The 72,089-nt window shown below is 42.0% G+C and overlaps 3 protein-coding genes across 4 annotated transcripts in view; all 3 read left to right on the top strand.

The window, feature by feature from the left end:
- LOC138754839 (heat shock cognate 71 kDa protein-like) overlaps positions 1 to 2,397 on the top strand; it is a 2,492-nt gene extending 95 nt beyond the window's left edge. The window contains exon 1 of the mRNA XM_069919733.1: positions 1 to 2,397. This exon is cut by the window's left edge and continues 95 nt beyond it. Coding sequence (XP_069775834.1) covers positions 130 to 2,052 — 1,923 coding nt within the window. The 5' untranslated portion in view covers positions 1 to 129 and the 3' untranslated portion in view covers positions 2,053 to 2,397.
- A 9,398-nt stretch (positions 2,398 to 11,795) lies between these two features.
- Positions 11,796 to 14,188, top strand: LOC138754838 (heat shock cognate 71 kDa protein-like). Its single transcript, XM_069919732.1, has one exon. It carries the CDS (start codon positions 11,921 to 11,923, stop codon positions 13,841 to 13,843), a length of 1,923 nt encoding a protein of 640 aa, XP_069775833.1. The 5' UTR covers positions 11,796 to 11,920; the 3' UTR covers positions 13,844 to 14,188.
- A 14,751-nt stretch (positions 14,189 to 28,939) lies between these two features.
- Positions 28,940 to 67,583, top strand: LOC138754837 (E3 ubiquitin-protein ligase TRIM39-like). 2 transcript variants are annotated; one of them, XM_069919730.1, is made up of 7 exons: positions 28,940 to 29,381; positions 34,656 to 34,751; positions 41,036 to 41,266; positions 56,146 to 56,301; positions 57,931 to 57,953; positions 61,959 to 62,077; positions 63,250 to 67,583. In XM_069919730.1, exons 1-7 carry the CDS (start codon positions 28,974 to 28,976, stop codon positions 63,771 to 63,773), a joined length of 1,557 nt encoding a protein of 518 aa, XP_069775831.1. In that variant the 5' UTR covers positions 28,940 to 28,973; the 3' UTR covers positions 63,774 to 67,583. The 2 variants fall into 2 exon arrangements, with proteins under 2 accessions (XP_069775831.1, XP_069775832.1); XM_069919731.1 differs by lacking the exon at positions 56,146 to 56,301.
- The last annotated feature ends 4,506 nt before the right edge of the window (positions 67,584 to 72,089 follow it).

Below are 72,089 nucleotides of genomic sequence, written 5' to 3'. Positions count from 1 at the left end.
CTTGCCAAGGAGTTGTGTATAAAAGGAGCAGAGGCCGTTAGTGGTAGCAGCTATAAGTAGCGGTGGAGACCGAAGACTCTTCTGTGACTACAAAGAAAACCCTTCAGCGACGTGGGTGAAAAGACAGAGATGCCTCCATCCAAGGGAACGGCCATTGGCATCGACCTGGGCACCACCTACTCCTGTGTGGGCATCTTCCAGCATGGCAAGGTGGAGATCATCGCCAATGACCAGGGGAACCGCACCACCCCCAGCTACGTGGCCTTCAACGACACCGAGAGGCTCATTGGCGACGCGGCCAAGAACCAGGTGGCCATGAACCCGGCCAACACTGTCTTTGATGCCAAGAGACTCATCGGCAGGAGATTCGACGACCCCATGGTCCAGACCGACATGAAGCACTGGCCCTTCCAGGTGCTGAGTGACTCGGGGAAGCCCAAGGTGAGGGTGGAGTACAAGGGGGAGAAGAAAACCTTTTACCCAGAGGAAATTTCCTCCATGGTGCTGACCAAGATGAAGGAGATCGCTGAAGCTTACCTGGGCTCCAGTGTCACCAATGCTGTTATCACGGTACCTGCTTACTTCAACGACTCCCAGCGCCAGGCGACCAAAGACGCTGGTGTGATAGCTGGCCTCAATGTCCTGCGTGTCATCAATGAACCAACTGCAGCTGCCATTGCCTACGGGCTGGACAAGAAGGGCAAGGGTGAGTGCAATGTTCTCATCTTTGACCTGGGTGGTGGCACCTTCGATGTGTCCATTCTCTCCATCGATGATGGGATCTTTGAAGTGAAGTCCACGGCAGGTGACACCCACCTGGGAGGAGAGGACTTTGACAACCGCATGGTCAATCACTTCATTGAGGAGTTCAAGCGGAAATACAAGAAGGACATCAGCCAGAACAAGCGGGCAGTGAGGAGGCTGCGGACAGCTTGTGAGAGGGCAAAGAGAACCCTGTCTTCCAGCAGCCAAGCCAGTATTGAGATTGACTCTCTGTTTGAGGGCATTGACTTTTACACCTCGATCACCCGGGCTCGTTTTGAGGAACTGAACTCTGACCTCTTCAGAGGCACTCTGGAGCCGGTGGAGAAAGCCCTGAGAGATGCCAAATTGGACAAATCCCAGATCCAGGAAATTGTCCTGGTCGGGGGTTCCACCCGAATCCCCAAGATCCAGAAACTGCTGCAAGATTTCTTCAACGGCAGGGAGCTGAACAAGAGCATCAACCCCGACGAGGCAGTGGCTTACGGGGCAGCTGTCCAAGCGGCTATTCTGACGGGGGACAAGTCAGACAACATTCAGGATCTGCTTCTCCTGGATGTTGCTGCTCTGTCATTGGGTCTGGAAACAGCCGGTGGTGTCATGACAGCACTCATCAAGAGGAACACCACCATCCCCACCAAGCAGACACAGATCTTCAGCACATACTCTGACAACCAGCCTGGCGTCCTCATTCAGGTGTATGAGGGTGAGAGAGCGATGACCAAGGACAACAACCTTCTGGGCAAATTTGAGTTGAGTGGCATCCCTCCTGCCCCTCGTGGTGTTCCGCAGATCGAGGTGACTTTTGACATCGACGCCAATGGCATCCTCAATGTTTCTGCTGTTGACAAGAGCACTGGGAAAACAAACAAGATCACCATCAGCAATGACAAGGGCAGGCTGAGTAAGGAGGAAATTGACAGAATGGTGCAGGATGCAGAGAAGTACAAGAATGAGGATGAAATGCAGTGGCAGAAAGTTGCAGCCAAGAACTCCCTGGAGTCGTACGCCTTCAGCATGAAGAGTACCGTGGAGGATGAGAAGTTGGCAAGTAAGGTCAGTGAAGAAGACAAGAAGAAGGTAATTGACTCGTGCAACCAGACAATATCATGGCTGGAGAGAAATCAGATGGCAGAGAAGGAAGAATTTGAGCACCAGCAGAAACAGCTGGAAAAGGTTTGTAATCCCATCGTTGCCAAACTGTACCAAGGGGCAGCCCCAAGGGAGTCCTGTCGTGCCCAGGCTGGGAGTGCGACATCTTCGGGACCGACCATTGAGGAGGTGGATTAAAAGACTACAGAGTGAAATAGCTCGCAAACACATCTGTGCTAAGATGCAACAGAGCCCACAGGGAACCTAACCTTGTAGCACTGATACCAGTTTTGCCTGATCACTCTCGTACTTGTTTCTTTAATGCAAAATGTTTGTAATTTGTTGCTTTGCTGAATCCCATCTGAACTTCATCTTTTTTTTAATTGGATTATTTTTATATATGTTGATTTATATAAATTGTATTGTTCATTTTGGCTCTTTTGGCTGTGCATACAGATGTGTTCACAGCAGAGGTCTTTGCTTAAATGTTTTCTTGTTATTTATGGTGGTTTATTATCAATAAATGGATTTTTTGACATTGAATCTGATGTCTGGGCACTAATCTTTGGCACATTTATTTAATTAATCAGTCCCGATTGCTGCTGCTGTTAAGACAATGCCATAACTGCCTACACCAACCAGGGCTCCCTGTGCCACCTTCCCTCCTGGGGTTCCCAAAGGTGCTTAGGATCCAGAGATTTGGGTGGCACGTTTAGCACAATGCTTTTACAGTGCCAGTGACCCAGATTCAAATGCAGTGCTGTCTTTAAGGCATTGGTATGTTCTCCTTGTGTCTGCAATGGGTTTCCTCAGGGCACTCTGGTTTCCTCCCACCCTTAAATATATGGGTATTGGAGTTTAATTGGGATATTTGGGTGGCATCGGCTTGAGGACTGTATGAGCCTGTTACCATGAAGTATGAAAATTTTAAAATTAAGAAATTATGTTTAGCATTTAAAAATGTACTTGAAGTTACTTTTCAGAGTCTCATTTCCTGTAGAATAAACAATCAGCTGTAATTCTGATCCACTTCAGCTCATTCTGGCATGGAATGTGCATCTTCTGGCAGTCTGTGCGCAAGTGAGTCTTCCTGATTGGAAAACGCTTACCTCTGCCAAGAATATTTTGGATTTTCTGACTCTTGACTTTGTCGAATGACAAGGTTCAAGATCAGAAGGGAAAAACTTAAAGGGACTTTGATGGTTTTTTTTATATATACAAAGGTTGGTGGGCATGCGGAGCAAGCTGCCAGAGGAAGTGGTAGGGGTGGATATCATTACCTCATATTAATGATGACTGGATAATTGCCTGGATCAATGGTTAGTGGGATATGTGGCAAAAGATAACGGGCTGAGGAAGACTATTCTGTTCGCAATGGTGGAGGAACTCAGCAGGTCTCGCAGCGTCCATAAGAAGTAAAAGCATTTTGGTCCTGAGCCTTCTTTAAGGTATGAGCATAAACAAAATGTAGGTGGCTGAATAAAAAGGCTGGGGAGAAGGGCAGAAAGGGGAGGAGCACAGGCAGAAGATGATAAATTGACATTGCCAGAGAACCGGAAAGGTAGCAATGGGTCTGGGAGGGCAGTAGCTCTGCCAATGCAGAGGTGGAGGAAAGGAGATAGAGGGGGATAGAGAGTGAAAGAAAAATGGGGATAGGATAACGGGAGAGATGGGGGAACGAATGGAAACTGGAGTTAGCACTAATGCTGCCCAGCTGGAGGGTGCCCATATGGAATATGAGGTGTTCTTCCAATTTGTGGTTGGTTTGCATCTGGCAGTGCACAAGACCATGGACATACGTGGGCATAGGAATTGAAATGGATTTTTAAGGATGTTCATATTGCTGCATTGAAAAATAGTTTGGTGGTGGGGGTTAAGGGAGATCTGGGCCAAAATAAAGCAAAAGGTACTCAGTCCAGGAGGCAAATTGATTGGCTTGGATGAGGTGGGCTTATTTCTGTGTTCTGTGACCGATATTCCAAGAGACCAATGGTCTTGTCCTGTAGAATACCATTTGCCTCAATCATTTTTAAGACACCACTTCAAACAAAAACTTCTTTGGTACAAAAGTGACTGGCTCTGAGGTTATGGCATTCTTATTTGAGTAGTTACTAGAGAATTTTGAGTGATGGAACCCAGGAGTTATTTTTGTGACACCAGAGTGATTACATTGTGTGCCTGAGGCCAGAATTTAGAATATTAAATAGAAGCTGTAGAACATTCTTGGGTGAGGAAGGCTGAACAAGTGAAGATTTTTTTTAAAAAAACACACAGAAACTGCAAACATTTCTGATGGAGATTTCAGCAGATCTGGTGGCATTTGTCAAAATGGACAATCAGTGTTTTGGGTTGTGACCCTTTCTCAAGAGTAAAGTGGAGAGACCACAAGACCATAAAACATGAGCAGAATCTGGCAATTCAACCCTTTGATCTGCCCTGCAATTCACACATGAGCTGCTCCATTATCCCACTCAGCCCCACTTCCAGGCCTTCTCCCCATAAACTTTGATCACCCGGCTAAACATGAATTTATCAATCTCTGCCTTAAATGCACCCAATAACCTGGCCTCCACAAAAACATCTGGTGACCAATTCCACAGGTTTACCACCCACTGGCTGAAGAAATTCCTATGCATTTCTGTTCTGTGTGGATGCCTTTCAATTCTGAAGTTGAGCCCTCTTGGTCTGAATTCTCCTACCATGGGAATTGACATATCTATATCAACTGTCCAATTGGAGTCTGGTGGGGTAGTAGGTGAGAAGGAGAAGAATCCTGACCTTGTTGGATCTTGGGTTGGAATGGGGCCAGGGCAGATGTGCGGGAAATAGAGGAGATAATGGGTAAGGGTGGTAGAGGGAAAGTCACGTTACTTGTGATCCTGAATGGAGATGAGAAGGGGGTAGATGTCTGCACAAATTTTGCTCCTTCTGCAGATACAACAGGAGGAAAGAAGGGTGTGACAAGCAGAGCAGGAAGCTCAGAGGAGAGGTTGCTGGTGATGGGATCACACTGAATTTGTTGGGAGTGTGGTGTGTCAGTTGCAGAGGCTGGTGGATTAGAAAGTGAGGACTGGGGTAGTGTGGAATTTAGGTGAGTGCTGAGGCTAAATGGAAAGTTGAGGAATAACACATCATTTTCCTCTGACATGGCCTTAAATCCAACGGCCTGAACGTTTTGATTTTTCTAATTTTAGGTAATCCATCACCTTTGGTTCCATTGTTTATTTCTGTACCTATTCTTACTTTGCTCCCTGCTTCCCAGCGTCTCGCCTGCTACATGTTTCTCCACATCTCTTTTTCAATATTTTATTAACAGTGAAATTCCATATCCAAAAATAGAGTAGATATGTTAAAAGTCAAAAAGATACATTCCACTTGTATCATTTCATCCAAGGTACCCACATTTTAATCAGACAGAATCGATTGTTTTATTAATACATTCTAAAAAAGGAAAATCTAAACCCACTACCAAGAAAGATGCTGTTTGGCCAAAAAAAAGGAAGGCAGAATTCTTAGCAGAGTGATAAATTAACACATTTGTTAACAATTCTACCTTCACAACAAATGAATGATTATGAAAGTAATTCAAAAGGGTTTGAAAATTTAAATTGACATCAGAAATTGAGCATTTCATCTCTGAATTTAAACATAACATGACGCCACGTAGCCATTCAGCATGATGAGGCGGGATAACGTCCCTCCATCTGAGCAACACCTCCTGCCTGGTCATAACAGAAATAAAAGCTAATACATGCAGCTCAGATGTCATTAAAGTTATCTCACTCTCCAACAATGCCAAATAAAGTAGTTAAGAGATTATGTTTAAAACTAACTTTAAAAAGTGCAGAGAAAGTTTGAAATACCTCAATCCAATATTTCTCAAGGCTCTGACATGCACAGAACATATGAATTAATGAAGCATCTCCATTAATGCTTTCATCACGAGAAGGTACATCTACATAAAATGAAGATTGTTTGACTTTGGACATGTGAGTTTTCACATCTCACACTTTCTGGTTCCTTCTCCCCCTTTGATAGAGTTGATATTGCCGCCTTCCTACTTTAGTCTTGTTAAAGAGACCTGACCCGAAATGTTGACTGTCCATTTCTACCCATGGACCCAATGAACCCGGCCAGCTTCTCTTTGATTCCTCAAGATTTCAGCATCTGCAGTTATAGTCTTTCTCTTGACATTTTCTCTGAGCTTTCTTTGCAGAGATTGTCAACTTTTTTTAAACAAGCTGCCTGTATGTTTAAAATTCAAAAGTTCACAGATCAAATTTTTTTCAGAGTTCATAGATGACATCACATACAACCCTGAGATTCTTTTTCTGTGGGCCAGGCAGAAGTTCTAATATCTGGAACTGTAGAACTGTAACAAACTGTGCAAATACAGATGTGCAAGGATTCAGCAATGAACAAAATATAATTCCTTAAATGAGTCTTTGAATGAATTTGTTCAAGAGTTTGATAGTTGACAGGTAGCAAGGAGGGAGGGGACAGCAGCAATGAGGGATGGATGGGTGCGTGGAAGAACTGGAAAGACAGGAAAGGGGAAAGAAAAGTGGAAAGCAGTAAAGTCAATAGGGCCTTTCCAGCTGCTGTGTAAAATGGGGTTAACCGGGCAGATGCCGGTTAGCGCCCCACTCACGCAGCAGCTTGAAAGGTCTGACCTGGTCGAGGTGGTCCAAATTCCTGAACCTGGTGGGGCGGGTCCTGCGGTAAGGTATGGTTATCGTGCTGAAGTGCTTAAGCCGGAAATGTTGTTTACATATATTTATCTTTGCTGTATACAATATGCTGTTTGGCCTGCTGAGTTTCTATATCAATGTGTTTTTACAGTGAGCAACAGAGGAAGGTTGGTCAAGGAACATGTCTCAAGGGTGGTTAGGTTAAGTCCCATTCTCTTCAATCATTTGGTCCTCATTTCAATTTTGTCTTGGAGCCCAACTTTTAAATGAAAGTGCGATCCACCAAATAGTGGTCTGATGAAATAAAGTTCAAATGATCTTGGGTCTGGAGTGCACCCTATGAAGGCTGAACAGTTTCCCATGTTTCTTCAACATTAGCTCCACTTCAGTGAAATGGAATATCATGTCAAAGATGAATGAGATAAATGTTGCACTTTTCAAAACATGGTTTCTTTGATCACTACTTATTCACCCCTCCACCCCCATTATGTTTCAGATGTCAAATAGAGATGAATTTTAAAACCAGCCAGATGTGAGGATTCCCCCCCAATCCTGCTTCCTCTTGTCAGATCAGAAAAGACCAAGGTTAGCCATTGATGCTGCATCCTTCACCTCTCTTGGCTGCAGAGTGCTTTGATGGACAGACTATAACTCACAGAGGAATTCTAGGACAGGGCAATTATGCAGAAACCTTGCATTGACCTCCCCTGTTTTTTTAAACATATCAACTTTATTTAAAACTACAACTACAACATTACAAGAGACAAGACACTGGGCTACAACTAAATCATGTGCCAAATAAGAACTGTGAGAAGCAGTAATCACTACCACCTCTTTGTTACACAGTATTACACATGAAATTAAAACACGATTTTCACCATCAACCATACACGCATTTCCCTGGGGGAGCCACCGTTCCTGGAACTCAGTCACCGTGGACCCACCCCAACACTACACGGGCCCAGACATAACCCTGAAAGAGAGGGGCAGGAAGTCAGCTCGCCCCACACCCTCAACTGCTGTCACCACGATCCATGAATATCCAGCTTTGCCAGGCTCAGCAGCAACCCCGCCAGACGATTTTCTGAACGCCTGATTCCACCCCCACCACCATCCTCCGCACTGGGAAGCTGTAGATCAGGAGCATGGGGCTGATGTGCAGCCAGAATTTAAGGTGCAGCCCCTTCAAGTAAGCGAGGAGGGGCTGAAACCTCACATACTCCACAACCTCCCAGCCACCCGTCACTGTATGCTGTGTATGGTCCAGAGAAAAGCTGTCAAATGATAATAAACTTGAAACTTTTCCACTTAGCACGAATGCCATTTGAAATGAATTCTAGTCAAAGAATCATAAAGCACAAAGCAGGCCCTTCTCGCCGCATGTCCATCTGTTGCTGATCTCATTTACCAGCTCACACTGTATCCTGAAACATTTATTCCCTCACCCTCTGCCTGTCCAAAACAGAGTTGGGAACAGAACATTTGGCCCTTCATCTCCACACCAACCATAAAGAACTTATATTGACATGGTCTCCTAATTCAACCTCTCATGGGTAGATGAAGCAATTTTCCAGAGCAAGGGCTAAAGACTGGCACAATTGCACATTCACAACACATGGATAGGCATGGATTCAAGAGACATGGCCTGAACACCGGCAAATGGACCTCGCTCAAGTACTATCCCACCCAGACCACCTGCAAATTGGAGGAACAGCACCTTATTTTCTGTCTGGGCACTATCCAGCTAGATGGCATTAACATTAGACACTTTTAAGCTGCAGCACCTTGGGAACCCTCCTGGGAGACAGGTGTGATTAGTGGGGCAAAGGTGCTTCCAGCATCTTTTAAGCTGCAGGGGGATCAACCCATTAAATCTCCAACCCAGCAATTTAAGCGTTAAGTGGTGCGTCACGCACTCAGGGGAACTATCGATAAGTCTCCCCATCCCCAGCCATCAATCACCACCCCCCAGTCAGTCACCCCTCATCATTTGTGACGCCCACCATCAATCAACACCCACCCTGTCAAACCCCACCAGCAATGTCCCGCTTCTGTGAACATTGAGCTGTCACAACCAGAGTGGCGTTTGGGACCCGGTTGGATTTGGACCACACTGACCAGGCAGACCTTTCAAGCTGCCACGTGAATGGGGCGCGAACTGGACAAATTGCCTGGTTAACCCCATTTATCGCAGCAGCATGAAAGGACCTATTGACTTTACTGTTATCCAATTTTCTTTCCCTTCCCCTTTCCTGTCTTTACAGTTCTTCCACCCACCCAGCCATTCCTCATTGCTGTTGTCCCCTCCCTCCTTTCTCCTCCAATTTTTTCCTGCCTTGCCACCCCTTTCCCCATCCCCCCCAGCAACTCTTTGATTCAGACACCTGTTGATGTTTCCTCACACTTTGAAGAGCTCAAGCCACAAACATCAGTTATGTATCTTTGCCATTGCTACATAAAGGACACTGTTTGTCCTGCTGAGTGTCTCCAGCATTGTATGTTTTTACAAAAACTCCAGAGGGTTGTTAACTCGGCCTGCGACATCATGGGCACCAGACTTCACTCCATCAAGGACATCTGCAACAGGCAGTGTCTTAAGAAAGCAGCCTCTATCCTGAAAGACCCCACCACCCAGGCCATGCCCTTTTCACTCTGCTACCATCAGGAAAGAGGTCAAGGAGCCAGAAGATGAGCACTCAACGGAATAAGGACAGCTTCTTCCCCCGCTGCCTTCAGATTCCTGAATAATCAATGAAGCACAGGGCCTGCCTCACGTTATTTTTTTCTTTATCTTGCATGATTTTAAATATTTCTTTTGTAGTATAGTTCATATAAATGTTTGCACTGTGATGCTGCCACAAAAAAATAAATCATGCAAGTTCATGACAAAAGATTCTAATTCTGAATGGAAAAATCTCAGCAGCCCACCGCCCCTCCAACTCAAACCCCACCTCCATTCCTCCTTCACCTTTTACATTCTGTCTCAATTACATTGAATTTGTCATAGATTCTGTGAGGGAGAATCTCTTCTCTTCCAAACTCAGTCCTTTCTTTTTGTCTCTGTTTCTGAGGGTTTCATATTGAGGTGAGACAAAGAAAACCTGCACGATTACTAAATATTCATCCATTCATAATACATCTGGTCGGTAGACCGTTCAATGATGGAATCGTTGCAAATAAACATCTGCTTATCCGAAAGGTACTTGTGTAAATATATGTACTAAATATTTGATCATTTCGTTTGGTTCATTGCAAAAACCAAATTGCAAATTAGACAATGAAAGGAAGAAAATAACCCTATGTTTTTGCAACGAAAATTCCTCATTAATTTCCTATGGTTTATAAGTAATCTCTGAATTTTTCCTCATTGCATTAATCATTCTTGATGCTTGCTCAGTCTTCAATTGCCAAGCCAAAACTTTATGTGCTCTTTCACCTAACTCATAAATGTTGCTTCGATCTTTGAATTATTTTTTTCATACTTATAAGATTGCAAGGTATTAGAATGAAGCTTTAATTTAGACAATTGTATCTTACCATCTTGGTAACCTCAAAAACTCTAAAAGATTAGTTAAACACAACCTACCACACACAAAGCCATTTTGACATCCCCTAATCTGTTTCTGGCTATCCAAATAATTGTATATCAGTTCTCTAAGAACATCTTCCAATAATTTACCTACACTAACATCAGGCTCACTGGCCTATAATTTCCAGGGTTAATATTTAGTATTTTTTTGGTGGAAATATGTAAGTCGGCACAGCATCAAGGACCGAAAGGTCTGTTCTGTTCCATTGGAATGCTGGAGGAGCAGCTGGGAATGCAGCATCCATAGGAGATGAAGATATATTGCCAGCATTTCAGGCCTCAGCACCTGGTCAAGGAATTAAGAAGCAGCAAAAAAAGAAATCTGGCCAGGGAAAGAGTCCACACCAACAAAAAATATTTATTGGATATTTGGATATGATAAAGGGAGAGGTAAGAATTGATTTTGTCTGTGCTGGGGTGGGGGGGGGGGGGAGTGTGGAGAAGATTTAACAAAAACCAGAGAAGTCGATGTTAATGCCATCCGGTTCGAGGGTGCCCAGATGGAAGAGGAGGAGGTGTTCCTCCAATTTGCGGGTGGACTCAGTCTGGCGATGCTAGTGACCATGTACAGACACATTAACAAAGGAATAGAACGGGGAATTGAAATGGGTGGCCGCTGGGAGATCCACGCTATTGTGGAGGACAGAGCCGAGATGCTCAGCGCAGCCAACTCCCAGCACGCACCCAGTCTGTCCGACATAGACGGGACCATAATGGGGAGCACTGGCTGCTGTCGATGAGCGGCACAGACTTGCAAGGGAGGCGTTGCTTCACTGGCGAAGACTGTTTGGGGCCACGAATGGTGATGACAGAGGAGCGTAGGGCCAAGGGCAGCATCTTCCTTCTGGAATGTTCCATGTCTGGGCCAATGCACATGGCATCCCTTTGTTTGCCTTTACAGCCGGAAACTGCTGGTCGATCCGGTCCATCCCATTTTTCTGCATCATTCCCTGAGGATGAAAGGAAGTTGAAACCTTGAAAGGAGCCATGACCCTCTGGCCCCGCTCACTTGGGCAGGACAGTCTGTGGATGCTTCTGGAAGGTCCAGGACCCTTCCTCACGACGAACGTGGTCAAAGAGCTGCCGGGAATATCCACCTTGTCCAATGCAGATCTACCCACAAATTCTTCTTAACCGCAGCCGAACGACGACTCCTCACAAAGGAGCCCCTAAAAACCATGGCTTCGCCAAGACTGAGAGAATAAGGGCCACAACCGGCTCCAGGAGCTGCTTTCCCGAGTCCGGGATCCCGGCCGCAGCCCTTCACGGCCTCCTCCCACCTTTCTCAACCATTCCACGAGCTTCATCCCGGCCACCACTTCCAGAAGCTTGGGCCAACCTTTCGATGGAACCTGGCCCACGCACGCTCCTATTGGCTCCGCTCGCCGTCCGTCATCCTCGGCGAGGCGCTGTGCTCTTCTGCCATTGGCTGCTCTCCCAAGTCCTCACCCACCTCCCTGCGACAAGCCACAGCCTACGGAATGCTCATTGGCTGCTGCCGCCGTCCATCACCGCATTTTACAGAAGGCTCTCGAACTGCCGCCGCCGCCGAGTCGTCATTGGTCACGCCCTGGAAGTTTCTCGGAGCTTCCACAGTGAGTCATGGACCGCGCTCCTATTGGTCGAGGCAGAAATCATTCAAGCCTGGAGTGCCGCCCTTGCCAAGGAGTTGTGTATAAAAGGAGCAGAGGCCGTTAGTGGTAGCAGCTATAAGTAGCGGTGGAGACCGAAGACTCTTCTGTGACTACAAAGAAAACCCTTCAGCGACGTGGGTGAAAAGACAGAGATGCCTCCATCCAAGGGAACGGCCATTGGCATCGACCTGGGCACCACCTACTCCTGTGTGGGCATCTTCCAGCATGGCAAGGTGGAGATCATCGCCAATGACCAGGGGAACCGCACCACCCCCAGCTACGTGGCCTTCAACGACACCGAGAGGCTCATTGGCGACGCGGCCAAGAACCAGGTGGCCATGAACCCGGCCAACACTGTCTTTGATGCCAAGAGACTCATCGGCAGGAGATTCGACGACCCCATGGTCCAGACCGACATGAAGCACTGGCCCTTCCAGGTGCTGAGTGACTCGGGGAAGCCCAAGGTGAGGGTGGAGTACAAGGGGGAGAAGAAAACCTTTTACCCAGAGGAAATTTCCTCCATGGTGCTGACCAAGATGAAGGAGATCGCTGAAGCTTACCTGGGCTCCAGTGTCACCAATGCTGTTATCACGGTACCTGCTTACTTCAACGACTCCCAGCGCCAGGCGACCAAAGACGCTGGTGTGATAGCTGGCCTCAATGTCCTGCGTGTCATCAATGAACCAACTGCAGCTGCCATTGCCTACGGGCTGGACAAGAAGGGCAAGGGTGAGTGCAATGTTCTCATCTTTGACCTGGGTGGTGGCACCTTCGATGTGTCCATTCTCTCCATCGATGATGGGATCTTTGAAGTGAAGTCCACGGCAGGTGACACCCACCTGGGAGGAGAGGACTTTGACAACCGCATGGTCAATCACTTCATTGAGGAGTTCAAGCGGAAATACAAGAAGGACATCAGCCAGAACAAGCGGGCAGTGAGGAGGCTGCGGACAGCTTGTGAGAGGGCAAAGAGAACCCTGTCTTCCAGCAGCCAAGCCAGTATTGAGATTGACTCTCTGTTTGAGGGCATTGACTTTTACACCTCGATCACCCGGGCTCGTTTTGAGGAACTGAACTCTGACCTCTTCAGAGGCACTCTGGAGCCGGTGGAGAAAGCCCTGAGAGATGCCAAATTGGACAAATCCCAGATCCAGGAAATTGTCCTGGTCGGGGGTTCCACCCGAATCCCCAAGATCCAGAAACTGCTGCAAGATTTCTTCAACGGCAGGGAGCTGAACAAGAGCATCAACCCCGACGAGGCAGTGGCTTACGGGGCAGCTGTCCAAGCGGCTATTCTGACGGGGGACAAGTCAGACAACATTCAGGATCTGCTTCTCCTGGATGTTGCTGCTCTGTCATTGGGTCTGGAAACAGCCGGTGGTGTCATGACAGCACTCATCAAGAGGAACACCACCATCCCCACCAAGCAGACACAGATCTTCAGCACATACTCTGACAACCAGCCTGGCGTCCTCATTCAGGTGTATGAGGGTGAGAGAGCGATGACCAAGGACAACAACCTTCTGGGCAAATTTGAGTTGAGTGGCATCCCTCCTGCCCCTCGTGGTGTTCCGCAGATCGAGGTGACTTTTGACATCGACGCCAATGGCATCCTCAATGTTTCTGCTGTTGACAAGAGCACTGGGAAAACAAACAAGATCACCATCAGCAATGACAAGGGCAGGCTGAGTAAGGAGGAAATTGACAGAATGGTGCAGGATGCAGAGAAGTACAAGAATGAGGATGAAATGCAGTGGCAGAAAGTTGCAGCCAAGAACTCCCTGGAGTCGTACGCCTTCAGCATGAAGAGTACCGTGGAGGATGAGAAGTTGGCAAGTAAGGTCAGTGAAGAAGACAAGAAGAAGGTAATTGACTCGTGCAACCAGACAATATCATGGCTGGAGAGAAATCAGATGGCAGAGAAGGAAGAATTTGAGCACCAGCAGAAACAGCTGGAAAAGGTTTGTAATCCCATCGTTGCCAAACTGTACCAAGGGGCAGCCCCAGGGGAGTCCTGTCGTGCCCAGGCTGGGAGTGCGACATCTTCGGGACCGACCATTGAGGAGGTGGATTAAAAGACTACAGAGTGAAATAGCTCGCAAACACATCTGTGCTAAGATGCAACGGAGCCCACAGGGAACCTAACCTTGTAGCACTGATACCAGTTTTGCCTGATCACTCTCGTACTTGTTTCTTTAATGCAAAATGTTTGTAATTTGTTGCTTTGCTGAATCCCATCTGAACTTCATCTTTTTTTTAATTGGATTATTTTTATATATGTTGATTTATATAAATTGTATTGTTCATTTTGGCTCTTTTGGCTGTGCATACAGATGTGTTCACAGCAGAGGTCTTTGCTTAAATGTTTTCTTGTTATTTATGGTGGTTTATTATCAATAAATGGATTTTTTGACATTGAATCTGATGTCTGGGCACTAATCTTTGGCACATTTATTTAATTAATCAGTCCCGATTGCTGCTGCTGTTAAGACAATGCCATAACTGCCTACACCAACCAGGGCTCCCTGTGCCACCTTCCCTCCTGGGGTTCCCAAAGGTGCTTAGGATCCAGAGATTTGGGTGGCACGTTTAGCACAATGCTTTTACAGTGCCAGTGACCCAGATTCAAATGCAGTGCTGTCTTTAAGGCATTGGTATGTTCTCCTTGTGTCTGCAATGGGTTTCCTCAGGGCACTCTGGTTTCCTCCCACCCTTAAATATATGGGTATTGGAGTTTAATTGGGATATTTGGGTGGCATCGGCTTGAGGACTGTATGAGCCTGTTACCATGAAGTATGAAAATTTTAAAATTAAGAAATTATGTTTAGCATTTAAAAATGTATTTGAAGTTACCTTTCAGAGTCTCATTTCCTGTAGAATAAACAATCAGCTGTAATTCTGATCCACTTCAGCTCATTCTGGCACGGAATGTGCATCTTCTGGCAGTCTGTATGCATGTGAGTCTTCCTGATTGGAAAACGCTTACCTCTGCCAAGAATATTTTGGCTTTTCTGACTCTTGACTTTGTCGAATGACAAGGTTCAAGATCAGAAGGGAAAAACTTAAAGGGACTTTGATGGTTTTTTTTATATATACAAAGGTTGGTGGGCATGCGGAACAAGCTGCCAGAGGAAGTGGTAGGGGTGGATATCATTACCACAAATTAATGATGACTGGATAATTGCCTGGATCAATGTTTAGCGGGATATGTGTCAAAAGAAAACGTGCTGAGGAAGACTATTCTGTTGGCAATAGTGGAGGAACTCAGCAGGTCTCGCAGCGTCAATAAGTAGTAAAAGCATTTTGGTCCTGAGCCCTTCTTTAAGGTATGAGCAAAAACAAAATGTAGGTGGCTGAATAAAAAGGCTGATGAGAAGGGCAGAAAGGGGAGGAGCACGTGCAGAAGATGATAAATTGACATTGCCAGAGAACTGGAAAGGTAGCAATGGATCTGGGAGGGCAGTAGCTCTGTCAATGCAGAGGTGGAGGAAAGGAGATAGAGGGGGATAGAGAGTGAAAGAAAAATGGGGATAGGATAACGGGAGAGATGGGGGAACGAATGGAAACTGGAGTTAGCACTAATGCTGCCCAGCTGGAGGGTGCCCATATGGAATATGAGGTGTTCTTCCAATTTGTGGTTGGTTTGCATCTGGCAGTGCACAAGACCATGGACATATGTGGGCATAGGAATTGAAATGGATTTTTAAGGATGTTCATATTGCTGCATTGAAAAATAGTTTGGTGGTGGGGGTTAAGGGAGATCTGGGCCAAAATAAAGCAAAAGGTACTCAGTCCAGGAGGCAAATTGATTGGCTTGGATGAGGTGGGCTTATTTCTGTGTTCTGTGACCGATATTCCAAGAGACCAATGGTCTTGTCCTGTAGAATACCATTTGCCTCAATCATTTTTAAGACACCACTTCAAACAAAAACTTCTTTGGTACAAAAGTGACTGGCTCTGAGGTTATGGCATTCTTATTTGAGTAGTTACTAGAGAATTTTGAGTGATGGAACCCAGGAGTTATTTTTGTGACACCAGAGTGATTACATTGTGTGCCTGAGGCCAGAATTTAGAATATTAAATAGAAGCTGTAGAACATTCTTGGGTGAGGAAGGCTGAACAAGTGAAGATTTTTTTTTAAAAAACACACAGAAACTGCAAACATTTCTGATGGAGATTTCAGCAGATCAGGTGGCATTTGTCAAAATGGACAATCAGTGTTTTGGGTTGTGACCCTTTCTCAAGGGTAAAGTGGAGAGACCACAAGACCATAACACATATGAGCACAATCTGGCAATTCAACATGAATGTTCATGTGTCTATCTTCAATGCTAATTATTGAGTCCTTTCCTCATATTGTTTTACTGAAGTTCTGCAGAATGTTTTTCCCTATTATAGATCCTTGAATATAAGGACATAAGAACAGACCATTCAGCCCATTGTTCCTTCTTGCCATTTAATAAGATGATAGCTCATAACTTCCCTCAGTGCTATTTTTCTGCACTGACACGAGACTCATCTTGATTGCATATATATCCAGGGTGTTGGTAAATGCAGGTCATTGTTTATGTTGATAAGATTCCACATGGGAAGTTAGTCAGGAAGGTTCAGACACTCTGTATCCAGGGTGAGGTAGGACACTGGATTCGACATTGATTGGTTGGGAGAAACCAGAGAGTGGTGGTGGAAAATTGCTTCTCTGACTGGTGGCCTCAGAAAGGGTTGCTGGGACCATTGTTGTTTGTCATGATATCAATGATCTGGATGTTAATGGAGCAAATTGAATCCAAAAATTTGCAGATGACACGAAGTGTTGGGACAGAAAGGAAGGTTCTCAAAGCTTTCAGAAGGTTCTGGAACAGTTGGAAAAATGGGCTGCAAAATGGCAGATCGAAATTAAGGCAGACAAGTGTCAGGTGGTGCATTTTGGAAGGACAAACCAAGAAAGGACATACATGGTGAATGGTAGGGCACTTAGGAGTGTGGTAGAACAGAGGGATCTGGGAATACAGATATATATATATGTAATACCCTGAAAGTGGGGTTACATGTAGATAGGCTTGTAAAGAGAGCTTTTGGCATATTGGCTTTCATAAATCAGAATATTGAGTACAAGAGTTGAGATGTTATGGTAAAGTTGTATATGACCTTGGTGAGGCCAAATGTAAAGTATTGGTCACCAAACTACAGGAAATACATCAATAAAATTGAAAGAGTGTAGAAAAGATTTACTATAATGTTGCCTGGGCTTCATTTTTTTGAATTCCTCTTTTGCGAGGTATTTAAAATGATGAGGGGGATTAACAGAGTAAATGTAGGTAAACTTTTTCCACTGAAGTGAGGTGAGATTCAAACCAGAGGACATGAGTTAAGGGTGAAAGGGGAAAAGTTTAGGGGGAACTTCTTCACACAGAGAGTGCTCGGAGTGTGGAACAAGCTGCTGGCTGAGATGGTGAATTCAGATTCAATTTTAACATTTAAGAAGAATTTAGACAGGTACATGAATGGGAAGGGTATGGGTGGGGGGGGGCGGTGGGGGCTATGAAACTGGTGCAGGTCAGTGGAACTAGGGAGAATAATAGTTCAACACAGACTAGAAGGGCAGAAGGGCTTGTTTATGTGCTGTAATGTTCTACAGCTCTATGGCTGAAAACTTTGCAGCAGAACTCCCAGTCTCCCTGGTCCACTCCAGCGGCAGCTCTGCTGGTACAGCAACACTGACACATTTTAAAAAAAATATTTCACCACTTCAGCTGGCCCCTCACTCCACACTCTCACCACTCTCTGCATGAAGAAGTTCCTGTAATTTTCCCTTTGAATGTTACTTCCACTTTCCATTCTTAAATCCTACCTCTTGTGATCACCAGCCTCAATATGTTGAGGCTGATTCAGTGAAATGACAGGAGACATTTTGTTGTAGGATTCAATAATAAATGCAATTTCTCTCATCTTCCTTTTCGGACAGGGGAGATGGAGATTCACAACCCACTGTTCGATATCTCAAACCTCTGGTGTAGCCCATCCATCCAGAAGCCTCCAAGTTCATCCTGTGCACAAATTAAGGAGAGCTGGAGGGTGACAGAACTCTTTCCTCCTTTGTGACATCATCAGGGGGGTGTGCAGTCATCAGCGGCGACATTGTCATGTATGGCAAAATGAGCATCAAATTGGTTCCTTTCTTTGCTCTGCCAGACTGTAAGGTGGTCAGTTCACGCATTGCTGCACTCTTCCCAGATTCCTTGAGTTCATTGGCAACCTAAAATCTATGAGGCTTAGGGTCCAGTTTATGAAGTGACAGAGCATCCAAAGGTTTCTGCACCAGATCGTCCCAAGAGAAAACTTATTCTCACCTCAGTCTTAATCCAGCCTTCACCCTTAGTTCTCGATTGTGCAGTCAGGGAGAAGAGTATCTCGGTGTCTGAGCATTCTCCCCTGTCTGAAACACTAGGCCTTTTCATATAGTCAAAATGCTTGAGTGTAAAGGCAGAGATTACATTGGGAGATTTACCTCCATGAATGCACCCAACTCCAATCCCTCTCCAAGGTAGTGTCAGCGGCGGAGTGCAGCATTCCGCCATGCATCATGAATGTACTGGTGCTGGAGGCGGGTGGCTAGGGGCAGGCTGATGACACTGTGATGACCCCATCAGCCCGCGAACCATCTCATTTTTCTCTCTCCCCCACTCATTCACCCCTCTCCTTTCATGTCCCCCTCAGGGCAGGGGCAGCTGGCGAGGCAGCGGGGAAAGGCCATCAAAGACCGGCTGCTCTGACAGGGATCACGTGATGGAGTAGTGGCCGGTCAGGGAATTCCAGCCCTCTCCGGAAAAGTTGAAAAAAAACGCACAAAACACAAAGGTACAAGAGTAAACATTAAAACAAAGTAAAAATAAAGGTGAGAAGAAAATGGCAGCGAAGAGAGAAAAGTCAAAAACAACCGGAAGAAGAGAAGATGAAAGAACGTCGGAAGAAGAAGGTGAAGGCCTTACCTGTCCGAGGAGGCCCGCCGCGTAGAGAGAAGCCCGCTCCCTCGGGTCAGTGGAAGTCCCGGGCTCGGGACTACAAAAATGGCTCGCAGAGCTGAGTAAAAGTGCAACCGCGCATGCGCGACTCCTCGCGCATGCGCGATGCGCATGATAAAAAACGCACTGACGGGAGGGGGGAACAGCTGCGGAGTCGATCTCCACAGCTGAGAGAGACAGCTGCAACACAGCAAGAGGTGCAGAACACAGAAAATAATGACAACAAGAAAGAAGAGGGTAAAAAGAAAACAAGGAAACAACAGATGGTCAACCCAGAGGAAGAAGAAGAAGAAGAACAGAAAGAAATGGAAGAAGAAGAGAAAGGCAAGACAATGGATATATCTTTTTTTAAACAATATATGGAATCAGTGAAAGAATGGCAATTACAAGAATTTAATGAGATAAAAAGAAGGATTAAGAGTGCAGAAGAAAAAATGAATAAAATAGAAATGGTCATATCAGAGATAGGAAAAAGAGTGGATAATGTGGAAGAACGAGAAATAATCACAGAAATGGAAGTAGAGGACTTTAAAGAGAAATTAGAAGAATCTAATAAAAAAGTTAAAGATGCACATGAGCTGTTAGCTCAGAAGATAGATATTAATTGAAAACTATAATAGAAGAAATAATATAAAGATAGTGGGCCTTAAGGAAGATGAAGAAGGCAAGAATATGAGAGAATTTATAAAAGATTGGATCCCCAGGGTCCTAGGAAGACCAGAATTACAGGAAGAAATGGAAATAGAGAGGGCACATAGAACATTAGTCCCGAAAACACAACCGCAGCAAAAACCAAGATCCATTTTAGTAAAATTTTTAAGATATACAACAAGAGAAAATATATTGGAGAAAGCAATGAAGAAAATAAGAGAAGACAAAAAGCCACTGGAATACAAAGGTCAAAAAATTTTTTTCTATCCAGACATAAGTTTTGAACTCCTGAAGAAGAGGAAGGAGTTCAATACAGCAAAAACGATCTTATGGAAAAAAGGATATAAATTTATGTTAAAGCACCCAGCGGTACTTAAAATAGTTATTCCAGGGCAACAAAACAGACTATTCTCGGATCCAGAGGAAGCACGAAAATTTGCAGAACAACTACAAAACAAGCAGAGAGATGAAGACATGTAATGAGAGTAAAAATGACCACGAACTATATGTATGTGTGCATATGGGTATATATATATATATATATATATATATATATATGTATACATGAGTGTATCCGTATTTAGAGGAAAATATATAGAGTATAGATAAGAATTAATAAGGGAATGAAAGGGAATAGAGGGAATAAGGAGGGAATTAAAAGAGTGACCTTTGTTATATATGAAAATTGAAATCTTTTCCGAGGGGGCTGGGTGGGGAGGAGTTATGGTCACTGCAAAAACAGTTGACGCATGCGAGTGAATTCACAAATCCAAATGGAGAGGGGAGATGTGGTTGCCCGGCAAGGGATAAAGGGCAACTCAGGAGGGGGAGGGGAGAATGGGGTTAAAGAAGTTTTAAGGAGGAAAATAAGGAAAATGTTTGATGTTTTAGAAATGTTGTCTTATAAAGTGTTCAAAACAAGAAAGCAGAAATGGATAAGAAGGAAAGGTGATGATGGAGAAACGGAAAGAGATAAACAAAGTAAGAAATGGCTACGTTGAACTATATGACTTTAAATATTAACGGAAATCATAACCAAATCAAAAGGAAGAAACTGCTAAATTTACTGAAAAAAGAAAAAATTGATATAGCATTTGTGCAAGAAACACAATTAACTGAATTGGAGCTCAAGAAATTAAAGAGAGATTGGGTAGAACATGTAACAGCAGCGTCGTATAATTCAAAAGCAAGAGGAGTAGCTATATTAATCAGTAAAAATATACCAATTAAAATAGAAGATGAAATAATAGATCCAGCAGGGAGATATGTAATGATAAAATGTAAGATATATTCGGAGTTTTGGAATGTACTCAATGTATATTCACCTAACGAAGAAGATCAAAAGTTTATGCAAGATATTTTTTTGAAGATAGCAGATACGCAAGGGAACATATTAATAGGAGGGGATTTCAACCTTAATTTGGATTCAAATATGGACAAAACTGGGAAAAAAATTAACAGAAAGAACGAAGTAACCAAATTTATAATTAAATCGATGGAAGAAATGCAACTTTTGGATATATGGAGGAAACAACACCCAAAGGAAAAGGAATATTCATATTATTCGGGTAGACATAAAACATATTCAAGAATAGACCTATTTCTGTTATCAGCTCGTATGCAAGATAGAGTAAGAAAAACAGAATATAAAGCTAGAATATTATCGGACCATTCACCCTTGATATTGACAATTGAGCTAGAGGACATCCCTCCAAGAATGTATAGATGGAGATTAAACTCCATGCTACTCAAAAGGCAGGATTTTAGAGAATTCATTGAAAGACAAATTAAAATGTACTTTGAAATAAATACAGAATCAGTGAAAGATAAGTTTATACTATGGGATGCAATGAAAGCGTTCATTAGAGGGCAAATAATAAGTTATGTAACCAAGATGAAGAAGGACTACAATCAGGAAACAGAGCAGTTGGAAAGGGAAATAGTAAATATGGAAAAAGAATTAGCAATGAAGGAAGATACAACTAAAAGAAGAGAATTGGCAGATAAAAAAATAAAATATGAAACACTACAAACATATAAGGTGGAGAAGAACATAATGAAGACAAAACAGAAATATTATGAACTAGGGGAAAAAACGCATAAAATTCTAGCATGGCAGCTTAAGACAGAACAAGCTAAGAAAATGGTATTGGCATCAAGGAAAAAAGACGAACAAATCACATATAATCCAAAGGAGATCAAGGAAAACTTTAGAGAATTCTATGAACAATTATACCAAACTGAAAACGAAGGGAAAGAAGGGAAAATAGATGAATTTTTAACTAAAATTGAACTACCAAAATTACAAATAGAGGAACAAAATAAATTAACAGAACCATTTGAAATAGTAGAAATACAAGAGATAATAAAAAAACTACCAAATATTAAAACACCAGGAGAGGATGGATTCCCAATAGAATTCTATAAAACATTTAAAGATTTATTAATTCCTTCCCTCCTGGAAGTAATCAACCAGATTGACAAAACACAAAGCTTACCAGATTCATTACCAGAAAGATCCTCTCGCACCAGCGTCATATAGACCAATATCATTACTTAACACAGATTATAAGATAATAGCTAAACTATTAGCAAACAGATTAGCAGATTATGTACCTAAAATGGTAAATCTAGACCAAACTGGATTTATTAAAAAAAGACGGACAACAGACAATATTTGTAAATTTATTAACTTAATTCATGCAGTAGAAGGGAGTAAAGCGCCAACAGTAGCAGTTGCTTTAGATGCAGAGAAGGCCTTTGACAGAGTAGAATGGAATTATTTATTCAAAGTATTGCAAAAATTCAGTTTACCAGAGAAGTATATTAATTGGATTAAAGCATGATATAAGGGGCCATTGGCGAAAGTGACAGTAAATGGATATATATCAAAGCAATTTAATTTAAGCAGATCAACAAGGAAGGGAGGCCCACTATCACCCTTATTGTTCGCGTTAGCTATAGAACCACTAGCAGAATTGATAAGAACAGAAAATAGTATAAAAGGGATAAAAATAAAAGATAAGGAATATAAAATCAGTCTATTTGCGGACGATGTTATAGTATACTTAACAGAACCAGAACTATCAATAAAAGAATTATATAAGAAATTGAAAGAATATGGAGAAGTGTCGGGTTACAAGATTAACGTAAATAAAAGTGAAGCAATGCCAATGAATAATGCGCATTTCTCAAAATTTAAGAAGGAATCACCATTCAGATGGCAAATGCAAGCAATAAGATACCTAGGTATACAAATGAATAAAAATCTCGCCCATCTATATAAACTCAATTATTATCCACTAATGAAAAAATTACAGGGCGATTTAGAGCATTGGAAAGATTTACCACTAACACTAATAGGAAGGATAAACTGTATTAAAATGAACATTTTCCCAAGGATACTATACCTATTTCAGACATTACCAATACGCTTAACAGAGAAATTTTTCAAGGATTTAGAGAAAATAATAAGGACATTTTTATGGAAAGGGGGGAAACCGAGGATAGCACTAGATAAATTAACAGAATAGTATAAACAAGGAGGCTTACAATTGCCAACTTTAAAAATTATTATAGAGCCGCACAATTAAGATACCTATCAGATTTTTATCAAACAAGGGAAAAGCCAGATTGCACTAGATTAGAACTAGATAAAATAGGGGAAAAGATACCTGAACACATATCATATAAATGGGATGAAAAATTGGTACAACATAGAAGTTCTCCAATATTACATCATCTACTCAATATTTGGAAAAAGATTCATGTAGAAAGGAATAAAACAAATTACCAATTACCAAAACTAATAATGCTGCAAAATCAGTTACTCCCTTTTACAATAGATAACTTTTCCTTTAGAGAATGGGAGAAAAAAGGGATCAAAAGAATAGAAAATTGTTTTTCAGGAAATAGATTATTATCCTTTGAACAAATGAAGGATAAATATAATATAACTCAAGATACAGAGTTGGCATATTACCATTTGAGATCCTACTTGAAGGACAAGTTAGGAAGTAGTCTGAGGTTACCAGAGGGAAGTAACTTTGAATATGTGATTACAGATACAATGACAATCAAAAGATTTATAACAAATATGTATATTAAACTGCATATTTGTTTAATATATAATAAGGAGAATGAGGAAAAAAATGGTAAAACTAAACAAAAATGGGAACAAGATTTAAATATAAAGATAAAGAAGGAAACATGGGAGAAGTTATGCTCTGGAACGATGAGAAATACAATAAATACCAGGCTACGTATGATACAATATAACTGGATACACAGGCTATACATTACACCTCAAAAGTTAAATAAATGGGACCCAACAGTATCTGACAGATGTTTTCGTTGTAAAAAAGAAATGGGAACAACAATTCATGCAATCTGGACATGTGAGAAAGTAGAAAAATTTTGGGAAGATCTAAACCAGATATTAAATAAAATTACAAAAAACAATATACCAAATAAACCAGAGATCTTCCTCCTAAGTAACATAAAAAACAAAGAATTTGGACTTGATTTGGATGGTGCATAAAAAAGATTTGTTAAGATAGCTCTAGTGTAGCAAAAAAATGTATTATGTCAACCAGGAAATTGGAAGATAATTTGAGAATACAACAATGGTATGTAGAAATGAATAAATGTATTCCATTAGAAAAAATAACATAATTTAGGAAATAATATTGAAATATTTGAACAAATATGGGAGCCATACATGAAACACAATAGAGAAAACCTTCCGGGGATATCTACCACCTAAATTAATGAAAGGAGAAGGAAATGAAAAGAATTGACTCAGTGGAATTTCTTGTTTATTTTTATTGAATGACAACATTGTTTGACTCGTTTAATGTGTCTTAGATTTTGTACTTTAAATGAATGGGGGGAGGTAGGGAGCGTGGGATGGGAGGAGGGGGGGCGAGAAAATGACACTGTATATATTTGAAAAGGATAATGTATGTATCTTGGTCAGAGTGGTTTATGGTGTGAAAAATAAAAAAATTTAAAAAAAAAAAGACCGGCTGCTCTGGCCTCTGGCACCTCACCGGTCCAGTTTGGCATTTAGGGCCACTCTTTGGTGCCATTTTGCTCAATACGCAGAGATGGACGTCTACCCTACCCATAAAATCCCCCATGCAGCTGGAACTGTTATGGGAAATGTAGAGCAGATCCAGCTGCATGGGGATTAAAAAAGACAGCCGTTGCTCAACGTGTATATATATGGCATCATGGCACCAGTAGCCACGCCTCCTGAACGCCACACAAATGCCCCCCCCCCCCCAACCACTTCCAGGCTAAAAGGGGATATTTTTAGAGCCTGCATGAAATGGTAAGTAATACCTTATCATTCGGATTTTAAGCCATCCTCCTGCTGTCTCAACCGGAGTGGTATTCGCAGCAGTGACAGTTCACGGTGCCCCACGACAGCGACTCCTCTCCAGCACCCCATGGTCTTCTCTCCCTCCCCAGAGTAGTGACCTCTCTCCCCCTTGGGCAGTGAACTCACTCCCTCGATCACCATTTTTCTGTTCAAGTTGCTGGAGGACACAACCTAGTTAAGTTTACCTGGGTTCCCTGACTACCTCTGAGGTAGGTCAGGGACCATGTTGGATTTGGACCACACAGACTGGGTCGGACCCTTTCAAGCTGCCCTAAATTGCCTGGTTAGCCCCATTTTACAAGACAGCTTGAAAGGGCCTATTGATAATTTCAACTGCTGATTGAAAAGCAAGAATAAACTGTGCTTGAACAAGGTAGTGTAGGTGTGACCTCAATCAACTGTAGATGCTGGCCTGCCTTCAACCCTGTAACTCTTCTCTGTAAGATTCCCAATAAAGGCTGATATCCATAGGCTCCTCCCTTCATACCAGCCTTGGATCCAGTCCAGCAGCAAGTAGAGACATGCCTGATGTATCAGGATATTAAAGCCTTTAATCCCTAGTTTCATGTCTGCTCATGGTTATTGATCGTGCTACAATTTAATATTCTGATTGCTTGCCACAGAGAAGGCAATCCGAATGGAAAAGCTGGAAACGGACCTCAGGAATTCAGAGGCATCTGTCAAGTTTGATATGTGGCTGCACTGCTTAAAGGCCTACATGGGGAGCCATGAGATCTATGCAGACAAAGACAACTATGACATGCAGACAAAGTCCATTCCCTGGTGAAAAACCATCGTTTCCCCCATCAGTAGAGGTTTGTAAGGCCTTCGAGGGCATTAAGGGTGAGATTACAAAGGCGGCAATGCACACCATCGATGAATTCATCCCTTTCCAAATGGAGAATCATGCCTCTGATGTCACTCTGGCTGCCACTCTGACCCATGGCATTCTTTTCCTGGGCCCTCCAGGGCCCCAAGCTCAGGCTTTCGGCCTTTGAGGAGGAGGCACAGGCTATAATGGAGGCTGTGCACCACTGGAGGCACTATTATTCACCCTGCTGATAGATCAGAGTTGTCTCATTTATGTTTAACAATAAGCAGCTGGGGAAGATTTAAAATGACAAGATCATGAAGTGGAGAATTGACTTGTCCACCTACAATTATGAGATCTGTACCAGCCTGGGAAACTCACTGAGCCACCCGATCACCTGCCTTGTGGAATCTGCGCTGGGCACAGGTAGATCGTGTCCAAGCCCTCCATGATAACCTCTCATGTCACAGGTAAGACAATGACAGGAGGAGGAACACCTCAGCCATGCAACAACAGTCATGGGCTGAAATGGGGTGCTGGACCAATCCAACCACTGGATGGTGGATAACACTGGTTGATCAAATATGTGCATCAGGTGTATTTTTTACCACTTTTGCTTGATTCCCTTTATGCTTCTACCCATCTTGTCAAGGAGAGTGGAAGTGTGATTGCAAACACAAGCAGCAGAGAGAAAGGCTAGAGGTTACATGATATAGAAAAACACATAACCCTGGAAAGGGATACCTTTTGGCCCAGGACAAACACCTTTGCCAGACGGACCATTTTCGTGCTTACAGCTTGGTTTTATCGAGTTACCACGTGTACATAGTTATAAACACTGTTTAGTAATAATAGATGTTTTTAATCGATGGATAGAGGGAATACTCAGTACAGACAATACAATATGTGGTAAAGGTACTATTACAGAAAATTATACCCCAGTTGGTTTGCCCGAGGCAATAAATTCAGACTACGGTCCTCATTTTGTGGCTAAAATAAATGAGGATCTGTGTAATCAATTGGATTTTCAGCAACAATTCCATTGCTCCCATCATTCACTGGCAGCTGGAACATGGAAGGGGCCAATGGAATGTTGAAAAATAAACTCACTAAGTTAATAGACAAAGCTGAATTAATTTGGCTGAAGGTGCTAACTCTGGCATGATTGGAAATGTGGGTCACTCTGTGACTGGTCCATGGCTCATCACCTGCAGAGATCTATGGGCAGCCCCCGCGGACCCCTGGGGGAGCACAGTCTAGGAAAATTGCAGCGGGTGATCTGCTGTCCCTGGGAGAAGAATGAATTCAGTATGTCAAAGCCCTATCTAAAATATCTCAGGTTTTATATTTGCAGGTACGCCACGCCTATCACGAGGAATCGGAAGAGAGGGAAGAGGGTCAACTCCAGCTTGAGCCAGGAGACTATGTCCTGATCAAGAACTGGGGTCAGAAAAAGCTAGAAGGACAGTGGAAGGGTCCCTTCTAAGTGCTACTAACCACTCCAACCACAATAAAGGTGGAAGGAGAGTCTTGTTGGATTCATCACACAGACTGCAAAATGATTGATTCTATGGAAGAACAACATGACTGACATGAGCAAAGGGATTAAAGGACAATACAAATGAATGGCTGAAGTTCATTATCTTTTTAGATGCTCTTGTCATTTCTCTGACTGTCCTGTTAGCGGTACATAAGGTAAAGAAATGTGAGGAATTAAATTTTCGGGCAGGTTTACGATCCTTAAGGTCTAAATGGAATGGCATGACAACACTTACCTATTATGTCCCTGAAACTGTGAATGTGTCTCAAGGTTGGGTCTGCACCCATTTGCCAACCCTCAGTGATATAGAAAATAGATGGGAATCTTTTCTACAATGAACAATGCACCAGACACTGTGATAACCTTTGATGCAATCATGGCGAAGCAATATTTTGATCGAAATGTATGAAGACAAATTGCAGCAGATCGATCAAACGTAAAAGTGACAGTCAGACGGAGGCATCAATGGAAGTGTCCAGAAGGGCAGTAAGTAGACTCTAGACAGGGGTGTAATTGAGGAACGAATGTGGTAGGTACAGCTTCTTGATGTGATAATGTATTGTGCCAAGTGTCAAGAATGTCAGATCAGCTGCTGCCATTCACCTCAAGAGACATTTCGATGGCAGCACTGGAGGAGGTGTTCTGCCATCTGAAAAGTCTGAAGCGGGGAGAGGGGCCACAGAGCAAACGCCGTCTCCGAGCAGGGGCAGCAGTGCGACAGCTCGTCTCCCCACTGCCTGACAGCCCCCCGGCGCGGGACTGCAGGGCTAGGGCGGCCGGCGGCGGAGTAAGGGGCTGGGGCAGCGGGGGCGGGAAGTACGGGGCTGGGGCGGCGGGGGTGGGAGTACGGGTCAGGGGCGGCCGTCCCCGAGAATCCTGACTTTTGGAAAGCTCTCACCTTTAATAACATTTAGCGGGAGTTTGTGTGCGTGTCTTAGCCCCGTACTCCCCCTCCGGCCGCCCCAGCACCATACTCCCCTGCCGGCCGCCCCGGCCCCATACTCCCCTGCCGGCCGCCCCAGCCCCATACTCCCCCGCCGGCTGCCCCAGCCCCGTAGTCCCTCGCCGGGGGACCGTCAGGCAGCGGGGAGGGGAGGTGTCAGCTGCGGTCTCCAGCTGACTGTCAAGTCTGCCCGCTGCTCGGCACCTGAAAGCAGAATATTACACCTACAGAAGGATTGGGGAGGTAAACCTCCTGGCCGGGTTCTCCACTTTCAGGTGGCCACCCGACAGCCGCATAGAGGAGTGCAATAGACTGCTTTACAGTCGGGGATTGTGGCCACCTGAATGTGACTACTGTTTAACCTGCTGAGTTTCTCCAGGATTTTAACCACAGTGTCAACAGAATGCTGCGCTTTCTTCTTTCTTTGGTTTGGCTTCGCAGACGAAGATTTATGGAGGGGTAATGTCCACATCAGCTGCAGGCTCGTTTGTGGCTGACAAGTCCGATGCGGGACAGGCAGACATGGTTGCAGCGGTTGCAAGGGAAAATTGGTTGGTTGGGGTTGGGTGTTGGGTTTTTCCTCCTTTGTCTTTTGTCAGTGAGGTGGGCTTTACCCCTTCTTTAGAATGTGTGTATGGTCGTAATTTTGCTGGTTGTTTATCTCAGTATTATCGCCGTTACCTTCAGTGATTTACCAGTAACATTAGTACAAAACCCATTACAGGGTCTGGCAGGGCTCGATCTCCTTTTACTTTCTCCAGCCTGTGTTTTTCATCCCTGGGGCATTGATTCTGTGCCGAGATTTGCGCAACTGGTCTTCCTGGTGCAACGAAAGTGAAAGCGATCGCGGAGATGGCGAACTTCGATGCGCTGAAATCCATGCGAGAGGAAGCCGTGTGTCCCATCTGCTTGGAGTTCTTCGCCGAGCCGGTGACCATCGACTGCGGTCACAATTTCTGCCGGGTCTGCATCGAGCAGCACTGGTGGTCGGAGAGAGGCGCGGCCACTTGCCCTCAGTGCCGAACGCGCCTGCCCCGCAACTCGGCCAGACCCAACTGCTTCGTGGCCAACATGGTGGAGAACGTCAGGAAGCTGTCGCTGGACGAGCGGCAGCCGGAGCTCCGCTGCCCGGCGCACGACGAGAGGTTGAAGGTCTTCTGCAGCGACGACATGGCACCGATCTGCGTGGTGTGCGCGACCTCCCGGGACCACCGGGGACACTTCACCAGCCCCGTGGCCGAAGCCGCGGAGCTCTACAAGGTTCGGCGGCGCGTCCGGCCCGCGAACTCCCTCCACGACCTCGACCGCCCTTGCATCCGCCCCAGGCCCCTGCAAGCATCATATACCCACCGAAATGCTTGTGACCGTTGTACAGGACGGCCCGCGATGGGCAGATAAATAAACCCTCTGAATAAGACGACCCACATCTGACGGGACTTCCCGCTGTTAAAAGCAAATCACATTTTAATAACAAATGATTATTGAGAAGTTTTGGTTTTATTTGGCTATTTTAAAATAAACCACTGTCGTCCATCGGCTCCCGTAACTGGCTGTTTGAAGCCTGGTGCAGAGCTGACAGTGGGCGGTGGACCCCGCGGAGGAGGAGGAGTGAGACTTCGCAAATCGCTTTCACGGAGCATGCGCGAGCTTGTGAAGGAGCCAGCTGGACGTTGAGACCATCAAGGCGAGAGTTTTAGACCCTTTGTATAGGACGACCCGAAAGGTTAATATCGTCAATACGGATGTCTCTGCGACACGTTGACCTGCTGAGTCCCTCCAGTGTTGCGTGTTTATTTTACTGTTCAAGGCATTGGTGAGGCCAAATTTGGAGTACTGTGTGCAGTTCTGGTCACCGAATTTTAGGAAGGATATCAATAAGGTAGAGAAGGTGCAGAGATTTACAAAAATGTTACCTGGGTTTCAGAATCTAGATTAAAAGTAAGATTGAGCAGATTAGGAACGCAGAAGGTTGAGGGGGGATTTGATAGAGGTATTTAAGATTATGAAGGGGATAGATAGAGTTGATGTGGATGGGCTTTTTCCCTTGAGGGTAGGAGAGATTGAAACAAGAGGTCATGAGTTAAGGGGCAAAAGTTTAGAAGTAGCATGAGGGGGATCTTCTTCACTCAGAGTGTGATGGCTGAGTGGAATGAGCTTCCAGGAGAAGTAGTGGAGGCAGGGTCCGTTTCGCCATTTAAGGAAAAATTGGATAGGTATATGGATGGGAGGAGAATGGAAGGTTATGGGCAGGGTGCAGGTAGGTGGGACTAGAGGAGAGTACTTGGTTCGGTGAGGACTAGAAAGGCCGAGATGGCCTGTTTCCGTGCTGTAATAGTTATATGGTTATAAGGTCTGCAGACTTTACTCCTTCAAGGATTCCTTTCTGCTCTTTCAATTTCTGTCTCCACAGCATCTGGTCCCAAGATGAGGTTTTCCCATCCAGCACATCTGAAATGTCCACCTTCTTCCACAAACATAGCTTCCCCTCCACCACCACTGATTTAGCCCTCACCCACATCTCCTCCATTTCCCATTCATCTGCCCTGGCCCCCTCTGCCCCCCCCCCCGACACAACAACCACAGGATTCCCCTCATCCTCACCTACCACCCCACCGGCCTCCGCATCCAATGCACTATAATTTATGCCACATTCAACACCATCCCACCACCAGGCACATCTTCCTCTCTCCTCCCCTCTCTGCCTTCCGTAGGGACCGCTCCCTCTTTGACTCCCTCATCCACTCCACTCATCCCTCCCCACTGATTCCCCCCCCCCTTCCCGGCACCTTTCCCTGTGGCTGTAGGAAGTACAACACTTGCACCCTCAACTCCTTCCTCACCACAGTTCAGAGCCCCAAACAGGCCTTTCAAGGGAAGCAGCACTTCACTTGAGTATCCGATGCTCCCTTTGTGGCCTCCTCTATATCGGAGAGACTGGGCGCAGACTGGGAGATCACTTCGCTGAGCATCATTGCTCTGTATATACTGTGTGTGTCTATCTATATACATAGGTACACTCACACGTGTGTAATTTATCTATATATCGATGATTTACTCAGTTAAAGGATACTATTCATCTATCTCACAGTTTGTGGGGAAAAAGCTATTTCGCAGCCTGGCAGTCCTGATTGCGATGTTCCTGTACGTTCTTCCTGATGGTAGCAGGTCAGACATATTTGCATGAGATAGAAGGGGCCCTAGTCATTCCCTGAGCCATATTGAAGCAACGCTCCCAGTGAATGACATCATTAGAGGAAAGGGAGACCCCCAGGGGTCTTCTCAGCCATTTTGACGATCCTCTGTTTGGACTTCCGGTCCGATGCTTTGCAGCTCCCGTCCCACACAGCAATGCAGCCAGACAGGGTGCTCCTGTAAAATGTAGTCAAGATGGGGATTGGTAGCCTTGCCCTCCCTCAACCTCTTGAGGAAGTATAAGCTCTGCTGCACCTTCCTGACTAATGAAGAGGTTTCGCCTAGGACAGGTCATTCTTTATATGCACACCAAACTCTTCAGAAAGTCTTACAGATGTGGATACAAAATTACTCCATTCAACCTGATGGGTCAATTCTGGTCCTGAGCACAGTAATCCATCACTGTCATTCCCTCTTCCCTTAACTCCCTGTCAGCTGAAAACTTGTTCAGGACCACACCAGGACAGTTTTTATTGCCACTTTTCAGGAAGAACTATTTTTGTGGCAAAGAAAGTTAAGATCATGCTTATTTGCTTGGTTAATACAAGACAATAATTGTCCTATGAGCAATGTTTGGGGAATTACTTGGGTCCTGTACTTACCGGTTGGAGAGACTGGGTGCAGACTGGGAGATTACTTTGTTGAGAACTTCAGCTCTGTCTGCTGCAATAGCGTGGATCTCCCAGTGGCCACCCATTTTATTCCCTGCCGACAAGTCTGTCCATGGTCTCATGCACTGCTGGACTGAGACCACCCACAAATTGGAGGAACAACACTTCATCTTCTGTCTGGGCACCCTCCAACTGGATGGCGTTAACATCGACCTGTTTCTGTTGAACCACCCTTCCCCTTTCTTCCCCCTTTTGCCTTTCCCCCAGCTCTGTCTCCCCCTCACTCTTCCCTTTTCCCTCTTTCTCCTCTCATAGAGCCAAAATCAATGTTCTCCTCTTATCATAGCCAATTAACACCTTTTGTTGGTCTGGACTCCTCTGCCCATCAGTGTTCAGTGTCTTTATTCTGATGTCTTCCTGTTCTTCGCTTACTTCTTGAAGGGGTCAGGCCCGAATCATTCGGTAATATTTCTTTACCTCCTATAGACTCTGTGAGGCGGCTGAGTTCATCAACACTTTTTATTGCTGATGTTTTAGAACAGAACAGCTAATTCCAACCACCTTTCCCCACCCCACTCCCCACTTAGGAATCTGCTCAGAGTTTATGGGGCTCCTTCCCAAGTTTTGGTTTCTTCCGTACTTCTACCAACTACCTAAACTTAATTTAAAAAAATACTTGTGATACGTGAGGTTTAAAAGAAAATGAGGTTTTTACTTAAATGGGGCTCCTGTTGAGAAAGGCTGCTTCAGGAGAAAGAGAGGTGGCCTTAACCATATAACCATAACCATACAACCACTTACAGCACAGAACAGGCTAGTTCAGCCCTACTAGTCCATGCCGTAACAAATCCTCACCCTCCTAGTCCCATTGACCAGCACCCGGTCCATACTCCTCGAGTCCTTATTGAGCTGGAACATCTTCTGTCAGTATGATGAAACTTTAGAACTGAGAGCTGTGGAGGAAAGGTTTCTGAAGATGTTCAACTGATATTTTTTTTTAATTTAGAGATACAGGCCTTTCTGGCCCACTCATAATACACTCATGTCCTATGTACATCTGTAGAAGAGGCAGGAATTATAAGAATCAGGAAGAGCAGTGGTGCTGAGGCCAAGATCAGGAGTCACAATCTGTTCTGGAGGCAGACCAGAATTGAAGATCCATGTCCTACTCCTGCTGGATGTCTTCGTAGATTTCCCTGCCTCTCTCTTTACTGACTTTCAGCATTATTTGAAGTATCCATCTTCCCTTACAATGTAGGAGGAGGTTTTGCAGCCACTAATGAATATGCAAATTCCATTCCTCATTAACTTCCCTGTAAATCTTTTTTTCCCAAATTCCCATCAACTTCCTGACACACTGACACACTGACAATTTAAGATTCAAGATTCCTTCAGTTTACCATAAGGCTGATAAAGATTCACCATCAGCCAATATTGCCCGGCCCCCCCCCTTACAGTCAGAGAAAGAAGCAAAGGATAGTTCCCCCAGAGTCATCAACTGTCCGTGGATTCACCTCCACCATTCCCACACCGCACAGCCTTCACTCCAAACCATCGGCAGCCCGAGCTCCGGATCCAAACCTCTGACAAGATCAGGAAGCCCTCAGCGTCCTCGCACATCTTGATTCTGATACCTAGTACCCCTTCAGCCAGCATTGTGCTAGTCTCCAGCCTTGAGCAAGTCCCAGCAGTTACCTGCAGCCTGCATGGGTTTTTGGCCTCGAGTCACCAACAGCCACCTGTGTTCTTTAGCCTCAGAGCCCCTCGCTGGTCTGCCTGCTTGATCACTGTCTCAGGGGTCATCTCTTTTGCTTCTCCTTCTCAGATGGTGGGGGGCAGGGGTGGTATTCTCCCCATTTTATGGTGCCCTGTGCCAATCCTCCACTTCCCTGCAGTCTGCCGAACACAGGTGCTGCCATCTTGGGCTCAGTCACCAATAAACCATTGTCTGCTCCTGTCACAGGCTTCTGTATGCAGCCGGCGGCAGTCGGACTGGGCAGTTAGACCCCCCAGGGTGCACTGTGTCTTCACCTCCCTGAATCCACACCGTTGGTGCCACTGCTGTTACAGCAGCTCTGGCAGTGGCACCATTTTTGTTCTACTGTGGCATTGTAACCCACTAACCAGAACCCTTAATAGAAACACAGAAATGCTGGAGGAAGTCAGTAGGATTTCCAGCGACCATAGGAGGTACAGATATACAACTGACATTTTGGTTCTGAGGCAGGACCGAGACTGTCACGATGTAAAAAAAAATCCTGTACTCTAACCAGAACTCTTGTCTGTGATGTGGAGGAAAACCTTGGCTAATTTTATTTTGAATTTAATTTTAATGTTCGAGATGCAGCATGGTTACAGGCCCTTCCAGCCTGCAAGTCTGCAGTGCCCAAATGCACCCAATTAACCTACTAGCCCTGCATGTTTTTGGAATGTGGGAGGAAAACTATGCAGTTCATGAAGGGAACTCCTTACAGACTGTGCCCTGGTTGCTGTGATAGCACTGCGCTGACTACTACGCTAACTGTGACATCCACATGATCCCACGGAGAACTCTACGTGGACTAATCCAGAGGTTGGGATAGACCCAGATCGCTGGAGGTGTGAGGCCGTGTGTCTGCAAGCTGAGCCACACGATGATTGGGAATGATGTTCTGGATTGTGGAAAATGGGGCATTAAGATATCGTCTTTTGGAAGCTCTTGGTAATTTCTTTCCAAATATCTACATTCTAGGGAATGGTGCGAAATGAGCTCAAATTCTTCAATGAACAGATGCAAGAGATTTGTCAAAGTCAGGATAAAGAAGAGGCAGACATCAAGAAGCTGAAGGTAGGAAAAGTTGTTCAAAAAGTCAAAACAGTTAATGCAAATCCAGCTCTGTGTCCCAGTGCTAGATGCAACAAGGACAGGATTCCTCTTGTCCTCACCTACCACCCAACTAGCCTCCGCATCCAACACAGAATTTCCGTCATCTACAATGTGATCCCACCACTGGACACATCTTTCCCCCTCTCCTCCCCTCTCCAAGACCTGTAGGGACCGTTTCTTTCGTGACTCCCTTGTCCACTCTCCCATCACATTAATCGTCCCCTTGGCAACTTACCCTGCGACCACAGGAATTGCCCACAGCTGCTCCCTCACCACCATTCAGGAGCCCAAACACTCCTTCCAGGTGAAGTAACACTTCACTTGTGTGTCCGTGGGAGTTATCTACTGTATCCGATGCTCCCATTGTGGACTTCTCTACATTGGAGAGATTGGATACAGACTGGGAGATCGAGTCGCTGAGCACCTTCGCTCTGCCCAGTCTCCCAGTGGCCAACCATTTCAATTCTGCATCCCACTCCCATGCTGACAAGCCTGACAATGACCTCTTTCTGTCAAACCCAGACCAATTGCAACCTAATTTTCCGTCTGGGACCCTCCAACCAGATGCATTAACGTCCACTTCTCTGGGTTTCTGCTAGCCCACTCCCCATTCTCCCTCCCTTCCCCTTCCCTCTGTCTTCTTTCTTCCAGCTCTCCACCCCCTTCCCTCTCTACTCACAGAGCCACCCTCCTTCCCCTGTTTGCTGGTGTCCCCTCCCTCCCTTATCTTCCTGCCTTTGGGACCATGCTCCTCCCCTACCCTTCTACCATTTTGTTTGGGCACCTGCCAACATTTTGTCCATACCCTGATGAAGGGCAAAAGCCCGTGTCACTGGTTTTGTATTTTTATTTTTGCTACATAAAGTGCACTGTTTGACCTGCTGAGTTTCTGCAGCTTTGTGGTCAATCACAGTGTCTGCAGACTTTTGTGTTATACTCAAATATTTTTCCTTGCTAGACTTAGTTCCCTTCCAAATGCAATTTATTTATTTTCTCCTTTTCCTGTTGCAATGGCCAGTCATAAACTGCTTGGAATGCATTAAGAATCACAGAACACAACAGCACAGGAATAGGACCTTCAGCCCATCTAGACTCTGTCAAATTATTATTTTAATAAAAACACAGAATTGCTGGCAGAACTCAGCAGGTGTGTGTGTCGGCGGTGGGGGGGGGGGGGGGGTGGGGGGCATCTTATACCCAAGGCCACAGGCCAAAAATGATAGTAATCTACATTTACCTCATTTACCTCCTGTGGACGCTGCGAGACCTGCTGAGTTCTGCCAGCATTTCTGTGCTTTTACTACAATCACAGTATCTGCAGTCTTTCGTGTTTCACTCTGAGTTATTATTCTGCCCAGTCCTATTGACGTGCATGTGGACTGTATCCCTCCTTACCTCTTCCGTCCATGTACCTGTTCAAATTTTTCTCAAATGTCAAAATTGGGTCTGTATTCACTTCAGCTGGCAGCTCGTTCCACACTCCCACCACTCTCTGCGTGAAGATGTTCCTACTAAACATCTCACCCTTGAGCCCATGACCTCTAATTTGGACAGACATGTCGAGAAGGGAATGGGTCAGGGAATTGAAATGCACGCTATTGCAGCAGACAGAGTGGAGGTGCTCAGTGAAGCGATCTCCCAGTCTACGCCCAGTCTCTCTGATGTAAAGGAGGTCTCAACAGGAGCACCTGAGGCAGAAGGTGAACCCCGCAGATTCGCAAGGGAAGTGTTGCTTAACTGGGAAGGACTGTTTGGGGTCCTGAAAGGTGCTGAGGGAGGAGGTGTGCGCACATGGAGCATCTGCTGTGGTCACAGGAGTAGGTACCAAGGGGTCAATTTCTCATCCCATTCCCTTGCTGACATATCTGTCTATGGTCTCATGTACTGCCAGATTTAAGACCACCGACAAATTGGAGGAACAACATCTCAGCTTCTGTCTGGGCACCCTGCAACTGGACAGCATTAATATTAACTTCTCTAGCTTTCATTTAACCCTCCCACCCCATCTCCATTTCTCCCTATCTCCGTTTCCTACCTCCAAGCTTTTCCTCTCCCTTTTCCCTGTCTTCTTTCACACAGACGTAATCAATTCTCACCTCTCTCCTTATCATATCCAATTAACACCTTGTGTTGGTCTGGATTCCTCCCCGAGCCAGCACTGTGTGAATTCTGAGACTTTCTGAGATTTCCTGCTCTTGGCTCATTTTGTTTATTCCTGGAAGAAGGGCCCAGGCCTGAAACATTGGCAATATATCTTTGTCAAATCCTGTGGATTCTGAAAGACCAACTGAGCTCCTCCAGCATTTCGGAGTGTTTTTACTGCAATCACAGCATCACCAGACTTTTGTGTTTCACTCAGCAATCTCGCAGAAACTGGAGAAGTTAATGTCAATGTGATTTGATTGGAGAGTGCCCAGGTAGAATACGAGGTGTTGCTCCTCCAATTTACAGGTGGCTTGGTTTGGCAGTGCACAAGGCCATGAACAGACATTTCGGCATGGGAGTGGGGCGCAGAATTGAAATGGGTGGCCACTGGGAGATCAACGCTATTGGGGAGGACAGAGCTGAGGTGCTCAGTGAAGCGATCTCTCAGACTCCGCTCAGCCTCTCCAATGTAGAGGAGGCCACAGAGAAGGGTGCCTGATGCAGTAGATGAACCCTGCAGAGTCACAAGGGAAGTGTTGCTTAACTGGGAAGGACTGTTTGGGGCCCTGAAAGGCGCCGAAGGAGGGGGTGTGGGTGCAAGTGTGGACTACATGTGGCTGCAGGGGAAGGTACCAAGGGGGCGATGAGTGGGAAGGGTTGAGGGGATCACAGCGGGTGCAACCACTGTTACGTGCAAACTCCACGCAGACTACACCAGAGGTCAGGATTGAACCCAGATCTCTGGAGCTGGGTGGAGGTAGCACAATGAGATGAGCTACTCTGCCTCTCTCTTCATGCCTTTCATCCACTTCTGACAAAGGCTTTTCTCTCTCTCCAGATGCTGCTTGACCTGCTGAATATTTCCAGATTTCCATCACAGGATGTGATTTCTTTTTGTCTTTCGTACGCTCTCCCTTGGCCAGTCACCTGCATTAATTAGAGTGATACACGAAAGTCTTCAGACACCCTGATTGTGGTAAAAACACACAAGTGCTAGGGGAACTCATCCGGCACCTGCCCCTGTGACCACAGGACATACTCCATGTGAGCCCACCCCTCCTCCCTCACCACCATTTGGGGCCTGAAATAGACCTTCCAAGTGAAGACACACTTCATTTGTGAATCTGCAGGGGTCACCTACTGCTCCCAGATCTCCTGTTATGGTTCCTCTACATCAGAGAGACTGGATGCAGGCTGGGAGATGGTTTTGTTGAGCACCTCGATTCTGTCCGCTTCTGCAGAGAAGATTTACTAGGATGTTGCCAGGACTTCAGGAACTTGGAGCATTAAGAATGAAATATTGAAATTTGATAGCAGTATTAAAATTGAGGAGGATAAACAGAGTAAATATAGCTAGGCTTTTTCCACTGAGGGCAGGTGAAATACAAACAGAAGACATGGGTTAAGAGTGAAAGGGGAATAAATTAGGGGGAGCATAAAGGGGACCTTCACACAGAAAGTGGTGGGAGAGTGGAATGAGCTGTCAATTGAGGTCGTAAATATTAATATTTTAATATTTAAGAAGAATTTGGACAGGAACATGGAAGGGAGAGTTATGGAGGGCTATGGATTTGGTGCAGGTCAATGGGACAAGGCAAAAATAATGGTTCAGCACAGACTAGCAGGGTCTGTTTCTGTGCTGTAATGTTCTATGGTTCTAATAATGTGGATCTCCCAGTGGCCACACATTTCAATTGCCCATCCCATACCTTTGCTGACATGTCTGTCCATGGTCTCATGCACTGAGACCACCTGCAAAATGGAGGAACAAACACCTCAGCTTCTGCTGTCTGGGCACCCTCCAAATGGATGGTATTAATGTCGACTTCTCTGGTTTCCTTTAACCTCCCCCCTCCCCCCATCTTCATCCACTGTTCCCCTTCATCTAGTTCTGTCTCTTCTCTTCCTTTTTCCTTCCGTCTCCTATCACAGTACCAAAATCAATAATTGCCTCTCCTCATTATCGTAGCCAATTAATACCTTTTATTGATCTGGATTCCTCCCCATCCAGTCTTTATTCAGACACCTGCCTGATTTGTGCTTATACCTTGAAGGGCTCAGGCCTGAAACATTGGCAATATATCTTTACCTCCTATGGGCGCTGCGAGACCAGCTGAGTTCCTCCAGCATTTCTACCTGTGTTTTTACCTGTACTACCATCTTTGTGAAGAGGAATGAAACTTAAACATCCAGCAGAAACCCATACCTTCAGGGCAAGAATATATTCATGGTATATATATGAGCTGTATATCTAAATTTAAAAACAAAATTAATACAATGTACAGATTCAAATGCAAATCTTGCTGCCGTGACTTCCTGGGTACAAAGAAATACACTGACAAGACTATAAGACAGAGGAGCAGAAATAGGCCATTCAGCCCTTTGAATCTGCCCCACCATTCATTTATGAGATGATCCATTCAGCCCCACTGCGTGGCCTTCTCCCCTTAACCTGTGATGCCCTGGCTAATCAAGAACCTATATCTGCTTGAAGTACACCTAATAACTTGGCCACCACAACTGCCAATAACCACATATTCCACAGGTTTACCACTCTCTGGCTGAAGAAATTTCTCAGCATCTCTGTTCTAAGCAGATGCCCTTCAATCTTGAAGTAGTTCAAGACTCTCCCACCATGGGAAACAACCATTCTACATCTACTCTGTCCACACCTTTCAACATTTGAAATGTTTCAATGAGATTCCCCTGCCTCATTCTCCTAAATTCCATCGAGTCCAGGCCAAGAGCTGTCAAACATTCCTCATATGATACTCCTTTCATTTCCCGGAATCATCTGAGTGAACCTCCTCTAAACCCTCTCCAATGTCACCATGTCCTTTCTTAAATGAGGAGCCCAAAACTGCTGACAATTCTCCACGTGAAGTCTCACCAGTGCCGTATAAAGCCTCAACATTGCATCCCTACTCTTATATTGTATTCCTCCTGAAATGAATGCCAGTGTTGCAGTTCCCTTCTACACCATTATCTCCACCTTTCAAGTTGATCTTCAGGTTATCCTGCATGAGGACTCCCAGGTCCCTTTGCACCTGGGTATTTGCAACTTTTTTTTTAACCAAAGTGCAGACCTTGTACATTTTATAGAATTGATGCTGCAAAGAGAAAAAAGATAATAAATATAAAAAGAAGAGAAAATAAAGTGAATTATAAATATTCCTTTGTTTAGCCAGCAAAGCAAACATGTGTCAGAGTACAGACAGATCTTTTGTAGTCTCTTTCAACTGTATATTCTTCTGTGGCCCATTTCTATTTGTGGCCCCATGGGTTGCCTGCATTTCAAGATTTCAGGATTCCTTTATTGACGTGTAATAATAAAGAACAATTAATATTACATGAAATAGCCCCTGCCTGTCATGAGGGAGACAAAGAGTCGCCGTTAGTGTCACCTGGTGCCCCTTTCAACAAGAGGGTCCATGGATTCGCCTCCAGCGCTCTCGCAGCATCTGCAGCCCCACAGACACTTGTTCGATCCATCGGCAGCCCGAGCTCCGATTCCGAACCTCCAATACTATCAGGAGGTCTTCAGCATCCGAGACCCCTTCAGGAGCCCTTCTTGCCCTCAGCGCCCTCTTGAATCCCGGCTCCGGTACCTGGTTCCCATGCCAACCAATCTCTAGCAGCCTGCAGCCTGTGTAGGTCCTTCAGCCACTGAGCCCCTTACTGGTCCGCCGCCGCAGTCACCATCCTGTAGGGTTGTCTCCTCTGCTTCTCCTACTCAACAGGGAGTATTCTCCTTTTTCAGATTTCCTGCTCCCTGCTCCCCGGGGTCTGCAACCCCTCGTGGCTTCTGTTGAGCCCAGGCACAGCCATCTTGGGCCACAGACCTCCGCAGTTGCAGGATTTTACTTACAAACACCATTGGCTCTTTGTACAGTCTGTTTAAAGCCTGTACGGTGCTGTCAGCATTAGGACTGGACAGTTGAACCCTTTGGAGCAGCACCGTGTCTCCGGTCTCTGCTCTCCTGGGTCTGCACCAGTGACAGCGCTGCCACTTTTAACCATTACATTCTACAGCATGGACGTTGACCCCTTCTCATTACATCCTTGTGCTAGGCTAATGGCTCTGTTCATTATTTGCACAGAAAGTGGCTGCAAACCTGCAGAACGACATCACATCCAAGTTCAACCAACTGCACCAGTTTCTGCGTCAGGAGGAGGAGAGTCTGAGGGCAAAATTGGAGCAAGAGGAAAAGATCATATTGCAGCAGAAAGAGGAAAATATGAAGATAATTTCTGAACAGCGTGCCTCGTTTAAACAAGCAATCTCAGACCTTCAAGGAAAACTGGCTCTCGACGATGCAGAATTTCTGCAGGTATGACCCGTGCAAAAGTTTCAAATTACCATTCAGCTTCTAAAACCCTGGGCACTGTAAAGCTCCATTAATCCAGCACTTTCAGAATTTCGGTCGTGTTAGATGAGCAGATTTTCCCGAATAATGGATGTTATTCCTATTAATACTCCAACACAATTTTACTTAATTATTTCTGGATGTTAAGCTGTAGAATGACAATTTTTCCCGTGAACCAGAGTAATTTGAATGGTGCTGGATAGAGAACCAGGTTCATTTTAAGGTAAATATCACTTGAAGGGGGCTTGAGAATTTGGGTTCTGCTGTGTTTAATTGGGGTGTGGGAACCTGGGTCCCAGTATGTTTAAAAACACACAGTAAATGCTGGAGAACTCAGCTAGTCTCTCAGCGTCTATAGGAGGTAAAGATACATTAGTGATATGTTGGGCCTGAGCCCTTTTTCAAATTATAAGCAAAAAGGAGGCAGCCGTCCCAATAAAGACTGAGAGAAATGGCGAAGAATGGGAGGAGAGGGTGCCCAGACCAACAAATAAAAGGTGTTAATTGGATGTGATAAGGTGAGAATTGATTTTTGGGTCTGTTAAAGGAGACAGGGGGAAAAGGGAAGAGAGAGAGAACGAGAGGAAAAGACACAGGGGGCAAAGATGGCGGTGGGGGGGAGGCTAATGGAAAGTTAATGCCACATGGTTAGAGGGTTCCCAGACAGAAGATGAGGTGGTGTTCCTCCAATTTGCGGGTGGTCTCAGTCTGGCAGTGCACCAGACCATGGACAGACATGTCAGTAAGGGAATGGCCACTGGGAGATCCAAGCTATTGTGGTGAATAGAGCCAAAATGCTCAACAAAGTGATCTCCCAGTCTACTCCTGGTCTCAACTCGATGTTGTGGTCTCTTCATTGAGCACCTCAGCTCTATCAACCGCAATAGTGTGGATCTCCCAGTAGCCACCCATTTCAATTCCCCGACCCATTCCCTTGCTGACATATGTTCTCATGTACTGCCAGACTGACATCACCTGCAAATTGGAGGCATTAACATCAACCCGCCCCCCTCCCCCCCCCCCCCCCATCTTTGACCCCTGTCTACTTTCCCCAAGTTCTTTCTATCTCTCTCTCTCTCTCTTTCATAGGGCAAAATCAATTCTTACCTTTGCTCTTATCATATCTAATGAACACTTTTTGGCCTGGACTCCTTCCTCTCCCATTCTTCTACCTTTCTCTCTCTGTCTTTATTGAGGCAGTTTGCTTACACCTTGAAGAAGGGCTCAGGCCTGAAATCTCGGTGATATATCTTTACCTCCTGTGGATGCTGTGAGAACGGCTGAGGTCCTCCAGCATTTCTATGTTTTTACTACAATCACAGCATCTGCAGACTTTTATGTTTCACCCCAGAGTGTTTAACAGGGATTTGAGAACCTTCTCCCAATGTGTTTAATGGGGGTTTTGGACTCAGTGTATTTAGCAGGGGATTGGGAACCTCTCCTGTAAAGTGGATCCAAAGTTGCTCTAAAGCAAACTTAAAAGCAGCTGCAAAAACAAACTTTTAATCACTTTGCAAAGCACAAGCTCTCCAATATAGCAAGAAACACTGCCACGAGCAGCTGCCTTACTACAAAGGAGACTGCCCTTTAACTTACAGTGTCACCTTATTTATACTTTTTAATCTTCAGGTTGCTGGAATCTTTGAACTTGCTGTGCCACACAAGCCCATACATCCCCCAAAGTTCTCTCAGGATTCGTTAGTCTCACAGCACCTATAAAACAAGGACCTCCTTATCAGGTCCAAGGCTGATAACCATAGAAACACAGCCCACAAAGGCAGCCCCCTTTTCCCTTCCAGCCAATGTCTTTAATTTTACATTTTTTATTATATTCTAAAATCTACCTTCTCACTCCCCCAATGAGTCTAACGGGGGTTTGGGACACTGAGACTCAGTGTGTTTCAGATGTACTGTCAGAGTACATACATGACATTGCAATAGAACCCTGAGATTCTTTTCTTTGCAGGCGTGGCAGTATTACCTTTTACTGTAGGTGGCATGGTTGGTGTAGTGGTTAGGGCTTCACTGTTTACAGCGCAAGTGACCGGTACCGGGGTTTGAATCCGACACCGTATGTAAGGAGTTTGTATGTTCTCCCCCATGTCTGTGTGGGTTTCCACTGGGTAATCCGGTTTCTTCCAACCCTTCAAAACATATTGTGGTGGGAGGGGTGTGTAGGTCAATTGGAGGTAACTGGGCGGCATGTGCTGAAAGGCCCTGTTAACCTGCTGTATGGCTAAAACAAACTGTACAAGGTCCAGGGATTTGTAAGGAGAGGTGCTGGGTATAACTGTGAGGAATTCATGGGCCAAAATGGCCTGTTACCGTGCTGCATGTCTAAATTTAAATAGAGGTTAGAAGTTCACAATGACCACATGTAAACAAAAAAAGAAATGTAAACAATTGACTGTACCATGCAAAGAGGAGAAAAAACAAACACTAAAGTGCAAAAGTAAGAGTCCTTAAAAAAGTCCCTGATTAAATTTGTCGTTGAGGAGTCTGATGGTGAAGGGGTAGCAGCTGTTCCAGAACCTGGTGGCATATACAATACTTTCCAAGTTCTGGTACTTCCCAATTTCAAAATGTGTCATCTTCAAAGAAATGTAAGCGGTGATATTCCGAATTACTATCTTATTAATTCAATAAATCAAGATTCATATTTGCAGCCGTAAGTAGTGTTACAAGATCAAACCAGCAACCACAAAGAAGGCATATCACATAGGGGTAAAAATGAACAATTACTTTATAAACAAAAAAATTCACCTTCAAACTTTATTTCAAAATCTCCCCTTTTATAACATTGCCCACTGATTACTATGCAAATCTCTATAGCAGTGTAAAACTAATAATTTCCCCAGCCTAAATAGAACATAATGTAATTAAAGTCAAAGTTATATTTCCAACCAGCCCACAGAATCACTTAGACACAAAACAAACATAATAACACACAAGACTCACAAAACTTCGATCTCAACCAAAGCAAAGATCATAAACAAAATTCAGTTTGTTTGGTAAACTGAAGCCAAAAGATCTTAGAGAGAGAGAGAGCACAAAATTCGAAGTTGTCTTGTGTGGCTGCAGAGAGAGGAACTGCTGGCTTGGTCCGGATCCTTCTGGCTGCCTTCGGAATGTTCATCCTTTTTGAAATCCCAACATTCTAAACTGTCCTCCAGACCATGACTCATGCTCTGGGCCTCCTTCCACTCCACAGCATCACCCATTCAGTGGTCGTTTATCGTCCAAGTCCAGAAACTTCTAGATCATTTTCTGCACATGCTCAGTCTGTCTCCCACTCTCTCAGCAGTCCACCTTCACCTTGGCTCTCTAAGGCAAACTGTCATTTCTTAACATAAAACCACACAACACAGGCCAATACACAACATAGAACTCTGTAACACCTTCCTTGCTAAAAAAAATTGGTCCACAAGAACAATTTTTTAACAATTGATGGAACTATTACATAAATAAAATAAACTAAATACTCCATTTTTTTTACAATAAGTATGTGATTAGATTCATATCTACCCAGATTAACATCTTTACAAACAATCTGTTATTACATTATCTGTCCCCTTTATGTGTGTAATAATTAATTCAAACTCTTGTAATAGTAAGCTCCAATTCAATAATTGTCTGTTCTTATTTTTCATTTTAGACAGAAAAACTAATGGATTATGATCAGTATATATTATTATCAGTTTTTGAGCAGTACAAATATACACATCAAAATGTTGCAATGCTAAAACTAGCGCTAATAACTCCTTCTCAATGGTCAAATAATTTTGTTGATGGTCGTTAAACTTTTTCAAGAAGTATGAAATAGGATGTTCTACTCCATCATCATCCTTCTTCTATAATAGTACAGCACCAACCACTTTGTCATTGGTGTCCACGGCTAAAAAGAATAGCTTTTCAAAGTTATGGGACAAAAGTACAGGCTGATGGCATAAAATGGCCTTTAACTTCAGAAATGCTTCCAGGCATGCATCTGACCAGATAAATTTTTCTTTCTTTCCAAGTAGTTTTGTTAATGGGAGTGCAATTTCTGCAAAGTTTTTACAAAATCTGCAATAGTAGCCAATCATACCTAGAAATCTCCGAAGAGTTTTCTTATTACTGGGGATAGGGAACACAGTGATAGCCGATAATTTCACTCCAACCGGTGCCACCTGTCCCTGTCCTATCATGTAACCCAGATAAATTACAGTGGCGTGTCCAAACTCACTCTTGTGCAAATTCACTGTGAGGTGTGCTTCCACCAGACTCTGAAATAACTGCTCTAATTCAAGCATGTGTTCTTCCCATGTATCTGTACTAATTACTAAATCATCGATATAGACTCCTGTGTGTTCCCAATCCTGAATTACTGCATTAATCATTCTCTAAAATGTTCCAGGTGCATTTTTCATCCCGAAAGGCATAACATTATACTCATACAATCCTGAAGGTGTAACAAATGCAGAATTCCCCCTACCTTTCTCTGTCAAAGGAACACACCAGTATCCTTTTAAAAGATCAAACTTCGTAAGAAACTTAGCCTTCCCCACCTTATCTATACAATCATCTATTCTGGGAATAGGGAATGCATCAGTCTTTGTCACCATGTTTACCTTTTGATAATCTGTACAAAACCTAATTGAGTCATCTGGAACCAAAACACAGGGTGAACTCCAATTTGATTTTCAGATTATGTCATTTTTGAGCATATAATCCACCTCTTGATCCAACAATCTGCTCTTTTCTTGATTAACTCAGTAAGGATGCTGCTTAATAGGCTTAGCATCACTGACCTCCACATCATGACAAGCCACAGTAGTTCTTCTTGGAACATCTGGGAATATAACCTTAAATTTCATATGTAATGTCTTCATTTTTTCCCTTTCTGATTTAGTCAAATGCATTAAATTGGTGTCTAAGTTCTGTAAACCTATAGAATTTTCCAGCCTGAGGCTGGAACTGAGCACTTTCTGTGCTCCATGACCTTCCACAAAACTTATCTCCTCCTTACTTTCCTCTATAACTAGCACCTTGGTTGGAATCCTGGTCTCCTCCTCAGTCATTTTCTCAAAGGTTTAAGCATGTTCACGTGACAGACCTGTGTCTCTCTTCGACGATCAGGTATCTCAATGACATAGGAGACATGGTTTATTTTTGATTTCACCTTATATAGTTCTGAAAACTGAGCTCTCAAAGGGTTTGAGTGCATTGGAAACAAAACCAATACTTTGTCGCCAGGTTTAATGTTACTAATTTTTGCTTTTTGATCATACCGAATTTTCATTTTACCCTGAGCAGTTTTAAAATTTTTCCTTGCCATCTCGCAAGCCTGATATAATGTTTTTAAATTTGAAAGCATAATCCAGCAAATTTGATTGTATATCATTATGTATGACACAGTCCACTGTTCCTCCAACAATAGTAATCGGCCCCTGACTTCATGACCAAACACTAACTCAAATGGACTAAAGCCAAGAGACTCCTGAGTTGCCTCTCTAACAGCAAACAATAACAAATGGATTCCTTCATCCCAATCCTTATTATTTTCCATGCAATAAGCCCTCATCATATTTTCCACAGTTAAATGGAACCTTTCCAAGGCCCCTTGACTTTCAGGAGATAGCCAGACGACACAATTTGATGGACTCCCAATTCATACATCACCTGTTGAAATATTCCAGACGTAAAATTACTCCCTTGGTCCAATAGAATTTCCCTTGGTTGGCCAAACAGTGTGAAAAATTTTAGCATAGCCTTCACAATCGTCTTTGCTTTAATGTTTCTCGGGGGAATAGCTTCTGGAAACCTTGAAGCTGTGCACATAAGTGTTAACAAATATTCATTTCCCGTTTTGGTTTTTGGCAATGGGCCAACACAATCCACTATCACTTTTGAGAAGGGCTCCCTGAAAGCAGGGATGGGTTGTAAAGGTGCCACTGGTGGTCCTTGATTAGGCTTGCCCACTAGTTGACAAGTGTGACAGGTTCTACAAAAGTTCACAACATCCTTTCTTAATTTCAGCCAATAAAACTGTTTCCTTATCTTTTCAACCATCTCTTCACTCCAAGATGACCTCCTAAAGGTGTACTATGAGCCAACTTTAATATTTCATTCCTGTAAGTTTTGGGAATTACAACTTGCCTTACTACCACCTAGTTTTCACTGGCAGGTATCACTTGTGGTCTCCACTTTCTCATCAATATTCCATTTTGAGCAAAGTAACCCACTGGCTCAGTTTCAATTTCCTGGTTAGACAGAATCTTATCTCTTATCCCAGCAAGATCAGGATCATGCTTTTTTCTGGCTATTAATTCTTCTCTTGACAACAGCAAAGCTGGATCCTTAAGTTTGTCCTCAATACTTGCCTCCACTACAGGATCATCACAGACTTTCTCTACCTCTACCTTTTTTCTAGACATGGCTCTAGTAATGGCACACGCAGGGTAGATTTCCAAATCCTTTTTGGACTCATAAACCAATGGTTTACTTGTGAGTTTCACCACAGCTATAAATTTACCCTCTGCTAAATCATTCCCTGACAAAACAGAAACTCCATCCACCGGCAGACTTGATCTTATCCCTATCGTAACTGGGCCATTAACTAAGTCTGATTTCATCACTATTCTATCCAAAGATATAGGCTCTACTTCACCACCAATGCCTTTAATTAAATTCACATCTCCAGTATCGGTTTCCTCACCAAAATTCAAACGTTGCTTAATACAAGCGATTGGGCTGCTCCAGTATCCCGCAGGATTTTAACTGGCACTTGATTGGATCCTTCTTTAACTGAAATGAAACTGAAATGAAACCTTCAGTCATGAATGGTTTAAAAATATCCATAACTTTCTCACTCTGAACACAGGCAGTTCCTTTTCAGTTCAGGAGAATTTGCTATTATGTACCCTGGCTTCTTACAATAGTGGCAGATAACACTCAAAAATTTTTCCTTCACCCATTTCTCTTCCTCTCTTCCTTTAACCTCACTTCTAGATTTTCTTTCTACTCTACTTGGATTATCAGGAGTATTCGTTTGAAAGTTTTCCCTGGTGTCCACTTAGGCTTGTGGGTTAAAGCATATTCCTCTGCGAATTTAGCCAATTCTTGCCAAGTTTTTATATTTTTTTCTGCCAAGTACACTTGAATATCGTCAGGAACACAATTTTTCATCTCCTCAATCAGAATGATTTCCCTCAATAAACAAAGTTATTTTCTACTTTCATTGCGGCACACCACCGATCAAAAGACACAATCCTCGTATAAGCAAAATCCAGGTAAGATTGGGTTGCTGCCCTTTTTAAATTCCTGAACTTTTGTCTATAAGCCTCTGGAACCAGTTCATAAAATCAGAGTATAGCTTGCTTTACAAATTCATAATCAGCTGCGTGTTGTACAGTGAGACACAAGTACACCTGTTGGGCTTTCCCTTTAAGAACACTTTGTAGCAGGAGTGACCACTGGTCTGGTGGCCATTTTAAATTTACAGATACTTTCTCAAAATGCTGAAAATAGTGGTCTATTTCAGCTTCCTCAAATGGAGGAACTAACCTCACTTCTCTACTGACCAGAAACCTCTCCTCCTGACCAGCTCGTGGGTTTTGGGCTTTTCCCTCTCCTTGCATTAGGGTCAGCTTTAATTTAGCTAGTTCTAGCTCAAGCTTCCGTTCTTTCTCTCTCTCTCCTCCATTTCTGCCTGCCTTACTGCTTCCCATTCGACTTTCCTTTCTGCCTCTCTTTTTTTCTCTAACTCTAGTTTTCTCAAAGCCAACTTTACTTCCTCTGAAGTTTTCTCCTTTGGAAACTGTTCTAATGCAGCTTCTTCAAATATCCCCTTGCAAACAATACCCCCTAACAATCTTTTGGGCAATTTCCTTTGTTTTTCATTCAAGTTCTTACTGTAAGAAGTTTTAACTTGCCAACTGTAACCATCAGTTCTGACTTTTTAAGCCATTTTTAAATTAACCACTGAAGGGTTAGCTATGAACTGGTCAATATTCATAGTTGCTGGTGATTTATACACTCACCGTTTATTTTTAATTTCAAGCTGGAGGTTGAATCAAACTCAGATGACTGATAACTAAGCATAAGTCAATCGCCCCTAAAGCTTCCAAATTGGTTTGATCCCGGATGAATACCCCAAATTATGTTACAAGATCAAACCAGCAACCACAAAGAAGGCATATCACACAGGGGTAAAGATGAACAATTACTTTATAAACAAAAAAATTCACATTCAAACTTTAATTCAAAATCCCCCCTTTTAAAACAATGCCCACAGATTACTATGCAAATCTCTGTAACAGTGTAAAACTAATAAATACCCTAGCCTAAATAGAACATATGTAATTAAAGTCTAAGTTATATTTCCAACCAGCCCACAGAAAAACTTAGACACAAAACAAACACAAAAACACTCAAGACTCACAAAATTTCGATCTCAACCGATGCAAAGATCATGAACAAAATTCAGTCCATAATGTTGTTTGGTAAACTGAAGCCAAAAGATCTATGAGAGAGAGAGACCACAAAATTCGAAGTTGTCTTGTGTTGCTGCAGAGAGAGGAACAACTGGCTTGGTCCGGATCCTTCTGGCTGCCTTCAGAATGTTCATCCTTTTTGAAATCCCAACATTCTAAACTGTCCTCCAGACCATAACTCCTTCTCTGGGCCTCCTTCCACTCCACAGCACCATCCAGTGGTGGTTTATCATCCAAGTCCAGAAATGTTTAGATCATTTTCTGCATATGCACTCTCTCAGCAGTCCACCTTCACCATTGCTCCCTAAGGCAAACCGTCACTTTTTAACATAAAACCACATAACACATAGGCCAATGCACAATACAGAATTCTGTAACACTAACTTTAATTCATTGATAAAAACTGATAAACATTTTACATAACTTCGCATTAAGATTCTCATAACGATGAGTAAACAAAGCATTTACTGTATAATGATGTCAACATTCAAACAGATATAAAAGAAATAAACAAAATAAGATGATTAAGATGAATTCAAAGAAAAGTATTTTGAGCTTACATCTCTGTAATGATTCTTTGAAGATTGAGATACAAACTCTGTCCATTCGAATATTACAATCTATGACATTGTAGTAACTATGGTAACATGACGAACAACCATTTTTCTTAAAGACATAGTCATAAAATAGAAAAAAACAAGGTGTTAACCTTTACATTCGGCCCCTAATTATTCTTTGGCTTGGCTTCGCGGACGAAGATTTATGGAGGGGGTAAAAAGTCCACGTCAGCTGCAGGCTCGTTTGTGGCTGACAAGTCCGATGCGGGACAGGCAGACACGATTGCAGCGGTTGCAGGGGAAAATTGGTTGGTTGGGGTTGGGTGTTGGGTTTTTCCTCCTTTGCCTTTTGTCAGTGAGGTACAATAGTAAGTATGGTAAGTATAAAAATAAAAATAAAAATTTTCTGTGTCTTGTAAAAGACAGATTTTAGTAATAGGTCGATTTTAAGTAACCAGTCTTCGTTTTAATCCGCACTTGTCAAATGAAACCTTTTCTGTCCAGAACTGTATCCACGATTCTCCCCAGCAACCAAAATTTTCTTGATGCAGAATCATCCATGATAATTACAGTGTCTCTGCATACAAAATTGGATTTAGCTTGAGATCATTTTTGTCTTTTTTGTAATAATGAAAGATATTTTTAATCCATCTGCATATGGCATAAATATCTTCTTTCTGAACTTGACCCAGAGGCATTAAGGATTTAGATTTAAGAAATAAAAGATGATTCCATGTAAGTGCCTCAATGTCATTTGAATCAACAGAAATTTTCATTATTGGACGACTATTTAAATTGGCTTCAATTTCACGCAATCCTGTCTGAAGATAGTCGTAATTCAGTATTTGATTATTTAAAATGGAATTAAGAATTTTCTTGATTGATCTAATCATTCTTTCCCACACACCTCCATGATGTGATCCTGTGGGTGGGTTAAATATCTAACTACTTTCATTTGAAGTAATGCATCATGAATTTGATGTTGATTTGTTTTTCGTAACTAGTTGACCTCCTGTAAAATTAGATCCATTATTGGAACGTAATTCTTTCACTTGACCACGTCTGGCAATAAAATGTCAAAGTACATTGATAAAGGAGTCTGTATCAAGTGGTGATGCTATTTCAATGTGAATTGGTCTCGTAGTCAAATAAGTAAAAATAGCTCCGTATCGTTTTTCAACACTTCTTCCTTGTTTTACTTGTAAAGGACCAAAATAATAAACTCCCACATATATAAATGGGGGTTCATCAGATGAAACTCTATCTGTAGCAAATCCGTCATTTGTTGTTGTCCAGGTTTAGCATTTGCACATCAGCATTAACACATTTTGACATAATTATTTTCATCAATGATGAAGCACCAAGTATTCAATATTTCTGGCATAATTCTGACAACACGGCATTTCAATCACCATGACCTGTTTTCTCATGTATATGTGAAACAATCAATTCAGAAAGAAGAAATTCCAGAGCTAAGATAATTGGACGTTTCACTTCTTCTGGCATTACTGCTTTTTTCCAATCTTCCTCCTACTCTCAATACATCGTCTACCGGTATAGGATTTAACTTGTAAACACGACTTGCTTTTGTAACATTCAGATTCTTCTTCAGTTTTTGAAATCTAATTTATCAAATGTCTTTTTCTGACAAAAACAAATAATCTCCAGTATTCGCCCATTCATCAACTAATAGGTAACAGCTCTTTCGAGACTTTAGATTCTCTTCTTTGATATGATGTAAAAACATAGTTTTTAAACTAAGAATCCATGCTACTGCCTTTTTCAAATGAAACCATGAAGAATAATAGCAAATAAATTGAATAATCCATCATTCTCATTAGATATTTGAACAGTATTCACATTAGTGTTTTGGATTTCTGGATCCTCCATTGAAAATTCTTCTAACTCTTCTGGATATTGAAGCCAATCTTCTTGAGATTGCAAAAGAAATTGAGGACTAAACACTGAAGAGTTTGCTCTTTTCAGAAACAATTGAACTTTTGATCTTTGTGAAACCGTATCAGCTGGATTTTCCACTGATTTAACATAACTCTATTGATTAACTTCTTGATCTCATTAATTCTGTTAGTCTGTATGAAACCTCATGGTTTTGTTATTAATGTATTTAAACACTGATATACTATCAGATTAGTAGATCCTATGTTTTGGTCTGATAGTTATTTCATAAGGAAGAAACTTCCTTTATTACCCATGATAAAGATTTATTGATTCTTTTTCTGAAACCACTGAAGTAAGACAATCATCAATATAAAAATTATTTCTAATGATGCTTATAGCCTGAGAACTAAATTGCCCCTCATTATCTTCAGCACGTCTTCAGTATGAAGCTTCCTTTTTTAGCTTTAACCTGCACAGGAACTATTGAGAGCTTTGTCACAGGCCCCAGTAAGATTGTTTGTCTGAACCTAAGCTGAAGCATTCTCTTTAACTATGTCTTTGTCTTGGATTCTTTCTCAACTTTACTTCGTTGAGTACGCAGTAACTTGGGATGCTTTAAACTGCATATATCAAAACTAAGTCGCTTATTACAAGTTTTGTTGATGTGTCCTTTACACAAGCAACCAAAACATATTCCATTCTTCTTTAAAAAGTTTAATTTCTCATCATATGACCTTTCCTCCAATTGTGAACATCTTTCTAAAGCAGGTTTATCTTCACAATACAAACAGCTTCCCCGAACAGTCTGACCTTCCTTCTCCTTTGTTTCCTTGTTCTTTCTTGTGCTTGTATCTGACACAGCAGTAACAAGTGTACTTCCCTTTGGTTTCTGCTGAGATGATGATTTAGACTTCTTTACATCTTTAGGAACTATTGAAGTATCCTTAATATTTCCAAATACTGGTACAGTGTAACATGCACATGCCATTCCAAGAATTGTACAACATCCTCAAAAGTGGCGTTCCTTCCAGGAAGAATCTTAAGCTCTGCAACCTTGGTTCTCCATAAGTCCCTCAGCTTATAAGGTAAGTTATTAATAGAAATCGACAAATTAGCAAGCAAATTGAGCTCTTGCAAATGTACACTACTTCCCATTGTGTCACAACATCCTCTCAGAAAGAGTGCATATGCGTCCTCTCATTTTATTACTGATTTTATTATTTCATGCAGGCCCTTGCGATTTTATGTTCATTGCCATAACGATGACACAATCATTTGTTTGCCCTTTTCAAACCTTGTTTTGGATTCTTATATTGGCAACTTGTGACTAATTCCTTCACCTGTCCTCCAGGATACTGTTCCAGGTAACACAAATGATATTTAGCATTTTTAGAATTACTTTCAATGTGATGTTCAAAGGAATTCATGAATGTTAGATATTGCAATGGATCTCCATTAAAAACTGGAATTTCCTTCTTAGATAAATCATATGAACCTCATTGCTGTGCTAACAGAGCAGAAATTTCATTTTGTTTTGCTATGAATGATATTCTATTGTCTTGTCCACCATGGCTTGCGACTGGTTGTCTTGAGTGAATGGAGAAAACAGATCTTAAACTGGTGCCACCTTGACTTGTAAGTGATGGCATTGATGGGAATCCTTGGTGGAGATCCTTGTCTTGTCGTTGGTTCTCCAGCAACACGAAGAGATGTCAACGGTTGAATATGATCAACTCGCATGGTTGAATTTTTTTGAACTACCCTCCTTTCGGGAAGATTCCTATATTGTGCACTCTGGAGAGATTGAATGTCGCTCGCTCTTTCCACAGGGTTGGTCATTGTCATTTGAGCACTCGCAGCGACACCCATGGCTCCTTGCTCGAGTTGACTCGTTTCTCTTGGCTGCGGTACTGATTGATCAGTTGGAATGTTAGGAGCTAGCCCTTTGGGTATTTCATTTTGAGTGATAAATCTTGCAGAAGGCTGAGCTAATGCTTTCACTTTGACATATTCATTGCACATGGTTCCTCAAGCTCTAGTCTTTTCTCTATTCAATAATCCATTTTGTTCTTCACTAGTTATTCGTAACCTTTTAAGTTGCTCTTTTTGTTCCAATGGTTGTTTCTTGATTTCAGCTTCCATATCCTCTAAAGCATATATTTTCTTCAACCACTGTTGTTGTGGACAGACAGTAGCCAGGTCTGCTTGCACCTGAGCATGCATAGTTGATATGCTTGAAGCACGCAAAGCTGAACTTGTTCTAGATGCCTTTGAAGACTTTAAAGATCTTTCTGTGCTCATGACCTTGGAAATACTATCGTCAGGATTCACATATGAATTTTTAGACACCGCTGATTGAGTCTCTATCTTCTGCTTTTCACTCAGTGGGGCTTTGCAACATATATTCATCTGTTCCAGTTCCACTAACCTTTCAGTCAGCTAATGAGGTCTGCAGTGCCTTCTTGTTTGGTAGATGAATCCACTTCTTCTATGGTGGCTGGCTCCAACATCCTGTCAACCGTTGTTGGTCCACCTTACTGGCTCAATGCACAACCAAACAGTTTTTTGAGAGGAGCTGTTTGCTCAAGGTCTCTAGCCCAATGAGACTTCTTCTCCATCTTGGATTCTTCACACTGCAGCCTGTCTTCTCCTGGCTTGGTTCCTGTGAACTTTAAATAAATTTGTATTTTGCATGGTCCCTTTAAGAGGATTTCTCTAGCTGTCTCTGTTCTGCATACAGGCTTCTTCCATATCATTTGTTATAAGACACATACTTCTGGGTTTCCTGCCAATTCTGAAAACCCGAGCTCTTATCTCTCTGCAAGGCTACAGGTGTCTGCAGTCAGACAGACATGTTCTCATAGAGACTTCTCACAGGCAACTAAACTTCGTTAAAGGTTTAACGCTTCACAAATTATGGCTCTTTCATACAAATTTTACAAGTCTTTCTTTTAAACAAAGTTCACAATTATACTTTGAATAAGAATATTGATGACACTTTCCAAGTTCTAGTATTTCCCAATTTCAAAACGTGTCATCTACAAAGAAATGTAAGCGGCGATATTCAAAATATACTATCTTAATAATTCAATATATCAAACTTGTTAGTTGCAACTTCAATTCATTGATAAAAACGGATAAACATTTTGCATAACTTCACATTGAGATTTTCTTAATGATGAGTAAACAAATCATTTCCCGTATAATGATATTCAACTTTAAACAGATGTAAAAGAAATAAACAAAATAAGATGGTTAAGATGAATTCAAAGAAAAGTATCTCGAGGTTACATCTCTGTAATGATTCTCCAAAGAATGAGATACAAACTTTCTGTCCACTTGGATATTATGATCTATGATGTCACAGTTTCTGAGGTAACACTACAAACAACTATGTTTTTAAAGGGATAGTCATAAAATCAACTACAATTCGAAAATACAAGGTGTTAACCATTACAGGTTGTGGAAGTCTTGTGCCACTGAAACCTCTCTCCTGATGGCAACAGCAAGAACAGAGTGTGTGCTGGGTGGTGAAGGTCTTTGATGATTGCCGTTGCTCTCCGACGACAGCATTCTCTGTAAATGTTCTCGATAGTGGGGAGGGTTTTACTTGTGATGTCCTGAGTTGTGTCTACTACCTTTTGCAGGGCTTTATATTCAGGGTTATTGGTGTCCCCATACCAGACCATGATGTAGCCTGTTAGCACACTTTACACCACACATCTGTAGAAATTTGCCAGGGTTTCTGAAGTCATGTGAGGGGGGGGGGTGGTTTGGAACCTGCTTGCCTGTAACTTTAATTGTCCACCCTACTACCAACCTCACCTCCGCATTTGGGGTCTCCTATACTATGACCACATAACCCAAGGGAAGTTTGAGAGCAACATCTCATTTCCACCTGGGCTTGTTTCAGCCTTTCAGAGTCAACCACTACAACTTTAGGTACAGTAGAAGTCATGAAATGTGGACTCATCAGGAAATGGATCTGTACAGATTTTTGGATTTCCTGGATTTTTGGGCAGTACTTTTAAAATTCAAATTAAAAGAAAAGAAAAGAATAAATGATCAGGTAAATTTTAATTGTTTCTTCATTAGCAAATATTGTACACTTTGCTTATCAAAAAGAGCAGTTTTAAAGAAAAATAAAGTCAACACTTGACAAAAATATAAACAACATTTTTTTCACTGCAAAAAAAGTGTATAATGTTTGAAATTGTTTAAAAATGAACATTGTAAAAGAAAAATACAGTATAGAAATGAAATTCTATGTGATAAGATTTCCAGTATTAACCGTAGTCGCTTCTTGCCGCTGTGCATCTGGTACTCATAAGTGTGAGAGTTTTTGGAAAGTCTGGATTCACGGGTGGTCCAGTTTTTGGGCCTCACTCTTTCATGTCTGTGTCACCACTGGCCATTTCTGGCCATCACTTTGGCTCAGTTTGGATTAACTCAGTTAACCTACATGAAGAAGCACAATCTGATCCGAACTGCTGCTTAATTGTAACATCAAGCTTTCTGGTCTCACCCTATCAGCGATATTTCCTTTTTCCTCTTCAGCTTCTCTGCTATGTAAAACTAGTTTATTTTCTCTCTCTCTCTCCCTCTCCCTCTCTCTCTCTCTCTCTCTCTCTCTGTCTCTCTTTCTCTCTGTCTCTCTGTCTCTCTCTCTCTCTCTCTCTCTCTCTCTCTCTCTCTCTCTTCTCTCTCTCTCTCTCTCTCTCTCCCCCCAAGCTGGGTTGAGGCTACTGGATCCAAAACGTGAACAGTTTTGCTTCCATACAGACACCGACTTACCTGTTGCATGCTTCGATTGTTTTCAGGGTTTTATTTTCCTATATTTGAACTATTTGTGTCCTTTAATCTCATCTCTCCCTGTTACTAATCCATTGCCTTCTGCCTCTTCATTTATTCTGCCAAAATCCACCATGATGTAGTCTGATGTTTTTAAAATTTGGCTCATGAGGGGAGATAAGTTCAAATCGAAAATCAGGTGAAAAGTGTTGAATAATAAAAATGTATTAAAACTGTGGGTCTTTTGAATGCACAAGAAAATAGAGCAGGACGAGGTGATCAGTTCCTTCAAGTCTGGCCCAGTGCATGTGCTAATTATTGATGTTTCCTCTCTCCTGTCCTACTTCTCCACACCCCTTTTAATCCTTGATCGACCACCTCCACTGAAAATGGTTCCAAAGAGTCAGATTTCAGTACCTGCCGAGAATTCCAGAGAGGGGGGGGGGGGGGGCGAAGGTCCATTTGGCGACGTGTTGGCAGGACTCTGATGAGAAGGGTCCTGTTGAATTTCTCAGAATGAATTCCCAGTTGAAACATGTTCAGCGTCTCAGTCCTGGGTTCCAGCTGAAAATTAAATCTCAGTTTCAGAACAATAACTTTTTTAAATTTAAATTTAGACATACAACAGGGCAACAGGCCCTTCCAGCCCATGAGCCCGTGCTGACCAATTACACCCAAATGACCTAGAGACCTTTTAAAAGGGTGGGAGGAAACCTATGGAAATAGAGGGAGAATGTACCAACTCCTTACAGCCAGGGCCAGATTCAAACTGATGCTGTGATAGTTTTGAGTTAACCGCTATGCTAACCGTGGCACCATTCAACCATGTTGAAGCAGTGTTGAGAATGTTACAACCATCTTGAAACATTCTTATCTCTGACCAATTTCTTTCTCTTTTCTCTTTCAGGATGTTAAGTCTATTCTTGGCAGGTATGTGCTTAGTTTCACCTTATTCAGGCGACGGTTATTTTTGTGCAACCCCTTCACTCCATTAGTGATCCTTTACACATGGACATGGAAAGTGAATGAATTCTTGAGTTATTGGAGCAAACAAAACCTGCAGGTGCCAAAAATCTGAGACAAAGACAGAATCTGCATGCAGACCAAACACCATCCACAGGGACAGAAACAGGATCAACCTTTCAGCTTGATGACCTTTCATTAGAACTGGGGAAGACTTTGAAAATTCTCTACTTCTCTCTCTCTCTCTCTCTCTCTGACTCTCTCACTTTCTGTCTCACACTGTCTCTCTCTCTGACTCAATCTTTGTCTTTCTGTTCGTCTGTCTGTCTCTCTTTCTGCAAGTTTCATTTTCATTTGAAGGACTATATGGGCTGAAATAATGGTTACATCACAGAAGGAGGCCATTTGGCCTATGGTATCTATGTTGTCTCTCCATGGGAGCAACTAACAAATTTTTCCTCTGGAGCCTTACAAACTTCCTAGAACTGTAGAACATGACAGCAAAGAAATAGGCCCTTCTGCCCTTCTGTGTAGGGTTATTATTCTGCCTAGTCCCACGGATCTGCACCCAGTCCATAGCCCTCCTTACCCCTCCTATCCAGGCACCTGTCTAAATTTTTATTATTTGTCAAAATTGAGCCTGCTTTCCCCACTTCAGCTCGTTCCACAGTCCCACCCCTCTCTGCGTGAAGAAGTTCCCCCCCCCCAATGTTCCCTTTAAACATTTCACCTTTCACCAAGTCCTCTAGTTCTAGTCTCACCCAACCTCAGTAGAAAAATCCTGCTTGCATTTATACCCCTCATAAGTTTAGATACAAGTCTTCATTATTTCTTGAAGGCCACCATGGAACTGACTGGGCTGGATTACATTCCAACAGTTAAATATGTTTTCCTGTGTCATTCTTAGTTTTAGATTCCCCTATGCAAGGATAAAGCCTGTCACAAGCTTACCGCTGCTCCTCTGTAAGGTCACCCCCTTATCTTCCTGTGCTCCAAAAGAGAAATCCCACCTCTCCAGCCATTCCTTACGATTCATGCCAACCAATCCTGGTAAAATTCATGTGAATAATTTCTACCCCTTTCCGTTGAATGACATCTTTCCGTCAGCAGGGTGAACAGAACTGTGCACGGTACTCCAAGTGCGATCTCACCAACATCTTCTACAGTCGAACAGCTGGGCCTGGAAGAAGTATTGATTTAAAATTTAGACACACAGCACAGTAACAGGCCCTTCTGTCCCACAAGCTCATGCTGCTCAAATACTCCTACAGCCCCGTATGTTTTGGAGGGTGGGAAGGAACCGGAGCGCCCGGAGGAAACCCACACAGACATGGAGAGAACGTGCAAACTCCTCACAGACAAACGTACAAACTCCTTACAGGATGTGAACCCCGGTCGTTGGCACTGTCACAGCGCTGTACTAACAGCTACGTAAACCATGCTGCCTGTGATTCGTTTATTGCCATATACATCATACAATGACCCTATGCACCAAAATATTTACTGGCTGCAGCCAAGCATGTAGTATATATGTAAAAAGATAACAATCGTGTACACAATATGTATTAAATGGAGACAATTCTGACAGAATTATAGATAGTGAAGATTTGGGCTTCTCATCTCAGGAAAGATGTGTTAACATTGGAGAGGGTCCAGAGGAGGTTCACCAGAATGATCCCTGGAATTAAAGGATGATCACAAGAGGAGTGTTTGATGGATCTGGAGCTATTCTCTACACCAGTGTTTCTCAACCTTTTTACCCTTCTGGAACCTTTGAAATAGTTTTCATGTCTCAGAGAACCCCTGCATAAGAATTATTATATACCATTATTAATATCTATCTCTTTTATATTTTTTATCATAGTTCACGTGGGAAACATTATATATTTTGTTCGGATAACTTGTTTAAGGAAAAAAATTACCCTTTTTTTGTTAAATTTACTGGCAATGCCAAAAAAAAATCATACTACTCATTTATGAGACCCTCACACCGAGGTTTTCATTTCAAATAATATGAGGTTGAAGTTTTTATTATAATAACCAAGGATTTTCCAACAATATGTTGTTCACGTATAGTAAAATTACGAATATAAAATTAAACAAAAATTACCCAAAAATGCTTGAGCCTATTTATCACTGTTTCTCACGGAACCCCTAGCGACTTCTTGTGGAATCCTGGTTGAGAAACACTGCTCTATACTTTCCACTATTTAGAAGAATGAAGTCGGGGAGGTGGGGTGGGGGGGGGGCATGTGGGATGAATCTCATGAAAACCTACTGAACATTGAAAGGCCTTGGATAGAGGGGACGTGGAGAGGATGTTTCCTACGGTAGGGGAGTCTGGGTCCAGAGAGCACAGCCTCAGAAACCAATAATGTCCCTTTCAGACAGAGATAAGAAGAAATTCCGTTACCCTGTGGTGAATCTGTGCAATTTGTTGCTGTGGAGGCCAAGTCCTTTAAAGCAGAGGCAGGGAAGGGAATCAAGGGTTATGGAGAGAATGGGGTTGAAAAGGATAATAAATTAGCCATGATGGAATGGCAGGGTGGATTCGATGGGCTGAATGGCCTAATTCTTTTCCTGTGTCCTCTGGTCTTAGAGTCTTATTCCATCCAGGGGCCTGGTAAGGAGTTGTAATGCTCTGCTGTCATTCAAGATCATTTTATTCCTTAATTATTTTATGTCATTCCCTTTTCAGGGCCTGTATCTATGTTGCAATGTGGTGTGTCCCTTTAGAACAGAAATGAAGAGGAATTACTTTACCCAGAGGGGGTTGAATCTGTGGAATTTGTTGGCACGGACAGCTGTGGAGGCCAAGTCACTGACTCTATTTAAGAGAGAGGTTCTTGACTAGAAAGGGAATCGAGGGTTACGGAGAGCTATGTCCTATGGTCGTACACATTAAATATTACCGGCTACCTGATGCAGCAAAAAAAAAGTGATTTGCAGTAATGCAGCTCTCAAGAGCCTGAGAGCTGTTGGACAGAAACTGTTTTCAAACCTCGAGGTGCAACTTGGTACTTCAGTGTGGAAGCAAAATACAGCAGTTGTTTGAAACCTGAATAAACATGAGGATGTCTCGTCAGTATAATGGGTGTCCACAAACTATTTATTGGACAAAAGGATTAAAATCTCTCCCCAAACATGAAACCAGGGCTACTGGACATTTCCAGCACTTTTTTTTTTCAAAATCATCTGCTGCTTTTTAACTTCGGCTGCAATTTACTTTTTCATTGACCGAGTGTGGCTTATTTTATGCCCCTTTTGCACAAAATCTGGCAAATGAAAATATTTCCCACTTAAATGTTGATGGTTCGGTGCAGAGTCTGAATATTCAATGCTTTAAAGAATTTTAAAAAACCTTGGAGATTTAATGAAAGTCGCAAAGATGCTGGAAAGGGTTCAGAGGAGAGTGAAACATGAAAGTGTGCAGACGCTATGATTGTTGTCAGAAAATCTTTTCACTCGACAATATCCTTTTGACTTTTCCAGCATTTCGGTGAGTTCTTAGGGTTCAGAGGAGATTCACGAGGATGATTCCAGGAATGAAAGGGTTATCATATGAGGAGCGTTTGACAGCACTTGGCCTGTTCTCCTTGGAATTTAGGAAAAAAGAGGGGGTGGGGGGAGTAGTCTCATTGAAGGAATTAGAATGGTGGGGAACACTCGACAGGCTGAATGGCCTATTTTGGCTCCTGTGCCTTATAGATTTAAATGTTGATGATTCAGAGAAGAGCCTGAACACCCAATGCTTTTGAGGAACAAAACATCTTGGGGATTTTGTGCAATACACAAAAGAGCTTTGGTACCCAGCAGGTCACACAGAGGACAGAAAAGGTTGCGAAAATTTGGGTCTGAGCCCTTTGGCCATGTAGACAGCTTTTCCTGTTTAACTTTAATTCAAGCCTGAGTCTTTTTATAAAAATTATCAATCCATTTTTGCATCTTAATATTCTTTTATTTCTAATGCAGGGGTTCAAATTTGCAATTTCACAAACCCACAGAGGTGCCTATCGATCTCAGCCATGGTGACTTTAATGTCCTGTTTCAGTACAATGTGTGGAAGAGGATGCTGAAGCTGATTAAACCAGGTAAAATTATATTCCTGCTAAACAGGAAAGTCTGCAGGATACTGGGGTCGGGTGGAACATACTAACATGCTGGAGAAACTTAGCAGGTGACACAGGAAGTAAAGGTTTGAGCCCGGGTCCTTTGTCAGGTATAAGCAAAAACAGGCAGAAGCTTGAATAAAAAGGTGGGGGGGGGGGTGGCAGGAGGCAGGAGGAGAAGAAGGGGCAGGGGTACAATAACAGGGAAAAGGTTGGAGTAAAACACGAAAGTCTGCGGACTCCGCGGTTGAAGCAAAAATATAACCCAGAGAAACTCAGCAGGTCAAACAGTGTCTTTTATGTAGCAAAGGTAAAGATACAGAACCAACTATTCGGGCTTGAACCCTTCGTCAAGGGATGAAAAAATGTAGGCAGGCGCCCGAACAAAATGGTGGGGGGAAGGGCAGGGGGAGGAGCACAGTCCCAAGGGCAGGAGGTCATAGGTGGAGAAGGGAGGGAGGGCACAACAGCTAATGGGGAGGAGGGAATGGCTCTGTGAATGGAGAGGGAAAGGGGGTTGGGAGAGCTGAGGGAAAGAAGACAAAGGGAAAGGGTAGGGACGGAGAACGAGGAATAGTCTAGCAGAAACCGGAGAAGCCGATTAATGTGTCTGGTTGGAGAGGGCCCAGATGGAAAATTAAGTGTTGCTCCTCCAATTTATGGGTGGTCTTGGTTGGAGACTACATGAGGCCATGGACAGACATGTCAGTATGGGAACGGAGTTCAGAATTGAAATGGTTGGCCACTGGGAGATCCCTGTCACTGATGCAGACAGAGCGAAGGTGCTCAGCAAAGTATCTCCCAGTCGGTACCCAGTCTCTCCAACGTAGAGGAGGCCATGACGGAAGCCCTGGGCGCAGTAGACGTCTCCTGTGGATACACCAGTGAAGTGTTGCTTCACTTAAAAGGCCTGCTTGGGGCCCTAAATGGTGGTGAGGGAGGAGGTGTAGGGGCAAGTGTGGGACTTCCTGTGGCCAGAGAGGAAGGTGCCAAGGGGGCAATTAATCCTTTTACCTTGAAGAAGGGCTCAGGCCTGAAATATCAGTAACATGTCTTATTGACAGGGGTGCGAGACTGGCTGAGTTCCTCCAGCTTTTCTGTGTTTTGAATATTAAATTGTGAACATCCTGACGCTTTTTTTTTTCTCCATTTAGTTCCAGCAGCCCTGACGCTGAATTTGAACACTGCACATGAGAGACTTGTCCTGTCCAGTGACCTGAGAGCAGTGAAACTTGGTGAGAAACAGAATGTCCCTGACCAAGCTGAGCGATTTATACACTGGCATGCAGTTTTGGCTCTGCAAGGATTCCGAACAGGGCAACACTACTGGGAAGTAGATGTGGGGAAGAACACCTATTGGGGCATGGGAGTCGTAAAAGAGTCTCTGCCAAGGAAAAGCGAATTCAAGCCAGAACCTAAATCTGGCTTCTGGGTCTTGTGGTGTTTGGAAGAAAAATACACCATTATAAGTTCGTATCGTACTTCCATTCCTGTGAGAATCAAACCCCAGAGACTGGGCATTTACCTAGACTATGAGGCAGGCAAGGTGTCGTTCTACAATACAGATGACATATCGCATCTTCACACCTTCAGAGATAAATTCACCGAGAAACTCTATCCTTTCTTCTTAACAGGATGTAATATTGATTCATTGCAAATAGTCCATTTACACATTTAGGCTTATTTACTGTATATACACGTGCAATGGTTGAATTTTGTGGGTAAAATTTACTAAGTATCTGTGTCATTTGAGGTATTGGGAGCTTGGATAGACGGGCGGCCAGGGCAAGTATCCCGCATGGTTTGGAATTGGATAGAGCTCATATAGCGATAAGAAGGAAAACCTCTTCCAGGTCAAGCCCCACACTCTATCCTGATTAGAGGCTTATGCTGTCAAGATAGAGAATTGATTTTAAGAGTCGCAGTTCAAAATGCAAGAAGTAATCAAGACCCCTTGGTAGTTAAGAATAATAGAATTTTCTTTTATGCTGATTTGAGTCAATTTGTTATTAAACGATGTAAAGAATTTAATTCTGCCAAACCCGTTTTGTGAAAGAAAGGATATAAATTTACCTTTCGATATCCTTCAATCTCAGTTCTTTAGTGATGATGGTGAAGCTCTTACATTTTCTAATTCTTTATTGGATAATAATGATGAAAAGTCAGGAAAGTTTTTTCAACAGCCTGCACCCATCCAGAAGGAGAAAAATGGAGGGCGAGAGAGGAAATCTCAGCAGTTGGATGATATTGATATCAATGATGATCAAGTTAATAGAGATCTGGAGGAAGCATATCATACTTGAGATAATTTGTTGATTATTAATCTTTTTTTGTTCTGTTCGAGGGGTGGTTTGACTACTGACCCTCTTCTGAAGAGGATGGTCACTTTGTGGCATTGGTCACTCCCGAACAATTGGGGGGGGGGGGGAGGAAAATAATGTGGTACAGTATTTTTTTTCTATTTTGGGATTTTTTTGTATATGGGTTTTTTTTTCTGTGAAGCAGCCCAACTTAAATTTATTAGTTCATAATGTGCCTATATTAATCTCTTGCAGAGATTTTCTACTTTTCTTTGTGTTGTTGCCATGGAGAAGAGTTCCATCATGTGTGATAAGGTGGTCTTTGAAATGAATTGGAATAATGGCTAATTTAAATTTTGCTACTTTTAATGTTAATGGGCTTAATAATCAGATTAAGAGTAAAAGAGCAATATGAAGAAGTTCACTGAGGAGGAACATCAGATATTGAAAAGAGATTGGGTGGTTGAGTTTAATTCAAAAGCAAGAGGTGTAGCTATTTTGATTAATATAAAAAGTTATCTTTTAAATTGGAATCAGTTATTGAAAGGGTTGGTAGACTTTTAGTTGTTAATTGTAAAATTTATTCTGAATCTTGGATTTTAATGAATATTTATGCTCCTAATATGGAGGATGAGAAATTTATGTTGGATCCTTTTCTTAATTTAAATAAAGCATATGAAAATATTATAGTAGAAGGTGATTTTAATTGTTGTTTGGACCCATTATTAGATAAATCTCCAAAAGCATTAGTTATGACTAAGATGGCTAAACAGTTGATAACGTTAATGAAAGATATGAATTTAGTAGATATATGAAGGAGATTAAATCCTCATGAGAAATATTTTTTTGTTTTATTCATTTCGACATGATTCCTATTCTCGAATAGATTAATTTTTGGTATCAGCACAATTGCAAGGTCGTGTATTGAAGGCTAAATATAAGAGCAGAATTTTGTTTGATCATTCTTTGTTATTAATAACATGTACAGGTTCAGAGAGAATTGATAATACATATCGATGGAGATTTAATTTTTTGTTGTTGAAAAATGTAGAATTTTATAAGTGGTCAAATACAGTTGATTTTTAAAATAAATATGGACTCAGTTAACAGTAAATTTGTTTTATGGGATGCTTTAAAAGCATATTTGAGGGGATAAATTAGTTTTACTGCTAAAATTAAGAAATCAAATGTAGCTGATGTAACTAAATTAAAGGAGATAGAGATATTAGAAAAAGATTTACAGCAGAATTCAACGGAGGTTAAGAAAATATGTTTTAATTAATATGAAAGTATGATATAATTCATTACAATTATAAGTTTGAGAGGTTATTACAGAGAACCAGGCAAAGGTATTATGAATTAGGGTAAAGAGCTCATAAAGTTTTAGCTTGGCAGTTAAAAATGGAACAAGTCTCAAGAACAATAAATGCTATTAGGGACAATTCAATGATTACATATAAACCTCAAGAGATTAATGAAGTGGATGGATCGAATTAAGTATTTGGGTATAATCATGGATGTTAATTATCAATCTTTATATAAATTAAATTATGTTCTGTTAATTAAAAAAATTAAAACTGATTTGATTAAATGGAAAGATCTGCCTATTAATTTATTAGGTAGAATAAATACAATTAAGATGAATATTTTTCCATGTATACAATATTTATTGTATACATGATATTGTATACATACAATATTTATTGTATACATGATAATATTTTTTTTTGAGATTTGAATAAAATGGTTAGGGAGTTTTGATGGAGCGGGAAATTTTCAAGAGTAGCCTTGAATAAATTAACTTGGAAATATGACCTAGGGGGACTACGTTTACCACATTTTCGAAATTATTATGAAGCAGCCCAACTTAAATTTATTCGTTCATTGATGGATTTGGAACGGACCCCTAGTTGGGCCAAAATTGAGATGGCAAATATTTTTGAATTGGAAAACATCAATTTTTGTTTAGATGGAATGAAATTTATTACAGCAACATAATGTGCCTATATTAAAACATTTAATGAAGCTATGGACAAAGAAAAAGAAAATGATAGGTTCTAGTGGTTAATTGTCGGCCTTGACTCCGTTGTATAATAATCAACTTATTTCTTTCTCAATACATAATCGAAGTTTATTATATTGGAGATTTAAAGGTGTGGAAAATTTGAGAGATTGTTTTAAAGAAGGTAAATTTTTATCTTTTGATCAGATGAGGGACAGTTATGGTATTGATAAGAATTCTTTGTTTCTTGATTATCAAATTCGATCTTTGGTAAAGCATGTGCTTGGTAGAGATATGATTTTACCTGAAATGACTAAATTTGAGACTTTTCTTATGAAGGTACCAGAGAAGGGTTATATTTCAGTTATGAATCAAATATTACAGGATGGTATGGATAAAAAGGGTTTGGATAAATCTAAAGGTAAATGGGAAGTGGAAATTGGTTTTATTTTTTTTCCAAGGATGATTGGTCAGATATTTGTTATGATAGTGTAACTAGACTGATAAATGCACATTATGCAATGATTAATTATAATTTTTTACATCAATTATACTTAACACCTGAAAAGCTAAAAAAGTATGGTTTTCATGAATCAGATTTGTGTTTTAGATGTGGCAACGCTGTTGGAACTTTTTTTCACGCTGTTTGGTCATATATATATATACACAATCTTTTTGGAAGAAAGTACAATTGTTTCTGGAATACCTGTACAAGATTTAAAATACCTTTAGACCCGACAGTATTTTTATTTGGTAGTTTGCAACCTCTGAAAGGTCTGGGATTAGATAAATTTCAACTTGCTTTTGTATATTTAGCATTATCTGTAGCAAAAAAATGTATTGCTAGTACATGGAAAGATACGAATATGATTGATATTAATAGATGGCATAATGAGATGAAATATTGTTTAATAATGGAAAAAATCACATATGTTTCACGTGATAACTATAGTTTTTTTATTAATAAGTGGTTGTTATATTCAGAATATTTACATTTTGATTTACATTGATTAGATCTTAATATGTATGTTTAATTTTTCTTTAATTTTTTTTCTCTCTTTATGGCTCTCCTTAGGAGAGTTGGCTGAAAGGGGGGGGTCTCTTTTTTTTCTTTTATATATATATACAATATATCGTTCATGTTTAGTTTATTGTTATATATGTTACTTATCTGTATTTTGAATGAATAAATAAAGTTTAAAATAAAAGAGATTAATGAAATGTTTAGAGAATTTTATGAAAAATTATATACATCTGAAGTAGTGAAGGATGAGGTTAAAATTGAATATTTTAAAAGATATGATCTGGATTTACCCTTTTTGAATGGTAAGGATGTTAAAGATTTGGACGCTCCTTTTACTGCTAAATAAGTGATAGACGCTCTCTGATCCATGCCAAATGGGAAGTCTCCATGGACGATGATTTTACTTCTGAATTTTATTTAAAAATTTCAAGACTTATTAATTCCATTAATGATGGAAGTATTGAAAGAGAGGATGGAGGTTCATTCTTTTCTGGACTCCTTTTCTCAAGCAATGATTACAGTATTCTTATGAAAGAAAGGAACCCATTGAAAGCTGGGGCTTATAGACCAATTTTGTTATTGAATGTTGATTATAAAGTTTAATCAAGGATCCAGCTAATAGATTGGCTAAATATTTACCAGATTTAATTCATTTAGGTCAGGCGGGTTTTATTAAAAATCATTATTTGGCAGATAATATTGTGATGTTGATATCTTTGATTAACATTTCTTGGGAGGGATCCAACCTACCAATGGTTATTTAATTGGATTCAGAAAAGGCCTTTGATCAAGTAGAGGGGAGTTTTTTATTTAAAGTTTTAGAGAAATTTAAATTTGGCCCAATTTTCATTGGTTGGATTAAGGCTTACTGCTAGACTTGTGACAAATGGACAGTTATCTTTACCCTTTATGTTAACTTAATCAACTAGACAAGGCTGTCCTTTGTCACCAGCTCTATTTGCATTAGCTATTGAACCTTTGGCTCAGATGATTAGACAAAATAGTAATATTAAAAGTATTAAGGTGAAATCTGATGAATTTAAAATTAATTTATTTGCAGATGATATTTTGATATATTTAACAGAACCTCAGAATTCTTTGAAGTGTCCACATGAAAGAATGGAATAATATGTGAGATATCAGGTTATAAAATCAATTGGGAAAAGAATGAGATTATGTCATTAGCCAAAACGGATTATTCTTCTTGTAAGTATATTGTGAAATTGAAATGGTAGGATCAAATTAATAACTTAGGTGTTAAGGTAGATAGTAATTTAGTCACTTATATGAATTAAATTATTTACCGTTAATGTCTAAAATTAAATATGATTTGAATTGATGGAAAGATTTAGCGATTATATTAATAGGAAGTGTTAATTGTATTAAAATGAATATCTTTCCTCAAATTTAGTATTTTTTCAATCTATTCCTCGTACGATTCCTTTTTAAGGATTTAAATGCTTTGGTGAGGAAATTTTTATGGAAGGATAAAATGGTAAGGGTATCTTTAGAAAAATTAACTTGGAAATATGAATTAGGAGGTTTACAACTCCCCAATTTTCAAAATTATTATGATGTAGCACAATAGAAATTTATTAATAGGATGTTTGAAATGGACAGACCCTTGATATGGGCTGATATTGAATTATCTCAAATTGGTGAGAAGAGGATAGATCAGTTTATTTATAGATGGAGCCCTAAGCTATTGAGTCATTATAATTTGCCTGTTTTGAAACAGAATGGATTTATGGTATAAAAAAATGAAGTTATAGGTACTCAAGGTAAGATTTCAGACAAAACTCCGTTGGATCAAAATAAGCTTTTCCCCTTTACACTTAATAATCAGCTTTTGAAGTTGAGCAGCCATGGCTGGGAGGAGGGATGGCAATTGGGCCGTTGGGAGCTCTGGTGGGCAGGCGTCCAGGGCCAAAAATGGTGGAGGGGGGGGGTTGGTCACCTTTTATACATATTGACCATTACACATGTATATACGGTAGTTGGTAGCTGGTCACATAGGGGCAGTTGTGAGAAAAGTAGAAGGGCTATGCACTGTGAGGCTGGGAAGGGTTAGATAATTGGTTCTCAATCTTTTTTGCCCTAGGCCCCATTTTAATTTTTCAAAAAAAGACCTACGCCCCACCATAAGTGGAAAAAAGTTATATATTCAAAAGAAGTTTTAATGAAATCATGTACTAGTGTATTTCAATGCAATTGAGGTTGAGAATACACTGGAACACATTTCATATTCAACTACTACTTCCATCTGTCAACCATCTTAGATACACATTCAACAATTGTTGTCACTTCAGTGGAACCTTGCCCCTAACACTGGCTGCAGATTTTTTTTTGATTCGAGGGACGAATTTTGCTAGTTTCCACCTTAAATCCCCATGTTCTATAATCTCCAGTCAGTTTCTCTCAGCTTGCAGCAAATCACTAACAGTATTGAAACCACATTCTACTAAATAAGATGGAAAATGTATCAATAGTTCCCTTGCTAAAGTAGTCAAGTTTGGATCTTTCTTTTTGATCTTGTTAGACAGCCACATCATGGTTCCTTTCACTTTGAACAGAGTTTTCACAGATTTGTCATGTTGCAACTCAGATAACTCCTCTTAGAATTTCAGATAAGTCCACCAGCAATGGCTGTTAACCAAGAGGGAAAATCCATTGCTTTGAAATCACCAAATCTATAATTGAAGTCAGTAACCTTCATTTTCAAATGGTCAACAATGACGTTTGTCGTAGCATTTGTTCCCTCACACTTATTCAACCAATAGAATTGACTGAAATTTCTTACAGAAATATTCCTTTGGCATAATTCTAGACGTGTCATGAATCTAAATATCTGTTTTTGCATCAACGAGCGTCATATTTGCTAATTGGAGTTGCTTGTTCAATGTACTTAGTTTCTCAATAATGTCCGTCAAGTAACTCACATAAGCTCTTGCTAACAACAAATGGAAAAGCTTGTCCTTCAAAAACTTGCTGAGGAGATCAAACAGTTCCATAAACCTTTTGAAGCAGTTTCCCTTTGACAACCATCTTATTTCAGTGTGAAGTAATAGTCTCACATGTTCTGTATTTTTATCAACACAAAACTGCCTAAACAGACATTCACATTTGGCATTAGCTTTAATAGCATTAATACACTTAATCACAGAATACAGAACAGGGGAAAATTTCTTAGCAACTAAGTTTTCTCGGTGGATAACACAATGCACAACCAACATGTTTGGATTTTCATCCTTCATTAATTTTAAACATCCTGTCTTTTTTTGCCCATCATAGCAGATGTATCATCTGCAGCACAAGATATGATGTTTCCTTTTGGTAATTTCATTTTCATCCAATTTTTGAGCTTGCTGTAGATATCAAACTTCAGTAGTGATTTTTTCTAATGATTATTAAAAAATCTTGAAACTTTTGGTGATCAATATATCTCACATATGCCAATAACAGCCTCATTGTCCTGTACAGTAGATTCATCCAGTTGTATTGAGAACTTTTGTGATTTCAACCTCAATAAGCTGTTTTTCAACATCTTGACCCATGTCATTTGTCCTGTTGCAGACAGTACTTTTACTCAATGGCATTGCTCGGACATCTTTGTCATTCTTTTGCAGAACTGTTTTGAGAAACAATAATATTGCAGGTTTAACCATTTCCTCCCCAATCATATGATTCTTCCCATGTTTTGCTGTCAGCGGAGAAATTGCTGTCAGCGGAGAAATTTCATACCGAGCTTCAAGAGTATGATTTAGGGCTGTAGTTTGCACAGTGAATAATCAAGTGATTTTTGATTTATTTTCAAACTTCTCTTTCAGTGATTTAAAATATTCCAATTTCGAAATGACATGGTTAGGATGTTTTACCCTCAAATGAGCTTCAAGACGGCCTGCTTTCATTGATTCATTTCTCAAAGTCTGTTGGCATAATAGGCAAAAAAAGGTGCACATTTACCGTGTGCTGTAGGTATAAACCCAAACTTCAATAACTCCACTAAAAATTTGCTTGTTTGGTCTTCTCCCTGAAACAAATTAATCAATATTTTATTGTGTCTTAGAAATGAAAAATGTAATAAAAGTAATGATCGAATCAAAGGAAGAAAACTGACCCTGAAAAAAAAAACACTAGTACAGTTTCTGACATTTTTTCTAGCAGAGAATGCATCAAAACTGCGCCAACCTCGTGCTTTACTTCCTGGATCCCCCTCCCTCCCGCTCGCCGTCAATACGCTAGTGCAAAAAGATACATACAGATACAGGTCTCACTCACTACTGAACTGAAAAGGTCAGGGGGTATGGACGGTGACATGATTGTTGAGATAATTTGGAATCCTCGTCACCAATTAGATAATTTGGAATGGATGATAATAAGACCAGTCAGAAAAAAAATGTAATTATAATGTTAACCAAGGATAACAACAGTTAAAATAAGAGAAACAATGGAAAACAACAGAGAAACATCGGAAGAGCAAAAATCACATGTTGTGAAAATAAAAACAAAGAGATTTTACTTAGAAGTGACCACAATTTTTTTGCACTGACAGTGTTGCCAAGTCACATCTTTCACACTATAACGTTTATTTTTTCAAACCAACTTTTTAATTATTTCCCAAAATATTCCTATGCCCCAGTAAAATATTCTTAAGCCCCATCCTCCATC

The sequence above is a fragment of the Narcine bancroftii genome, chromosome 2 (genome assembly GCF_036971445.1).
Source record: "Narcine bancroftii isolate sNarBan1 chromosome 2, sNarBan1.hap1, whole genome shotgun sequence".
NCBI classification, from domain to species: Eukaryota; Metazoa; Chordata; class Chondrichthyes; order Torpediniformes; family Narcinidae; genus Narcine; species Narcine bancroftii.
Note: the sequence above shows the minus strand (reverse complement) of the source record. Positions and strands in the feature narration are given on the sequence as shown.

Excerpts from the sequence above, each read along its gene's own strand:
- LOC138754838 (XM_069919732.1), top strand. The coding sequence starts at position 11,921 with ATGCCTCCATCCAAGGGAACGGCCATTGGCATCGACCTGGGCACCACC.
- LOC138754837 (XM_069919730.1), top strand. The coding sequence starts at position 28,974 with ATGGCGAACTTCGATGCGCTGAAATCCATGCGAGAGGAAGCCGTGTGT. Across the intron at positions 41,267-56,145 it reads ACGATGCAGAATTTCTGCAG|CCTTTCAGAGTCAACCACTA; the intron begins GTATGACCCGTG and ends GGCTTGTTTCAG. Across the intron at positions 57,954-61,958 it reads GTTAAGTCTATTCTTGGCAG|GGGTTCAAATTTGCAATTTC; the intron begins GTATGTGCTTAG and ends TTTCTAATGCAG.